The sequence below is a fragment of the Polypterus senegalus genome, chromosome 3 (genome assembly GCF_016835505.1).
Source record: "Polypterus senegalus isolate Bchr_013 chromosome 3, ASM1683550v1, whole genome shotgun sequence".
Lineage (NCBI taxonomy): Eukaryota > Metazoa > Chordata > Cladistia > Polypteriformes > Polypteridae > Polypterus > Polypterus senegalus.
The window spans coordinates 278,751,296-278,823,384 of record NC_053156.1 but is presented as its reverse complement, the minus strand read 5'-3'; the positions used below and the strand labels follow the sequence as shown (position 1 = coordinate 278,823,384).

General features: G+C 40.7%; 2 protein-coding genes across 4 annotated transcripts in view; one reads left to right on the top strand and one right to left on the bottom strand.

Moving 5' to 3' along the window:
- The window catches only part of sars1 (seryl-tRNA synthetase 1), a 21,355-nt gene extending 4,718 nt beyond the window's left edge, over positions 1-16,637 (bottom strand). The window contains exons 1-6 of the mRNA XM_039749855.1: positions 16,348-16,637; positions 9,504-9,574; positions 4,994-5,074; positions 4,587-4,745; positions 314-457; positions 68-223 (exon numbers count right to left, since the gene is read on the bottom strand). Coding sequence (XP_039605789.1) covers positions 68-223; positions 314-457; positions 4,587-4,745; positions 4,994-5,074; positions 9,504-9,574; positions 16,348-16,483 — 747 coding nt within the window. The 5' untranslated portion in view covers positions 16,484-16,637. The remainder of the gene's footprint in view (positions 1-67; positions 224-313; positions 458-4,586; positions 4,746-4,993; positions 5,075-9,503; positions 9,575-16,347) is intronic.
- Positions 16,638-47,037: 30,400 nt separating this feature from the next.
- On the top strand, positions 47,038-66,876 carry LOC120526222 (transmembrane domain-containing protein TMIGD3-like). Of its 3 annotated transcripts, none has more exons than XM_039749272.1 (6): positions 47,038-47,238; positions 48,329-48,649; positions 49,009-49,030; positions 57,579-57,685; positions 63,679-63,734; positions 66,565-66,876. In XM_039749272.1, exons 1-6 carry the CDS (start codon positions 47,226-47,228, stop codon positions 66,694-66,696), a joined length of 651 nt encoding a protein of 216 aa, XP_039605206.1. In that variant the 5' UTR covers positions 47,038-47,225; the 3' UTR covers positions 66,697-66,876. The 3 variants fall into 3 exon arrangements, with proteins under 3 accessions (XP_039605206.1, XP_039605204.1, XP_039605205.1); XM_039749270.1 differs by having other exon boundaries at positions 47,041-47,228; XM_039749271.1 differs by having other exon boundaries at positions 47,043-47,228; positions 66,568-66,876.
- Positions 66,877-72,089: the final 5,213 nt, after the last annotated feature.

Sequence of the window (72,089 nt, the reverse complement as noted above, 5' to 3'; positions counted from 1 at the left end):
GAGAAGATAAGCAATACTGTTCCATTGCTCAGGGTGAGCAAACATTTTCCCAAAATTACTAACTTACCTTGTACAGCTCTTCATCAAACTGGCTGAGCTGTGCCACCTCTTGCATGACCTCCTTTCTCATGAAAAAAGGTGTATAGATTGGTGTGTAGCCACGCGTGTGCAGAATCCTCAGGGCATAGTTGATCAGTGCTTGCTCCAGGAAAACCAGTGGTCCCTGCATACAGAAAATCAGGCAGTAGCAGGATAAGAGTCAGATTCCTCGAGCTAGAGGACTGTGAGTGACCTGACTTAAACAGTCATTTACCTTTAGGAAGTAGCCTCTGCTCCCTGCCACTACAGCAGCCTTTTCTCCTTCATACCCATCTACCATTACAACGATATCAACATGTGAGTACTTCTTCTGCACCGTACAGTCTCCCCAGGTCTTCTCTACTTTATTATCTGCATCCTGCAAAGAAAACCACAAGAACTGGTTAAAAGCTGGTGGTGATGAGGAGTTGGGGACGCCACAATACCATCACATCATGAAACATCATAGGTTCAGTATTGTACCCAAAGAAAATTAGATTTAGCACTTACATCAGTCAAGCACAATGGTAAAACAACTGACATATGAAGCGAATAATATTGACTTTCACCTTACAATGATACCTGTCAAGGGGTGGGATGTATTAGGCAGCAAGTGAACAGTCGGGTTTTGAAGATAATGTATTGGAAGCAGTAAAAATGGGCAAGCATAAGGATCGGAGCGACTTTGACAAGGGGTACAATTGTGATGACTAGATGACTGGATCACAGCGTCACCAAAATTGCAGGTTTTGTGGGATATTTCCAGTATGCAGAGGTCAGTGCCTACTAAGAGTGGTCCAAGGAAAGATAACTGGTAGGTACCCAATTGATGCATGTGGGGTGCAAAGTCAAGCCCATCTGGTTCTATAACCACAGAAGAGCTACTGTTGCACTAATTGCTGAAACACTTACTGCTGGCCATGAGAGAAAGGTGTCAGAACACAAAGTGCATCACAGCTTACTTCATACAGGGCTGTGTAGCTGCAGACTGCACAAAGTGCCCATACTGACCGTTGTCCACTGTCGAAAGCACCTACAATGAGCATGTGTGTGTCAGAACTAGACCAAGGAGCAATAGGAGGAGGATGCCTGGTCCAATGAATTATGTTTTCTTTTAGATTATGTGGACAGCTGAATGCGGGTGCCTTGTTAATCTAGGGAAGAGATTTCTGCAGGATACACTATGGTAAGAAGGTAAGCTTGGTGAGGCAGTGTGATGCTCTGGGCAATGTTCTGCTGGGAAACGTTGGCTCCTGCCATTTATGTGGATGTACCACCTACATAAAAATTGTTGCAGTTGCAGACCATGTACACTTGTTTATGGCAACGGTATTCCTTTATGGCAGTGGCCTCTTTCGGCAGGATAATGCATCCTGCGACACACACCAAAATTTTTTTAGGAATGGTTTGAGGAAAATGACATTTAGTTCAATGTGTTGACTTGGAATCCAAATTCACCAGATCTCAGTCTGATCGAGCATCTCTGTCAGATCTATGGAATCAACTTGTAAGACTTAAAAGGTCTACTGCTAACGTCTTGGTGTCAGATACCACAGGACACCTTTGGAGTTCTTGTGGAGTCTGCGCCTTGATCGATCAGAGTAGTGCTAGGAGGTATACCGATTCATACTGAAAACCATTTTTTATTTTTGTTATGATATGGATTTTTCTTATACCGCAACACCAGTTTAAATAGCCTAAACAACGTTCAGAACATGGCGAGGAGGGAAACTGTTTAAGGGGAGGACCTTTTTGACTGCTACACCGCTAAACATGCATGCAACGGAGTACATGTGTTAGTGGAGGTATTAAGCGGTGAAAATGGACAGAGAACATTCCAAAACTGAAGCTGTAGAGACGATAAAGTTGAACCCGATGACACAGAAGAACTTTTGCTGAAAAAAGGAGTCATGTCTGTTGTCTGGAGATACTTTGGTTTTGAAAGGTTGGATGTGGACCAAACAACTATTTACTGCAAATGCTGTCGAGCTGAAGTGGTCGCCGGAGGCAGCAACACAAGTAATTTGCTGCACCACCTTAGCCGCAAACATGCTTTGGAGTACCATGAAAAAGCTAGAGGACACTCGAGTCAGACGTCATTTGCAGACGTGTTTGCCGGAGGTACTGCCTACGACAAAAAAGCAAGCGGTGGATCGAGATAACCAACGCCATTAGAATCCATATAGCTAATGTGTCAGTGGACAGAGATTGTTAACATTAACAGAAAGTGTAGTTGGTTTACAAAAAATATTTACTATTTATTCCTTTTCTCAGAAGTGTTCAGCGCAATACAACTTTTGACAAGCACCTCTGGATATTTTACCAAGTCTAAAAAGCCTCTTTGGATGGTTGAAAATATGTTGTCAAAATTATAGTTTAAGTTGTTTGTAAAATTTGTTCAATAAAAAGGTTTTATATTTTGACTGCAGCTGTCATGCAGTGTGATTCCTTCTCTCCATTAGTGCCACCCTCTTGAAAACTATCACTTTATGGGGCAAACCTTTATTAATACTTGCGTGCACATTGAAATGTTTTTTTGTACAACGTACAGTTCTCATGACAGTGGAATGGGTTATTCTTAGCCAGTCTACTGCAGTAATTGCAATGGAAAATGTGGTTAACATCCACTCATGCATAGGAAAAAAATACTGTTGAATACCATGAATAGAATTTTGGTCCTACCGCCCAGCACTAGATCAGAGCAGTTTGGGTGGCACAAGGGGACTGATGTTATATTAGGCAGGTGGCTTTAATGTTGTGGATGATTTGTGTATGTATATACAGTACACAAATGCTATTCTTAACTTTTATTGATCATGGTGCTGGAGAAAGGGGAGTTTTACATGTTGAATGGACAAGCAAGCAACATTTTCACTTACTCTGTACATGTGACAGTGTGACTACAACAACTATTACCACTACTACTAAAGATTGAATAAGTAAACATTGTGATTTTTATGAATTATTTTAAGAACAGTAATTCAACTTTATAATACATTTCAAAGTATTACTCAATCTCTTATCTAAAAAAGTTAACACAAATGTTGCAATCTATTACACCTTTTAAACCATTTTATCTCTGGGACAGTACTTGTGAGGTGAGCTTATAAGTCAATAACAGGGCTGTCAACCAACAAAGGAAATTAGAAAGTCTCATGTTAAAAACATATTATTTAATGAATATACAGTATATGGATGTGCATTTCAAATTACTTATTAAATTTACATACAATAGGAAAGCATCTTGAATATTGCGTCTCAAATACTGATAAAAATTCAAATGAGGCAAGTCAAGAGCATCCTGTCATAGCCTGCTTTCTTTCTTATTTTTTATTTTGCAGTTCAGTCCAGATTTACAAATCATATAACTCTGGCCAGACAGGATGAAGCAAGCAAACCACTTGCAGGATGATGTAGGTGAAAACTCTTGCTGAGTTCAGAGGTTGGCCATCTAAGGGAATGTAGCAGTATTTTGCTTGGGAACTACCAATAAAACAGAATGCTTTAAAAAATTTTCCTGCGGGTATCAATGGTGTATTCCCTCACCTTTAATAAGGAGTTCTGCCACAAGAAAATGAATGTTCTAGGAAAAAGCAAAATCATCTGACTGACAATGCCATGTGCTTTGCAGTGGGTGACAGGTGGAACTGTGCTTAATGCTGCTCGATCCGTTGATTTTGAGAATTAATTCTTAGTGGAACATATAGTTTCTCTGTTTGTGTTAGCTTCATCCCACATACCAAAGTTAGAGTGAATGGTGACCCCAAATTAACCCCCAAGTATTGTGAGTGTATCTCCTATTTTGCCTTCAGTTTTGCTGGGACAGGTTGCTTTTTTCTGAACTCCCAAACATGCATTCAAAACATGGATATCACCCACTTTACTGATGCAGCAGTGTTAGTAGTAGTAGTGGTCTAGATCTAATTATGCAATTTTCATTACGCTTTAACTTATTAAGTTTATTACACAGAAAATCACCCGAAAAATCCTGGACCATCGAGAAGTGTACGACATGAAGAATCGCCTTTGCGCCGAACTGGAATCGTCCCCGCATAAATCAAAGTCATTCAGAAAATCTGGATCTGCATAATTAGATCTGAACCACCCTGTATGGTTCCTTTCACTGCAGTCTGTCATAACCATAAACCTGTTTACCACAGCTTCCTTTTCACTAACCCAGAGTATAGCTCCACCATTTCTATTCTTTCAGTATCAGCGTGGAATAAACCTTGGGTGCTATAATATACCCTGGTGTTGTTCTTGTATTATCTATCAATCAGTCCAGTTCCAAATCCATTCCTTGTCCCTTTACACTCTGCCTCTTTTCCAACTAGATGCTTTACCAGTGTGGCACAACCTCCCTTTGCATTTCAGCAAACACAGACAACCGGTTCTCTCTTACCCCATTCCTGTAATTCAATACCACCACTTGTTACTACGTCTTTCTCATTTACACAAAAGCTCTGTATTTAGAAGCAGAGTTTAGGTTGCCAGCTGTTCTGTCTCACCTCATCGTTGCTGATGGGAACAGATGGATGAAGAAGGTTGCCAATCTCTCTCAGGTGCTCAAATCGTTCTCCCTCCAGCTTTATCCTCTCAGCATCCACCTCTGATATTGCTGCATCTATCAAAATACGAATCTTCTTAATCTGTGTCACCGTTAAGCCCTGAGAGGAGGGGGGAAAAAAACCCACATGAAATTATACAGATGACTTATTACAAACATGCTTTCAATGCTTAGGAACATATTTTAGAACACTGTCTCTTTAATGAAAGATTGTTACCCAGTGCAACCTAAGGACACATAGCAAGGACAAAGGAATGTTGCACCTCAAGCAGCAATGCATAGTGATCACACATTCTTTCACACCCAGAGTAAACCATCAGTCAACAATCAGCTTAGGTAGAGACTTACAGACAGGATCTCTGCTGTCAGTTCATCCACATTTTGGGCATTCTCAGGAAGGGCATCATCCTCACCAGCAGGCTCCTTTTTCTGGAAGGGACACAAAAATATAAACTTTAGTATCTAGACCAGGGGTCTCCAACCTTTTATCCCCCGAGAACTACTTTTACAAAATGAAAATGGCTGAGAGCTACTCATGTTTTTCTAATGTTTATTCTCATATTTTATTTCAACCCAAACAAGCTGAATAAGCTTGTTTTGCCTGAACATTTAAAAAATGTTGAGTGTCCACAACTCACATTTTGCATTAAAACATCACAAAAAAATATTTAGTTCACCTCCATGTGCATTTTGTATGTCTGTATGCATTTTCTAGTGTATCTCACACTATGAATTAAAACATGAATGCTGTAAAAACACAACAATACAATTACAAATACACAGATCTGACTTATTCATTTGTCATTTTGTTCCATGTCACTGTTTCACTTCACAAGAGTATTCACAGGTCCAGTTGCATGTGTGATGGGTTTTTTAGTTAGTGAGATGACTGACAATGCATGGAGTCAACAAGAGAGGCAGGTGTATGGTGGAGTGGAGCCACTTAGGTTCACTCTTATGGAGTCATTTAAATGTTCGTCTGTCAGTCTTGTTCCGAACTTTGATTTCATGACATTCATGTCAGACTCACAGAGGTAAGGAGACCCAAACAAAGCAGACATTTTCAGAGCTGCTTGGTGAAGATTCTTCTAGTTATCTGGCTCTACTGAGCTCCAGAAATGCTGAGAATGCTGTTGAGACTTTAACTGTACATTATTTTGAAGCTTTACTAATATATAATTTATGAAATGCAATGTCTCTCTGTCTGTATGTCTGTCCGCTTTTCACGAGAGAACTACTTAACTGATTTAGATAGTTAATTTTCTATAATTTGCTTGAACATTCCGGTTGATTTTGCGACATCTCTCATTTCGCTATGTATCATAGTACCGATTTATTTGCGCAAATTCGAGAAACATGCAACGGTTCAGGGGGAGGGGCCTTTCTCACTCACTCACTCGCTCGCCAGCTTCAGGGCGTGTTCTTTAACTCCACTTAGCTAGCGAACGAGAGAACAACAGAATTCAACTTTGTTTGATATTTAAAATAAAGTGTTACTTAGGTCTTGATGAGTTTGAGTCCGGATATTCTCAAGTGTATGCCACACTGAAAAGACAGATTGCAATTCAGATTGTGGATTGTGATTTTGTGTTAAAAGGACCGTGATACTATTTTTTGGAAAGATCGCCCACCCCTAATTTGACTAATCAAGTTTTCAAATTTATGTAGGATTCATTAACCCTTTGGCGACGCTACTTGGAAAGTGGTTGCGAGCTACCGGTAGCTGGCGAGCGACGTGTTGGAGACCCCTGCTCTAGACGATTAAAGAAAAGAGCACATCCATCAGAACTGTCTATGTTTCTGTTCTGAGATAGGCACTTGGTCTGGGCAGCATAAATCAAACATCAAGCACCTGTTCTGCCAGTTGAATAGCAATTCCATCATTTATCAATACTGGCAGTGTTACCATTCTCCACCATATCACATGCAATTACTGAATGAATGGCGACAACTTATTATTATTATTTTATTTTTTTACCTTTTTCCAATTATGTTTCTAAATGCAAGTCAAATGGAATACTGTGAAGTATACTGGGAGAAATGGATACATGATCTATTTTCTTTCTGCATGTCATAATGATACCCACTTCTGATGTGATGGCAAAACAATGAGGATATATTTGTGATTTCAAGGCATTTACTACTCAACTACAGCAACTACACAAAAGACAAAGAAACTGTTTACTTTTTAGTACTCAGTGAATATTTTTTCATTTTGTAGATGAATTTTGAAGCAACTCATCTTCCAAGTTTTCTTTCCACAAAAAGCATATAGACGTATTTATTTATTTATCTGATGCCTTTATTACAACACAGTAGCACACTGCTTAATGTTACTGCTTCCTAGCTCCACAAAACTTGGTTCAAATTCAGGACTGACCCCTGTGCATTTTCCTCCCAGTAGTCTGGTCCCCATACACAAAAGATATGCACATAAGGTTAGCAAATGACACTGTAAATTAGTCTGCTATGACTGAATGTGTGTGGGAGTTTGCCCTATAATGGACTGCCACCCCATCTAGGGTTAATTCCTGCCTTGGGCTTAATGGTGTTGAAATGGTTCTTGTGATTCTGAACTAGATTAGTGGGCCAGAAAATGGAAGGATGACAACTACCAACCAAACTATATGATCACAAATGTTAACAAAATTCTACTATGAGAGTACTGCCAGACAAGGCACTCACAGATCCTCTGGCAAAAACTGTTCATGAAACTCCACTAGTGGCCATTATCAAATCCCATTTAAAGTCACCTTTTCTTTCTTGCATTTTAAATAGATAATACCAGAATATTGATTAATTAAATCTCTAATCTCAAGTTCACCTCTTCTGTATTGACTGATCATACACTTTGTTGTTGTGAACTACTGTCATTTGATTTATTTTATATATATAGCACAGGCCAAAAGTTTGGACACACCTCCTCATTCAATGTGTTTTCTTTATTTTAATGACCATTTACATTGGTAGATTCTCACTGAAGGCATCAAAACTATGAATGAACACATGTGGAGTTATGTACTTAACAAAAAAAGGTGAAATAACTGAAAACATGTTTTATATTCTAGTTTCTTCAAAATAGCCACCCTTTGCTCTGATTACTGCTTTGCACACTCTTGGCATTCTCTCGATGAGCTTCGACAGGTAGTCACCTGAAATGGTTATAAAAAATGGAGGTGTGTCCAAACTTTTGGCCTGTACTGTATATATTGTGAGAGATGGCCGGCAGTTCATCCCGCCAGCTAGATGGAGACTTCCCTGCAGCTTAGAGGTGCCCCGGATTCCTGAAGGGCACCATGGGAGATGGAGTTCGGCTTCACAGCCCTGCTGGGTGCCGTGGGTGCTGCCGTGTGACGCTGCAGGAAGACAGGGGGATTTTTATTTTCCCTATAGCCCGGAAGTACCCCCAAGTCATGGGGACAGAAGAACAGAAGTACTTCTGGGCTGAAGAACAAAATGTAAGTCTTGATCTGACCCGGAAATGCTATTGAATCACGTGGACTGAAGGACAGGAGCACTTCCGGGTCACAGACTATTTAAAGGACTATGAGAAACCCAGCAAGTGGAGCCAGAGTTAGGTGGTAGAGTGACGGAGCTGCTGGGAGAAGAGGAGGATTGATTTATTGTTTATTTGTATTGATTATTGTTGGAGAATTGTGGCATGTGCGGTGATTTGTGCACTTTATTGAAGAAAAATATTAAAAGATTCTTCTTGGTGCTTTTACAAGTGTGTCCTGGACGTCTGTCTGGTGGGTTTCATGGGGCAACAGCGACTCATAGTGTCACAATATATATTTTATGTTAACTTTATTTCAAGAAAGTAGCATAGTATACAATCAAGCAGATTATCTCAAAATCAATCTAGAAAAACCTAACAAAGATGGAGAAAGAGAGGAGACAGCCAAGAGCCTAAAATAGATAAATAAAAAAGTTTCCAATATCAAATAGGACAGAACATTAATTACCCACCGCGTTATAAAAGGTGGTTGGGATTCTTTCAGTTAAGCAAGATAATCCTATGTGCTAGTTGTGAGGTATCAGCTATTAATATCAATTCATCATTGCCCATATCCAGTTTAGGCTCATCTGGGAGTCCACCATACATAGCTGTTAATGGGTTAGGAGTAAGTGTTAACACTAAAGCCCTCTGATAAGTTATTAAATATTTTTGCCAAAATTATGTTCATTTAGTGGATTCCCAAAACATATGGTCATATGCTGGTGGGACTAGAATGGCGATGCTCACAAGTTGGATCTTGCCCTGGATAAATTCTAAAATGAAATAAGTGTGATCGATAAAAAATTACAAGTTAAATTATTAAGCACATGGAGCATAGTGTATTCAATGTACGGCTGAAGATTGAGTACAGAACCAAGCTCAAAATGTTTCATTTTATTTTATACAATTTAAAGGCCAAACAGGTTGAGTGACTTGCTCTGGGTCACAGAATGAGTCATTGGCGGGCACTGAACCAATCATTTTTAACCTAGACTGCATGCCAGACAACACCCCTTGCAAATACATAAAATAAATATTTATTGTTTGAATTAACTTGCTTATAATCACTCAGTGGCAGAGTGGTGAAAGCTGAACCAACAACTGCAAGCTCTTATAAACTAGGCCCATCCATACTGGGTACCCACAAAGTGGCATTATACAATGCCAGTGACCTTGAAATCTGAACAGCTTAACATGTCGGCATAGACTAGTGCTGTGTCTTCACAGAGTTTTACACCTGTTATTCATTCTGCTGGATCACACACACCCATCCCCGCCAGTGCTGGATGAATTCTGTCACATCTGGGTGGGCCAACTTTCATTCACAAAGCCTGTTGTGTCAGATCAAGTATCTCTTACCTTCATCTTCTCGCCTATTGTCTTGCTGCAGAGGTTTTTCATTTTGTTCAGGTTATCGGCTCGGAATCTGCCTGAAGAACGAAAAAAATAATAATAATAATTGGTGACTCATGACAAGAAGTACTGCCAACACCTCTGAAAAGTTGGGCTAGACTCTTATTTACTTGCTGAATTTCATGATCAATAGTGCTGCCAATAATTTATTTTTATTAATTAAATATTTCAATCAATCATCAAATGATTTTTTTTTCTTTGACCAAAATAGTGATTTTTCCATCTTCTAAACAGTAAAACACATCCAGTGACTTGTGTTCTCAAAACTGTTTTTACCTTAGACGTGCTTTTTGTTATTTTGGAAGTCTAGTCTTGGAGCTCATATTTGAAAACTATCCCTGATGTCACAATATGTAATGTCTAGAAGCATAAACATATAACATTTCAATCCAAAATTTGTCACTCTAACCTTCAGATATTAATTAGGGTAGTATGTAAATGTTTATCAATGACAGAAATATGTTCTGTTCCTCTCAGAGAAAAAAAATACTCCATCATCAAATGAATGATAAAGACTTTTCAAAAAGAGAAACCACATCGCATGCAGGTTTCAAATACCCGACCACATGTGGATTTCTTTAGTACAAAGCTGTGAGTCTGAACATACATTTGAAGTGCTAGAAAAATGCTTGCAATATCATTAGCAAATACAGAATGAGTTATTTATTTCCACCTGTTGTGTATGAAGAGGGTCCATTGAAAACTGCTCTGCACCCTACATGATTATTAAAATTCAGGTTCTTAGATTTCTTTACTAAGGGTGACAGAGGTGATTTCACACTGCTATTGGTCTAGTAAGGTGAAGCACTTTCAAAGCAGGCTGCTAAAATCCCCTTTGATTTCATTCCACAATGCCACTGAATGACATCACCAGTAAGTCAAATTAAAAAGAAATGCTGACAATAAAACTAGTGCACATGATATGAAAGGAATAATAAGAATCCTGAGTGATTTGGGTGCTTTAAGCCCAAATGTGGCTTTTCACTTTCATTTCATTGCAACTATTCAGAGCTTTACATGAAAAGAGAACAAATAAAAGTCAAAATCTGGTTTAAGCACTCAGATCACTCAGGCTTTTTCTTCTTTAACCGTATTCATGTTGATTAAATAAACTGACAATGGGACATTTTTCTATGGATATGAAGTTTGTATACAGCGTTATTATTCATTAAAAAAACTAATAATAAAGTAGTGAAAGAAGATATATGAAGTTCCACATTTCCTTCCACTGATTAGGTTCTTTGCCCTTTAAAAAGAGCTTTATACACTAATGATGGACACAAAGACACAATGAAGTGGATCTTATGGAGGGTAAACCCTGATGCCAAACCAACAACAACATTTATTTATATAGCACATTTTCATACAAACAGTAGCTCAAAGTGCTTTACATAATAAAAAATAGAAAAATAAAAGACACAATAAGAAAACAAAATAAATCAACGTTAATTAACATCGAATAAGAGTAATGTCCGATGGCCAGGGTGGACAGAAAAAAAAAAACTCCAGACGGCTGGAGAAAAAAATAAAATCTGTAGGGATTCCAGACCATGAGACCGTCAAGTCCCCTCTGGGCATTCTACCTAACATAAATGAAACAGTCCTCTTTGGATTTAGGGTTCTCACGGAAGGGCTTGATGATGATGGTCATGTAGACTTCTGCCTTTTAATCCATCCATCATTGTTGGAGCATCATGATGCTTTGAGTAGGTGGTGGTGGCGCAGGCCACCGGAAAAAGAAACAGAAGAGAGAGTAGAGGTCAGTACGGATTTTAGAGCCACCATGAATAGTTATTGTGATGAATTGAACATACAGAGTATCAGGATTAAGTTAAATTGAAGTTATAAAAAGGCCATGTTAAAGTAATGTGTTTTCAGCAGTGTTTTAAACTGCTCCACTGTATTTGCCTGGCGAATTCCTATTGGCAGGCTATTCCATATTTTAGGTGCATAACAGCAGAAGGCCGCCTCACCACTTCTTTTAAGTTTTGCTTTTGGAATTATAAGGAGACACTCATTTGAAGATCTGAGGTTACGATTTGGAATATAAGGTGTCAGACATTCCGATTATATAAGATGGGGCGAGATTATTTAAGGCTTTATAAACCATAAGCAGAATTTAAAAGTCAATCCTGAATGACACAGGTAACCAGTGTAGTGACATCAAAACTGGAGTAATGTGTTCAGATTTTCTTTTCCTAGTTAGGATTCTAGCAGCTGCATTCTGCACTCGTTGCAAACGATTTATGTTTTTCTTGGGTAGTCCTGAGAGGAGTGCATTACAGTAATCTAGTCTACTGAAAACAAACGCGTGAACTAATTTCTCAGCATCTTTCAGTGATATAAGCGGTCTAACTTTACTTATGTTTCTTAAGTGAAAAAATGCTGTCCTAGTAATCTGATTAATATGCGATTTAAAATTCAGATTACAGTCAACAATCACCCCTAAGCTTTTTACCTCCGCCTTGACTTTTAATCCTAATATATCCAGTTTATTTCTAATTGCCTCATTGTATCCGTTATTGCTAATCACTAAGATTTCAGTTTTCTCTTTATTTAACTTGAGAAAGTTACTATTCATCCATTCTGAGATAAAAGTCAGACATTGTGTTAGTGAATCAAGAGAATCAGGGTCACTAGGTGCTATTGATAAACCAGGCTAATGGAGGGTCATCTTTAGAGTTCATACATGCTAACAAAGGGTAAGTATTTAGAAAAAGGTTAAGATCCGCTCCACTGGTGTTACTAAGAATTGAAAAGGAATTAACCATCAACTAACTGAATGCAGTATGGCGATTGCAGGCAATATGGCGGTGTGGTTAAGGCTGGGAGTTCAAATCCCACTACCAACACTGTGTGACCACAAGCAAGTCACACCACCTGCCTGCAAAAGAAAAATCCAACTGTATCACAAATGCTGTAAGCAGCCTTGGAATAAAGTGTTTGCCAAATAATAATAATAAAGTAATAATTGTGATGCTGTGCTGAGACATTCCAAAAAAGAAGATAATGTATAAAATATTACAATAAATATCCTCAACATTCCCACTTCTGGAATTCATTTATAATATCCTTTAATTGACAATCTAAACTGAACATCTTCCTTTCCATAAAGATTCTTTTCTCAAAGGGCAAACGGTTGGCTTTTGAAAATGACTGGTATTGTTGATATTTTAGGACAAGACGTTCTTTAATGAAATCAACCAGGATACTTTTTAACAGACACCAAGACTCCAAATTTCTGCAATTTCTTTAGTATTCTCTGTATCTTAGAAACTACATGTTATAATCTGTGACATAGTTATCACTTCAGGCTCTCATCCAAAACATGACTAAAGCACTAAACAGACCAGCACGCTAACATTTTCAAAGTCTATACCGGCTACATGACAGCATACTTAAAGAGTGGTCCTTTGATGCTGGCAAAGAGGGGTTTCTTTTACATGTTCAGTGTTCACTTGCACCTCGCTATTTGTGCTGATAAAATTTGCACAGTTCCCACACTTGGTTTTTTAAGGTGTGCTGTTACTGTAAATATTCTAAGAATGGTTCTGCAAGTAAAATCAAAATAATACTTTATAATTAGTTATCCGTTTTACAATACATGGTCGTGGCGGCAATCCCCGAACCCGTTGGTGGACACCGGCGGTGAGGGATGCTGTCAAGCTGAAGAAGGAGTCCTATAGGACTTTTTTGTCCTGTGGGTCTCTGGAGGCAGCTGATAGGTACCGGCAGGCCAAGCGGAACGCGGCTTCGGTTGTTGCTGAGGCAAAACTTCGGGCATGGGAGGAGTTTGGAGAGGCCATGGAGAACGACTTTGGACGGCCGAGGAGATTCTGGTCCACCGTCCGGCGTCTCAGGAGGGGAAGCAGTGCAGTGTCAACACCGTATATAGTGGGGATGGTGCGCTGCTGACCTCGACTTCGACGTTAGGGTCGGTGGGAGGAGTACTTCGAAGACCTCCTCAATCCCACTAACATGCCTTCCAATGAGGAAGCAGAGCCTGGGGACTCTGAGGTGGGCTCTCCCATCTCTGGGACTGAAGTCACCGAGGTGGTCAAAAAACTCCTTGGTGGCAGGGCCCGGGGTGGATGAGATCGCCGAGTTCCTTAAGGCTCTGGATGTTGTAGGACTGTCTTGGTTGACACGTCTCTGCAACATCGCATGGACATCGGGGACAGTGCCTCAGGATTGGCAGACCGGGGTGGTGGTCCCCTCTTTAAAAAGGGGACGGAGGGTGTGTTCCAACTATAGAGGGATCACACTCCTCAGCCTCCCTGGAAAAGTCTATTCGGGGGTTCTGGAGAGGAGGGTCCGTCCGATAGTCGAACCTCGGATTCAGGAGGAACAGTGTGGTTTTCGTCCTGGTCGCGAACAGTGGACCAGCTCTTCACCCTTAGCAGAGTTCTGGAGGGTGCATGGGAGTTTGCCCGACCGGTCTACATGTGTTTTGTGGACTTGGAAAGGCATTCGACCGTGTCCCTCGGGAATCCTGTGGGGGTGCTCGGGAGTATGGGGTACGGACCCCTGATAAGAGCTGTTCGGTCTCTGTACAACCGGTGTCAGAGCTTGGTCCGCATTGCCGGCAGTAAGTCGAGCCCGTTTCCAGTGAGAGTTGGACTCCGCCAGGGCTGCCCTTTGTCACCGATTCTGTTCATAACTTTTATGGACAGAATTTCTAGGCGCAGCCAGGGTGTTGAAGGGGTCGGTTTGGTGGACTCAGGATTGGGTCACTGCTTTTTGCAGATGATGTTGTCCTGTTTGCTTCATCAGGCCGTGATCTTCAGCTCTCTATGGATCGGTTCGCAGCTGAGTGTGAAGCGGCTGGGATGAGAATCAGCACCTCCAAATCCGAGAGCATGGTCCTCAGCGGAAAAGGGTGGAGTGCCCTCTCAGGGTTGGGGGAGAGATCCTGCGCCAAGTGGAGGAGTTCAAGTATCTCGGGGTCTTGTTCACGAGTGAGGGAAGAATGGAGCGTGAGATCGACAGGCGGATCGGTGCGGCATCCGCAGTGATGCGGGCTCTGCATCGGTCTGACGTGGTGAAAAAGGAGCTGAGCCGTAAGGCAAAGCTCTCAATTTACCAGTCGATCTACCTTCCTACCCTCACCTATGGTCATGAGCTATGGGTAGTGACCGAAAGAACGAGATCGCGAATACAAGCGGCTGAAATGAGTTTCCTCCGCAGGGTGTCTGGGCTTTCCCTTAAAGATAGGGTGAGAAGCTCAGTCATCCGGGAGGGGCTCAGAGTAGAGCCGCTGCTCCTCCGCATCGAGAGGAGTCAGATGAGGTGGCTCGGGCATCTGATCAGGATGCCTCCTGGGCCTCCCTGGTGAGGTGTTCCGGGCACGTCCAACCGGGAGGAGGCCCCGGGGAAGACCCAGGACACGCTGGAGGGACTATGTCTCCCGGCTGGCCTGGGAACGCCTTTGGGATTCTCCGGAAGAGCTGGAAGAAGTGGCGGGGAGAGGGAAGTCTGGGCCTCTCTGCTTAAGCTGCTGCCCCCGCGACCCGACCTCGGATAAGCGGAAGAGAATGGATGGATGGATGGATGGTTCTGGTCATGGTACTACAAGAAAGACATAGCAGCACTTGAAGATTGTGAGGTGAGCAATCAGGCGAATCCCAGGACTTAAGGACATGACCTACAGTAACAAGACTCAGAGAAGTAAATCGATTTAGTTTTGAGCAGAGAACCTGGTGTTGGGACCTCATCCAGGTCTTCGAAAGTCTAACAGTAAATCCAGCAAAATTCTTCTAACTTAACAGTCAACTGTGTACTTGAAGACACCAGTGCAAATTAAGGGAAAGCATATTTAGGCCTGAAGCCAGGAAGCATTTCTTTAATGCAAAGCGTTGGGGGAATCTGAAACAAACTACCAAGACATGGAATTGAAGCAGAAACCTTGTCAAGCTTCAAGATGGATCTGGATGAGATATTGCAACAGCTTTGATATGCAAACAAGCTTGAAGGGGTGAATGATCTCTTCTCCTTTGTCAAACTTACGTGCTTACCCAAGCCTAAAGAGGGTTGAGAAAAGAGATGTGAAGTGGCAATTAGTTAGAATGTGCAAACCTGGATAATGGAAATTAAACTGTTTGCTGTTACAAATCTATGTCCAAAGCGGCCTTCTAGTCTAGTTTACTGTTTAGAATTCCTGTTGTACAGCATGGTTGGAATCGCGGAATAAATAAGTAAAAAGCTTGCAGTGACGATCGTAGGTAATTAAGTAATGACAGTTTTATGGAATAGATGAACACTGGTTCTACCCCCTAGACCTAAATCGGTGGCTCCCATTTTCAGACACACGTGGTACTTCCCTATTCTTCTGACCACAAGTTTTGGATGGGGACTTCTCTCCCTGTCTGATCTTTGACTGACGTGGTCCTTCTACCTACATACAACTCACGCTGCCTCTGGCGGACGCACTGCGGGCTTCGCTCTTACAGGCTGATTGCATCAGATTCACCGGCAGCACATGGACGCGACTTCCTGCTAAATAGTGAGCCACTGAACTGCACCCCTTCTCCACGGCCGATTGTTTCACTGTATTGCATAGAAACGAGGAGGCGACAAGTGACGTTAAAGCTGCGATCAGCACCACTGTCGGAAACAAATTTGTCGACATCAGTTCTAAATTAACAATCATGGCATTTTAGCCTCATGCACTCCGCGGAAACAACGTAAAGAAACGACACAGAGCGTTTGGCTCTAGCATATCGATCATGACAAAGGCAGAGAACATAGTGAGCCAGAAACCCTTATGAAGCCGTGTCCCGAGCCAACTTACACTTCCTCCACTCTCCGTCTGCCGCCACAAGCTTGTCTACCAGGCTGACATCCTTAAAGCGTTTGGCCTGCGTCTCTCTAATCTTGTCCGGATCTCCGCCTTTATCTGTACGGAACAAGTCCAAGTCGAGCACCATTGTAGATTCCGCGTTACTGTTCCGGCGCGAAGAAAACAGAAATTAAATTCGTCAAAGTAAAGAATACAACAGAGCAGAACCACAGCCCTGCTTCTCCCACAGCAACTGGAATGAGTAAGAGCAAGAGGAGGCGACTTCGCCGACAGGCGGAGGAAGCCTGTAACGAGCGAGCGCCTCAGGTGGTAGGATATGGTAATGCAGTCTTTAAATACTATGATACAGTACATCATAAAGTATTTGGCCACAGCCCCATGTCCAAATGTATTCCATTATTAATCTATGTTCTGATTCTGAACCAATTCAACTTTAATCAAACATGCTAAGGCCAGATCTATATTGCAGGGACCAATCAAAGATATGCAAGTGGATGATCCCTCACATAATGGTTTCCAAAATAGACGTGAACAACACTGAAGTACCTACCACAACATATTATAATGCCTCATTTTCCCATCACTCTGTGAACTGAGATTATAAATATAACACCAGGCCATGTCACTTGCAGAAATTCTCTGATGATACTGCATTTATGGGGTGTATTGATAAAGGGGATGAGACAGAGTATAGAAGTCAGGTGGAGAACTTGGTTTCTTGGTGCAGAAAGAATTGTTTACAACTTAACATCAACAAAACTAACAAACTGGTTATTGGCTTTCACTGCACCAAAGTGCCTCTATGTCTGGTCAATATTCATGGAATGGATATGGAGGAGGTGCACTGCTACAAGTACTTGAGGGTCCACATCAATGACAGGCTGGACTGCTTTTTGAACACAGAGGAACTATACAAGAACTGGCAGAGCAGGCTCTTTTTCTTTCAGAGACTGCGCTCCTTTAATGTGGGAAGTAACATCCTTGACAACTCTGTGATGGCCAGTGTGATTTTGTTCACTGTGGTGCGCTGAATTGGTATACATCACTTTAGGAAAGGCCCACCAAATCAACAATATAATTAAAGGTTGTGCTCAGTTATGGGATCCACTCTTGATCCCCTGGAGGCAGAAGAGGATAGAATGAAGACAAAACTGAGTGCCATTATGAACAATGCTGTACATCCTCTATCTGACACACTACCTCTGAGGACTTTCAGCCAATGAATTATTCAGCAGAAATTTGTCAAGAGATGCTACAGGGACTCCTTCATACCACAGCAATACACCTGCATGATGCTTCAGCGTAACTGTAATTGCCAAGTCAGTTTGTTTCTTTTTAGTTTTCTTTATTTTTAGATGTTTTGGTGTATTTGAGAGGGGTTTGTTGTTTGTTAAAATATTTCTGTAAAAAGCCAAATATTCCCTTGGGGACAAATAAAGTTCTATCTCATATTTATCAACAGGGTATTGTTCACTAGGTGGCAGCAAAACCTGCTGCAAGAATCTTATACTGTATATCAAATCAAATCAGATTTCATTTGTCCCATACAATTAAACACACAGTACAATGCGAAATGCTTAGTTGCTAAACTCTAAGGATGTGCATTAGAAGAACAAAACAAAATACATTACACATTAAAAACAATATTTGCAATGACAGAACAAATAATAAATAACTTAACGTAAGAGAGTTAGCAATAGGGGATCATGTAGTTCTAGACACTCTCCTCATTTAGGATGCAGATGGACTGTGGACAGAAGCTCCTCCTCAGTCTCTCTGAACTGGTCTTCAGGTAGTTGTAGCTTTTTCTTGACTACAGCACAAAGACGAGGAGGCCATTGTTGGGATGGCTCGTCTCTCTGATAATTTTCCTAGACCTGTTCTGATACCAATTGGTGTAGATGCTCTGGAAGTTAGAGAGTGCACACCCAGGAATGTGTTCAGTTGATCATACCACTTTCTGTAGAAACTTGTAGTCTTGCTGCATGCTGTCCCCAAATCTGGTGATAATACTTCCAGTCAGGATACTTTCATTGATGGATGTGTAGAAGTTCTTTACTATCTGGGAGGGCAGCCTAAAATCCCTAAGTTGTCTATAGTGTTTTCTTCACAAAGGTGTCAATATGCCTGGACCAGGTCTGATACTCTGAGATGTAGATAATGAGGTATCTGAAACTGTCCACCCTCTCCACCTGAGTGCTACTAATTCTGAGGTGGTGGTTGTGCCTCAGCTGTTTAATCCCAAAGTCCATAATTATCTCCTTCTTCTTGGCTAACATTTAGGAGAAGATTGTTTTTCTGACACCAGTGTGACAAACTTTCTACTTTATCCAGGTAAGCCTGCTCATTATAGTTAGAGATAAGGACTATCACAGCTGTGTCATCAAACTTGATAATGATGTGCAGTTATACATGTAGAGAGAATACAGCAGAGGACTCAGAGCACAGTCCTGTGGAGTCCCTGTATTGGAAGGCGAGAGATGATGAAGTGTGACCACCCTCTTCTACTACCTAGAGCAGCCCTATTCAATAGGCGGCCCACGGGCCAGAACCGGCCCATCAGTCATTTTGGACCGGCCCACTGACTACATACCTCTTAATAAATTATTTATTAAATAGCTGTGACTTAACTGTAAGCGCGACAGTTTATAACATTTTGCAACTTTTTACGGGACGTCGCGCAGCTGTTTACGCTCTTGATGGAACGTTTATGACAGTTTAAAACAGAGCGAACATGTCACATTCAAAAGAGAAGAGACGTAAGGTTGACAGCGAAAATAGAAAATTTAACAACGAGTGGACTGATAAGTATGCACACATACAAAATGCTGAGGGAAAACCCATGTGCCTTGTCTGTCTTGTCATTTGCTCGGTAAATAAAGAATACAATGTGCGGAGGCACTTCCAGACGACTCACACTAACTTTGATAATGAATATCCCCGGGCTCAGAGGCTCGAGAGACAAAAATAAAGACACTGACTCAAAACTACCAGCGAAGTTGTGTGGTTTTCACCCGAACCTGCACTTTGCAACAGAAAGCTACAATAGCATCTCTCCGAATTGCATGGATACTGACTAAAAATAAAAGACCATTTACAGATTCTGAAACAGTAAAAGAATGCATACACGCTGCTGTCGAGGAGGTGGTAACGGATGAAAAAGTGAAAGAGCAAGTTATATCTTCGATTAAATCAATCCCACTGTCCGATACAACAGCTGCGAGAAGGGTGGACGTTTTAGCTACGGATGTTTTTGACACTCTTCTTAATCAACTGAGGAAGGCTGATTTCATATCTCTGGCTGTGGATGAATCAACAGACAACTCGATGGAGCTCAACTTTGTATGTTTGTGCGATTTTTCGATGGTCACTGTTTCAAAGAGGACATATTGGGATTAATACCACTGGAAGGGAATACAACAGGAGAAATTCTCTTCCAGAAGATTGTTGATTTTTTTCAAGAGAACGGACTGGACTTGGAGCGTATCAACCTGCTTATTACAGATGGTGCGCCCTCGATGTCAGGGAAGATCAAAGGACTGTCTGCACGGCTGTCTGCACTTGCGCCAAAAATGAAGTCGCTGCACTGCCTCATCCATCAGAGTGTCGTTCGCCCACAATTAAGTGGCGAGTTGAAAAACACAATGGATTCTGTTATGGCTACAATTAACTTTATCAGATCAACATCTAGTTTCCAACACAGACTGTTTCGCAAACTTCTTGCTGATATGTCATCTGAGCATGTTGACCTACTTTTGCATAACAATGTGAGGTGGTTAAGCCAGGGAAACTCACTCACGAGAGTCTGTGAACTGAGGAAAGAAATCATCACTTTCCTTTGTGAATGCAAGCACAGAAAGGCTGAAACATTTCTGACCAACATGTTGGATGATAAATTTGTGTCTGAGATGTGTTTTTTATGTGATATCCTTCATCATTTGAATGTACTTAACCTGGGACTTCAGGGGAGAGATAAAACAGTTGCTGATGTGGTTGAAATGCTAACTGCTTTTCAAAATAGACTGAATATTTTTTCATCTGATCTCAGTAGCAGACTGCTGCACTTTCCAACCCTCAGTGGCTTCATCAAGTCATCACAAAGTGGTAAAGTCACAAAGGTCATGTCAGACTTTCTGGACCATTTGAAACACAACTTTGCACAGAGATTCAATGACTTTGACATTCCCAAAGAGTTGCTGCATGTTGTGAGGAACCCTTTCACCAGCACACCCAATACTTCCCCGAAAGCAGCAGAGTTCCTAAAGTTGCATGGTATTGATGAAGGTCCCCTGCAACTTGAAATGATTGAAATGCAAGCATCATGTGAATTAAAGGATGTCCTTCAGGAAAAAGGCTGCACAGAGCTTTGGACAAAGCACATTGTCCCAGAGATGTTCCCAAACATGAAAAAATTGGCCGTGTGTGTTAACAATGTTTGGATCAACATATACATGTGAATCATCCTTCTCTCACATGAATGCCATAAAAACAGACAATCGGATCTCCTTGACAAATGAGCATCTGCATCATTGTTTGCGAATTGCTGTCACCCCATATGAACCTAACTTTTCTCGTCTTGCCCAGTCAATGAAGCGTCACTTTTCTCATTAGAGATAGATCAAAATGTCCTGTAGTATGAAGACTAGACACACTTTTGTTTACTTTTATATGCTTTAAAAGCCAGCAGTTTAAGTTTGTGATTTCATTCAAAGTTATGTTTGTTCTTATTTGCACAATATGATATTGCTATTACTGTTTCTGTGAGTTTGTGACTTTGATATTTGCTCTTATTTTCACAAAAAGATATTGTAATTATTGTTTTCTAGGCTTTATTTTATTTAAGCAAAAAGCAAATACTGTCACTGTGAGTTTGTGACTCAGATTTCTGTTAAAACTAAAGCTGGCTATGTTTTGCAGTTTTTATTATTTGCACTAGAAGCCAGCGGTTAATTCTAATGCCATTTGACTCATTTAAATAAAAATGTTGAAAATGCAGTGGTGCTTTGTATTAATGGTACAATACAAGAAATACAGGGAAATGTGCGGCCCACTGGCAAAAGCCGTATGACAATTTGGCCCAATAAAAAATCTAATTGAATACCCCTGACCTAGAGTCTCTGTTTCAATAAATTAAAAGCCCAGTGGCACAGTGAAGTGTTCAGATGCAGGCCACTGAACTTGATGAAGAGCTTAGAGGGGTTTATAAATATTCTCACACAATTTCCTCTCCTATCATCCTGGTGGACCAGTACTTGTATGTAGGATCAAGGTGATGGAATTATCTGTGGATCTACTGGAATGATATGGATACAATTCTTTGGTTGACAATTTAAAGCATAGTGATATGATAGACTAGGTTAAGGAGAAATTAAACAATGTAAACACTAATTCTAGCTTTTCAGTACATATCTGAAAAGTGTGCCCTGGAAAGCCATCTGGACCTGCTCCATTCCTGGTGTTCACATTCCTGAAACCTAACTGAAATATACTGGAGGTGCAGAGCAACATGGAAACACCAACCAATATATTATTATCAAGGACCTAAAAGGATTAATGCCACTCTTTGCCTTCAGAATCACTTCAGTTCATTTTTGAAATGCAGTCATACAAGTCCTGAACAGTGTGTACTGGCACATTATTTAGGGTGAAAAGCCTTCAGTTCTTTGACAAAGAGGTGAAAATCTACTTAGTACTCTTCATTCAAGAACCTCCCATAAAGGTTCAGTAATATTTACATTTAGCAATTTACAGATCTTAGAAGGTACTTGAGCTCATCCTGTTGTTCACAAAACAAATAAATTATTTTAGCATTGTTTGTGGGAGCATTATTATCCCAGAATAGGAGGCCATCATGATGTAACAGTGTTTACACCATAGGGTTCTTCTACAAATAAATGTCCTCATATCCCTTAATTCATATGTAACCATACAGAACAAATATTGTGCTTAATGACTCCTACAAGACAGTCGCTCATACCCTTACAAATCCCTGACTATAGTTATCAGCTAGCAACAGATATTGACATTCAAAGGAATTCTTTGGCTTCCTCAAAATGTAAACCTATCCAGATTCTAGAAGGTTTGGTGTAATTATAGGCAGTAAGAGTGTTGCAGTGGCACTGGGGCCTGTGGGGTTGAGTGGTCCACTGTGATTGGATAGTAGTTGTTTTGCAAAGCTTTAATCAATCTATTGCTCTTCATTTCCTGATGAACTAAATATTTACTGTGATTGCTTTGAATGGGTCAATAAAGAAGTTCCCATTAAAGATGATCTACTCCCTGATGACCAGCCTCTCACATGTCCCATCACTGATGCACACTCCACACTGCATGCAAGGCAGTTGGCACCTCAGGCCAAGTCCTTGGAGTTTGTGCTGGACAGCTGTCTGAGGTTTTTGCAAATATATTCAACTCATCCCTGGGCCAGGTAGTGGTCCCTAAGTGTCCCAAGACAACAACCATTGTGCCAACACAGAAACAGTCATTGGCTACAGGTCTGAATGATTTCTGCCCAGTTGCACTCACTCCTATCATTATGAAGTGCTTTGAGAAACTGGTCCTGGCGCATGTGAAAAGTCACGTAACACCCAAACTAGACCACCACCAGTATGCATACCACCAGAAGAGGTCACCTGAGATGCTATCTCTACAGAACTTTACTCCTCTCTAGCCCATTTGGAGAAGAGCAACACATACAGCATGTACTGTATGCATTTAACACCATTATGCCCTCTAAGCTGGCCAGTAGGTTCAGTGACCTCAGCTTAAGCACCTTACTATGAAATTGGATTCTCAATTTTCTTTCTAACAGTCCCCATGCTGTCAAACTGTAGAACCACAGCTCTTTCACTCTTATCCAGAACACCAGTATCCCATATGGTTGTGTACTGAGTCCCTTAATTTACACCCTGTTTACTTATGACTGTTTTCTCCTCCATGATTCCAACACCATTACTACTAGGGTTTATCAGTAACAATGATGAATCTGCCAGCATATAAGAAGCCCAGAGCTTAGAGACATGGTGCCCCAACAACAACAACCTGACCCTCAACATCAAGTGGACCAAGGAGCTCATTGTGGACTTGAGGAAATCAAAAAAGCTGCAGTCACTCCCCCATCTATATCAATGGGACTGTTCTTGAGCTCATCACCAGTTTCAAGTTCCTAGGAGTTCACATCTCTGAGGACCTCTCTTGGACTCTCAACACCTCTGTCCTTGTCAAAAAGGCAGGGAAACATTTGTTCTTTTTGAGGAAACTGAGGAAAGCTCATCTGAGAACTTAGATCCTCAGCAACTTCTACTGCTGCAAAATCGAAAGGATTCTTTCCAACTGTCAGTTGTACTATTGCTGACTACAAGGCCCTAAATGAGTAATGAGAACTGCCCAATACATCATTGGCACCCTACTGCCTGCCGTTGAGGCCCTGTGTCACAAGTGATGCTTATGGAGAGCATACAATATTATCGAGGACACCTTCCGCCCCATCAGGTAAACAATAGAGGCATCTTCTTGCTGGCATTAACAGACTAAAGATCAGCTTGGTTTCTGTAGCTGCTACACTGCTAACCGCTTAATCCCAGTGTTAGGGTTGTGCATACTATAATTTACCTGCTGCCATTGTATGACTAAGCAGTTCGTTATTTGAACGTGTTTTTAGATGCAAAAATGCACATTGTTGTCATAGTACTTGTACTCTGCTCAGAGACAATAAAGTTCAATCTTTATTTTAAAATACTTGCCATCTTGATATAGGAATGAAAAAGGTAATGATAATGATAACAAGAGTTATCATCCCCACAATTCCATACAGCTTAAATACACATGTAATCGTTTTATATACTGTATGTAATCTGCCTGACATGTAGTCATGTGAAAAAATAATGTTTTTTACTTTTTTAACGTATGTGTCCAAATGACTATTTACTCTGTTTAACAGTATCTTTAGATAAAGGTAATATAATTGAAAAAACGTTAAAAGAAAAGTTGACTTTACAATAATTTATTCAATGAAAAATGAACAGATAAGTGACTTCCATCTCTGGAAAAAGTAAGCCCCACCTTGGCTTTAATAGCTGCTGTTGCCCCCATTAGTAGACATTTCCTATAGCAGTCTAGCAGCCTCTCACTTGGACTGTCAGAATTCTTTCAGATGTATGATGACTGTAGGGTGCTCTGTGTTAACAGCCTATTTCAAATCCCCACTCAGCATCTCAATCGGATTCAGATCTGCAGTTTGACTTGGCCATTCTCGGTTTCTTTTCAGCCATTCCTTGGTGGATTTATTGTTGTTTTTAGAGTCTTTGACATGTTGTAAGGTGAATCCAGCAGGGGGCGTACACTCACTGGGAATATGCTAGAAATTGCTTCTTTTACTAAACCAAAGGCATATTTTAGTTTGTTACCGTTTGGCATTTGCTGTTCTCAGTTTTAAAATTGTTTCCTTTGACATATGAAATAATTTTGCACTGGCACAAAGCATCTGCATGATGATCCATTAGGACATCGACTGTCTGGCCTTTTCGAAATGCCATTTTGTGCTTCAAAAACGTATATTACAGTTTTTCTCGATTGGTTTGGCTCATTTCTTGAAACAGAAATTACATTCTTAAAACTATAAGATCATTTGGCCAAACAGTCTTACAGTTCTGCGCAACATTACAGCTCACTAGCAAAAGGTCATATCTTTCCCAAAACTGTTCATACATGCTTCAAAATAGATTCCTTTCCCATATAAAGAGTCAGTACCATCAAAATGTCAAAGATCTTTCTCAATTGCGTGGGCTCATTTGCATTCACTTAGTGCGTTTTTCCAAAATAACCTGGATGGTTTAGCACAACACCATGGATCACCTGCAAAAGCTTGTATCTCTCCCAAAATAGTTTACCCATGTGTCAAAACTAAATTCCTTTCCCATTTAAATAGTTAGTGCCCCCAAAATGCATCGTCCCTTTGGCATCGTGTAAGCACTGCAAGTCAAAATGCCTAGATGTTTTGTCACTATGGCAGAGGTCTAGCCAACAGAATACAATTATGTATAAAACTGAAAAAAAAAGGATTTTACAGTAAGAGCAGCCTCCAAAGTTTGACATCAGACACACTGCACTCCTACTTCCAAGGAAATTGTAATCATTTTCATTGACACACATAAAGTAACTTCCATACATTAGAGTACATAAAAATGTATACAGTATTCTGTACATGTACGAAATATAAACACAAACAAAAAACAAGAAAAATTATATCTAGCCTACAGTAGGGCTTACAGTAAATAAAGTTTCACAACTAAGGTAACTTTCACTGGTTGTTGTCGTCACCGTCCCTCTCCTGGCCACCATCCTCATCCTCCTGGCCATCCACGCTGCTCTCTGTTTGGCCATAGATTCTCATCCACATCGCAGCGGATATTTTCCCTTGCGATGCAGCGAGGAGAAACGGCGCAATGTCTCAACCATCCCCTACACTGATCCCCTGTAATGTCCTCACATGCAGCATCCATTGCATGGAGCAGGGATCTCTGGTCTTGAGCCTGATGTTCATAGACTTTCCACCTCCAAGCGGAAAAAAATTCCTCAATGGGATTAAGGAAAGGAGAGTATGGTGGTAGTAGCTCCATGAGCATCCTTGGATGGGTGGTGAACCAGGCCCTGATGAGCGGCCCACGGTGGAAATTTACATTGTCCCACACGATCACATAGTGTGGTAGGTGAGGCCCTTCGAGACCTCTCTCATTTTCTGGGACCAGATGTGTATAAAGACGGTCCAAGAAAATGAGGAGCTTTGAGTGTTATATGGGCCTAAACTGGGGATGTGTGTGGCCACACCATTCTCAGATATGGCAGCACACATTGTTAAATTGCCCCTCGCTGGCCTGGGACATCCACCGTGGCCCGCTGACCAATGATGTTACGGCCACGCTCTGCGGCCCTTGGCCAGGTTGAAACCAGCCTCATCGACAAATACAAGGATGTGAGATGTTTCATTCCCTTCCAATGCCATTATTCTCTACAATAGAGTAAAAAATCAAATCAGTCATATAGAGGAGTCATACACAACAGAAATAGAAAATTACATGGGATTGTTCTATGTTCTCCTCCACAAGTTCAATATAGCCTGCTACTGGCCACTACTCCAGTGGTTCCAAACCTGGGGTACAGGCCTATGCAGAGGCACTGCAGGGAGTATTTGACACAAAGAGGGAGAAACACTGTTGCAGTTTTAGGCAAAATGCTGTAGTCAGATAAAGCTGGATTCTAAAGGTAAAGAGGATACTGAAAACCAAACAAATTGGGAACCACTGCTTACTGTAATGTTACTATAATAGACAACCAATAACTGACTTACATGCACATACTGGTACCGCAGCTCTTTCACTCTGTCAGAATTCCTCTCAAATGGTACCCTGTAAATCTGCTTCATGGTCATCTGATGCTTCTTCAATACCCGGTCTATTGTGGAGATGCTGATAGAGTTGACATTTTGGAATATGGCATTGTCTTGAAGGATTGCATCACGGATCTGTCTCAAAGTGAGAGCATTATTTGCAATCACCATGTTACAGATCTCTTGTTCTTGTTGTTCATTGAGAAGTTTTCTTCTGCCACCCATGTGAGGTTGTCGTCCAATCCTAGACGTAGAAGTCAAAGGACAACACTGTATGACAATTCGTAATGTATGCCGTATTTGTTACAGAATGAGTTACTGTACTGTAACATCATATTGCAACATCACATTGAGGTAATATATTACAGTACTGTAGGCCTACACACACACACGGAATGAAGAGTTTATACATGTCTTGCTTTACAGTATGCACAGTACTGTATACTGTAATGACTCCATCATTGACTGAGTACATACCTGTTTTCCCTGCGAAAGGTTTGGATGATGGAGGAGACAGTAGAGCGAGGCACATTAGGCTGCACTCGGCCCAGCCTCTGCCATTGTCAGGCGATGGTTAACCACATGGTCTACAATTGTGGCCCGAATCTCATCCGGGACAGCATGGTGTCTTCGTGCTCCTCGGCCTCTTCCCCCTATTCCACCACCACGCATCCTCACTCCTCCTCCTCCGCCTCTTCTTCTTCTTCCTCTTCCTCCTCCTCCTCCTCTTCCTCCTCCTCCTCCTCCTCCTCCTCCTCCTCCTCCTCCTCCTCTTCTCTCTTCTTCTTCTTCTTCTTCTTCCTCCTCGAGCAGGAGGTTGCCCTTCTTGATTTACTTGGTGAGGTACCTCCATGTTCAAATGGTACTGGCCCTAGCCAAGCTCTATATATACACGTTTGGCAGCATTCACAACAATAGACAGCACCTGTCAGGTAACTAAACAAACTGTTTGGTTGGTCATCTGAGATGTGGGAAACTCCTCCTTCGTTGGTCAAGTTCTAATTTCACCTGATTGTCAATTACTGTCATGAATTTATCAAATGTTCCAAGAAATTCATATATGGTGTTCATGGTATTATGTTCTTGACTAATTTTGACAATTGAACAGACTATTGTGCATATGATGACTTACACGATGAAATCATGCTGACATGTTTTGGAGAGAACAACCATTAGACTGAGAATCAACTAATCAGTTTAGATCAGCAAGATCTATTTATTTGGAAAATGTGCTAAATGTGGGCTTATTGTGCTAACTGCAGGCTACTTGTACTTAACCATTTGCAAAGATGCACTGAGACACTTGAGACATGTACTAAGGCATTTGCAATTTGATGAAATCAATGAGAAATGCCATTCTGTTGTGAACATTTGCAAGGTGGTTTGGAGATCTGTCCATGTTATTTTGAGAATGTCATCTCGGTTTCAAGAAATGAGCCAAACCAATCGAGAAAAACTGTAATTGTCAGACGTCTTTTAAAAATGATACAGACTGCTAACTGGCAGTCAGCCTAATACGATGCACCTTTGCTACCGCATTTGGAAATTGAATGTAGTTACTGCAAACAGTGTTGATCAAAAAAATTCAGCAAAGCGGTTTTTTTTTTTGCAATGAATTTGCTTTGTTTGCCGTTTTTTCCCTGAAAAATTGCCATGCGTCTGGCTTATGCAAACTTTTTTTCCCAGTGCCCTAGTGCTCTGTGATGCTTTGTGAGGCCTGCATGAAAGCACAGACCTTCAGCAGCCAAAGTTGAATGGAGATGAAACATGCCGATATGCGCTGCCTGCGCGATTTGCCTTGCGCATGCCCAGAACTTTCATGCAGGCATATGCGTACTCCACCTCAGTCTTCACGGAGCCGCGCGATATGCTTTGCACTTGCGTGTACACAGGCATACCTGATGTCACTACTCAATCGATACTCCTGCCAGAATAGAATATATGAATAAAAAACTGACAGTATTTTCAATTGAGGGGTATATTCGCTCACCAAAATGAGAATATTATGAAAATACTTTGTTGTTATTCATTGTATGCTTTGTCTTCATGTCTTACATGTTTTGCTCCTCGCTATATAGTGATCGGGTAGTGACAGTGACAGCACCTCAAATTTTTAACACTGACCCCTTTCAGCATCGCTCTGTAGGTGTTAGTTACAGTGCATTAAAAGTATTCACAGCGCATCACTTTTTCCACATTTTGTTATATTACAGCCTTATTCCAAAATGGATTAAATTCATTTTTTTTCCTCAGAATTCTACACACAACACCCCATAATGACAACATGAAAAAAGTTTACTTGAGGTTTTTGCAAATTTATAAAAAAAAAAATAAATTGAGAAAGCACATGTACATAAGTATTCACAGCCTTTGCTCAATACTTTGTCGATGCACCTTTGGCAGCAACTCCAGCCTCAAGTCTTTTTGAATATGATGCCACAAGCTTGGCACACCTATCCTTGGCCAGTTTCGCCCATTCCTCTTTGCAGCACCTCTCAAGCTCCATCAGGTCGGATGGGAAGCGTCTGTGCACAGTCATTTTAAGATTTCTCCAAAGATGTTCAATCGGATTCAAGTCTGGGCTCTGGCTGAGCCACTCAAGAACATTCACAGAGTTGTCCTGAAGCCACTCCTTTGATATCTTGGCTGTGTGCTTAGGGTCGTTGTCCTGCTGAAAGATGAACTGTCGCCCCAGTCGGAGGTCAAGAGCGCTCTGGAGCAGGTTTTCATCTAGGATTGCTGCAGTCATCTTTCCCTTTATCCTGACTAGTCTCCCAGTTCCTGCAGCTGAAAAACATCCCCACAGCATGATGCTGCCACCACCATGCTTCACTGTAGGGATGGTATTGGCCTGGTGATGAGCGGTGCCTGGTTTCCTCCAAACGTGACGCCTGGCATTCACACCAAAGAGTTCAATCTTTGTCTCATCAGACCAAAGAATTTTGTTTCTCATGGTCTGTGAGTCCTTCAGCTGCCTTTTGGCAAACTCCAGGCGGGCTGCCATGTGCCTTTTACTAAGGAGTGGCTTCTGTCTGGCCACTCTACCATACAGGCCTGATTGGTGGATTGCTGCAGAGATGGTTGTCCTTCTGGAAGGTTCTCCTCTCTCCACAGAGGACCTCTGGAGCTCTGACAGAGTGACCATCGGGTTCTTGGTCACCTCCCTGACTAAGGCCCTTCTCCCCTGATCGCTCAGTTTAGATGGCTGGCCAGCTCTAGGAAGAGTCCTGGTGGTTTCAAACTTCTTCTACTTACGGATGATGGAAGCCACTGTGCTCATCGGGACCTTCAAAGCAGTTTACATTTTTCTGTAACCTTCCCCAGATTTGTGCCTCGAGACAATCCTGTCTCGGAGGTCTACGGACAATTCCTTTGACTTCATGCTTGGTTTGTGCTCTGACATGAACTGTCAACTGTGGGACCTTCTATAGACAGGTGTGTGCCTTTCCAAATCGTGTCCAATCAACTGCATTTACCACAGGTGGACTCCAATTAAGCTGCAGAAACATCTCAAGGGTGATCAGGGGAAACAGAATGCACCTGAGCTCAGTTTTAAGCTTCATGGCAAAGGCTGTGAATACTTATGTACATGTGCTTTCTCAGTTTTTTTATTTTTAATAAATTTGCAAAAATCTCAAGTAAACTTTTTTCACGTTGTCATTATGGGGTGTTGTGTGTAGAATTCTGAGGAAAAAATGAATTTAATCCATTTTGAAATAAGGCTGTAACATAACAAAATGTGGAAAAAGTGATGCGCTGTGAATACTTTCTGGATGCACTGTAGTTGTGGGATCTCGGGAGAAGCAGATAGAGATACTGAACTCAACAGTGTAATTTTACTTTAAGGAGGCACAGTGGTGTGGTGATTAGCATTGCAGTTTCACAGCTCAGGTCACATTTTTTGGCCAAAATAATCGGCTCAGCATATTTGTCAGGCATTTTCCAAAACCTCAGGGACACGTAAAAGACCATTGCACTATTCGTTTTTTATGAAAAGGACAGGGGGATAATGACCAAATAATAAGCTGGATACTTAATACCAAAAAGTCAAGCCAATCTTTCATCAATCCTAATTATTAACTAAAAATCAAAGTTTAAAAATATGGAGCAGAGGATCAATAAGCCAGTAAGAACAGAAACAAAAGTAATAGGGCAAAAAAAAAAGAAAAAGGTTTTGATTAGCAGATCTTGGATAAAGTGAGCCCTTACTGGGCGATTCAAATACTGTTACACATTATAAGGTCAGTCGTCCTGCTCTCTTAGAGGCTCATGAGGGAATCACCATAGCAACTGGAAGTGGAGTACTCAGTATGTGGTAGTGCAAAAATAAAATGGTTTCATGAAATAACGAAAATAAAAAAGTTTAATCGAACAGGTAGAAAAATAAAAATACATCAAAAATAAATTCTACAGGGTAAAAGAAACAAATAATGCCCCTAAATATGCCAGAAAAGGAATAATAAATCATGACACACAGACACTAAATACTGTAATAAATAATGTGACTTGTAGGGGGTGTTACAGCACACCAATACACAACCACAGCGACACAAGCATTGGGTTCAAATAAAGGTTTTATTAAACACAAGTACCTCAACAAGGCTTCTTTTATTTTTGTTGGACAAAAAGCACCAACAACTCCTCTTCCTCCTCTCTGTTTTTCTTTTCTTCTCTATTCTTCCAGGCGAGCTTTGTCCATCTTTCATGCCCTAACTGCATCTCGCCTGGGTGAGGTGGAGTGGTTCCTTTTATCTTGGACCTGGGAGTACTTCAGGTGCTAGGAAATGGTCTGGTGGAAGCATTTCTGGGCCAGGCAGAGGTCTCCTAAAATAGGGATTATAAATCTCTGCAGCATCCCACAAACCCAACAGGACTGCACTCCAGGACTCCAATTCCTAGCATGCTCTGTGGGTATCTGACTGGGTATCCAAGCCCAGGGATGCTGCATTGTAAGATGATGGAGGAGAAAGTACTCCAAAGTTGTTGTCTTACCCAGTGTTTCCATTAAAGTGGAAAGAGTGAGAGTCTCTGTTCCTGTCCAGGGCGCCAGTCGATGTGTGCCATCTGTTTATAATATGCGTAAAATCTCAATATTTATAAATCAGCATCAGTCTGTAATTTGGGTGTCATCTTTGATCAGCTTCTTACTTTTTAACCACACATTAGCTCAAAAGTACATACGGCTTTTTTCTCACTTGCATTCTTTCCTCAGTGTGAAAGATACTGAATCACTCATTCACGCTTTCACCACTACCCGTCTGGACTATTGCAATGCATTGTTTTATGGCCTCCCGACTAAACATATCAATAGATTACAATATGTTCAGAATTCTGCTGCTCATTTACTTACACACACTAAAAAAATCTGCTCATATCACTCCTGTCCTCTATGATTTACATTGGTTACATTGTTCTCACCTTTAAAGCCCTTCATGGTTTAGCACCTCATTATCTGTCTGAGCTGCTGCTTCCTTACACTCCTGCCCGTGCATTACGATCATCAGACGCTAACTTACTCACTGTACCTAAACACAGGTTAGTAACTACGGGTGGCAGAGCTTTCAGTGTGATAGTCCCTAAAATTTGGAATGCTCTTCCTCTCAGCCTTTGCGAGGAAAACTCTATTATTAATTTCAAACTCCTGTTAAAAACACATCTTTACAATGAGTATTATTCATTTTCTTGTATGTAATTTTTACTGTGTTGTTAATGTGTTTATTGAATTGTAAAGTGTCCTTGAGTGTATGAAAGGTGCTACATAAATAAAACTCTTAACTTTTATTGTTATCCATCCATCCATTATCCAACCCGTTATATCTTAAATACAGGGTCACGGGGGTCTGCTGGAACCAATCCCAGCCAACACAGGGGGCAAGTCAGGAAACATATTATTATTATTATTATTATTATTACCAACAGAAATAACAGTTCAGAAAAAAAAATGAAATGGAAAAAACCATAAGCCAGGGAACACACCCTGGTTGCAACATAACATGATCTACTAAAATGAATCTTAGCCTGACACAGGAAAATGATTTTGCTCTAAGGTGTGGCATACATAAAAAGAGTCTGTTATTATATTTTGTGAATAAAAGATGTACAGTATGTCTAACAAAAAATTGGTTTCAGGATCACACCAGTTTTTCCACATAGTCAAAAAGGTGAGGCAGTTGAGATGGCCTGAAATTAGTCTTCCTTTTATTATTAAGTAGTACAAAGTATACATGTCACATTTTTTGTGGTCTCAGCTGTTAAGAAACAATGTTTTTGCAGCCTCTCCGCCTGAGTAATGTTTTATTATTCTTATTATTCTCATTATTCTTCCTATTCTTATTCTTATTCTTATCATTATTATTATTGCAGTGCTTGTAATTTGTAAAGCAAGTCATTTCCTTCCTTTTTCCAATGCTACATTTGCATGTTTACCACCACATGACTTCTCACATTCCTATTACACACAAATCACTTTTTCGTTAGTTTATATCGACTACCTGTTATCACTTCTCAGTGAAATGAATGACAGTTCAGGTACATCTCAGCCAAGTTTCACTCTGTTGTGCCCGCTGTGTTGGAAGCCATTAACCAACTTGTGGGGCACTGCATCCAGTTTTTCTATGGGTGAATGCACATACAGTTGTGCTTAAAAGTTAGTGAACCCTTCGGAACTTTCCATATTCCTGTATAAATATGACTTAGAACATCATCAGATTTTCACACAAGTCCTAAAAGTAGATACGGAGAACACAGTTAAACAAATGAGACAAAAATATCATATTTGGTCGTTTATTTACCCAGTATTACATATCTGCGAGTGGCACAAATATGTGAACCTAGCAGGTAATCAGAAGGTGAGGTTAGAGTTGGGTGTCGCCAATCAGTGTCATGGGTGCCAATCAATGTGATGACAATCAGGTGTGAATGGGCACTCTGTTTATATTAAAGGCACAGAGTTCTATCAAGGGTTTCATCTTCAAACACATTTGTACAGAATCAGCTTATCAGTTTCAGTATCAGTATTCATTATTTTTAGTCAATTCACATTTTTCACCACTTACTCATTTCGGGGTCTCAGGGTGCTGATGCAATCCAAGGAGCACTGGATGCTGGATGAGAAGCAACCTTGATGATCAGTGGTTATTGTTGCTACCCTTCCCTAATCTTAGCATTATGGGTGCCCTGATGGTGTCTCTGTGGAATGGGCATTTTTTCCCATGTCACTTTGAGTTTCTCTTCTGATACTCCTACTTTTCTTCCACTCCTCAAAGACATGCAGATTACGAGGGACGTTCAGTTATAAAGAGGAATTTTCATGCTCTATTCTTATATAGAGAGCAAGGTATGTGAGTGGAAAAAAAAAACACACCAAAATGTTTTTCATCACATCTTCAACAATAGTCGGCTGATTTACTTAATGTTTGATACAAAGTGTATGCAATATGTTTTCCAACAACAGTTGTATTAATTACTCACATCAAACAAACAACATCGCTGCACTAGCTTATTGAATTTAAGTCTTTGTGTTTTGACATAAATAAAATTAGATTACCTTTTAATTCAAAGTTATTCGATAGTCGACGGGATTGAGGTCTGGTGAGTTTGCTGGCCAAAGGTCTGGTCCAATTAAACCTGGAGTTTCACGACGTAGCAGCTCAACAGTGTCCCGTGCAGCTATCTGTCAAGTTGTTCTGTGAGTCTGTGGGTATGAGGGGCCAAACAGGCCATAAATCATATATTTCTGTGTGTAATCTATTGGTTTACGTGTGAACACTATTGGTTTATGAATATTTACTATCGGTTTGCATGCATACTTAATTGGTTTGCGTGCGTGCAATACTGGTTTCATTCATATGAACTATATTGGTTCGTGTCCGTATATTATCAGTTTGTGTGTAAACTATATCCGTTTGTATATGCATAGCACTGGTTTGCATATGAACTATATTGATTTGCATGTGTTTATCACTGGTTCCAGTACGATTTGTTATTGGTTTGTGAGTGAACTGCATTGGTTTACGCTTGCATGTTATCGGTTTGCGGATGAATTATATTGGCTTGTGTTCTGTGACGGTCTAACAATGGATTTGCGTATGCACTATATTGGTTTCATGTGGGTAACCTGTCGATTTTGCGCTTGAACTCTATTGGTTGTATGCGTGCACTATGTCGGTTTCGCGTATGAAACATATTGGTTATGCGTGCGCACCCTATCGCAACTCTGTGTATGAACTATATCGGTTCTGCGTGTGAACTATATTGGTTGTTCACGTGATCTTCAGAGGAAATGGGCGGGCAAGAAACAGGACCTCAGGGGCCGGTAGAGTCATGGAGTGTAAAGAGAAGTGTCTAGGAGACGCATCTGCGTTTAAACGGCACTGTATATTTTTTTCCGAACAATACGTCTGCAAAAGGACTTGGTGGTAATTATTACTATTTAACAGAATCTACCCTTGAGTTTGTAATGAACACAAGGCTGAAGTTAGGTACGTATTGGGCCGTCTTCTTATTTGCTTCCTGGATCATGTTTGCTCGCACCCAGCCACAGTACGTTTTCACACAACTTTTGAAACCAGTTATTCATTCTGAAGGCAAAATATTCTACATTTACTAACGCCTTTATCCAACATACAACATTTAGATACTACTGGTTAGATTCGCCCAGTGCTGCACAGACAGGTGAAGTGACTTGTTTATGGTCACATAGTGTCATTATCAGGACTTGAACCCACAAACTCAGTTTAAAAGTGCAGTCTTAAACCACAATGCTTGCACATCTACAACATGTATATTAATTAGGATAATATAAACTTGTCCAGGACAGATTCCATTGTTAAAGTTGAGTTTAACATTTTCAACCTGTTCAAGTTTTGGTTGAAAATCTCAAATATTTATTTTTTCAAATAATGGATCAGTTTGCGGATTAATGTACACACTGTAGAATATTTTGCCTTGCTGTTAATATAGAAGAAGGTTTGTGAATAAGTAGCTGACTGTAAACTTATACTGGATGTAGCTAGAAGTGAATAAAAGGCAGCTGAATGTGCACCTAACTTAAAAATAATTACCACCAAACCCTTTCACAAACATACTGTGACGTGCAAAAGTATTCAATCCCCATGAAAGTTGTCATAATTTTATGCAAGACAAAATATTTGTACACATATTTATTCATTCCATATTTTTTCTTATGCTGTAACAAAACATTTCCAAAGTCAAAATAAACTATTTTATGTAGACATTTAATTGAAGAAGAAAATCTCCAAAGTTAGTGTTTACATAAGTGTTTAAACCTCTGCAGTTGTGCTTTGGAAGCTCCAGGTTTACACCAATGACAAATTAATTACAAAGGTGGCAGACATTTGACAGTCATATTAAACATAATGAGGTGCTCCTTTCTCTCTGGATATTAAAAGCCCCCTTCGTAGGGGCCGTAGTCTTTGCTGGACAGTCACTGAAAAAATCAAGAGAGAGGAGCATTCTGCTGATGTGAGAAATAAAGTTATTGAAATGCACAAGGTAGCAGGAAATAATTATAAAAATATCAAGAGTCTGATGTCCCATTGTGCACTGCTGGATCCATCATCAGAAAGTGGAAGGTTCATCACAGCACCCTGACTCTTACTAGAACAGGCCGTCCCTGAAGACTGAACATCAGAGTTAGACATCAACTGGTGAGAGAGGAAACTAGAAATCCAAACGTCACTCTCAGATGTTTGCAATGCTTTTTGGCTGAAACTGGAGTGAAGGTGCAGGGGTCCACAATTTCAAGAGCTCTCCATTAAACAGGCCTCTACAGGAAGGTGGCAAGAAGGAACCCATTCCTTATGATGGTCCAGATAAAAACACATATGGTGTGTTTCCAGTTAAATGTGGGGAGAAGGGTTTATGGTCAAATGAAACTAAAATAGAACTTTTTTTCTCAGACTTCAAAGAGGTACAGAATGTGTGGTGTAAAACAAACACTGCCCATGCCACAAGAAACACCAGACCTACAGTGGAATATGGTGGTGGCAGCATCTTGCTTCGGGGATGTTTTTCATGTGCTGGGACTGAGAATCTTGTCAGAGTTGAAGGGACAATAGATGGGCACAAATACCACACAATATTGCAAGTGAACTCTTCCAGTCTACTATGAATTTAAAGCTTTCAAGATGACAATGACCCTAAGCATTAGACCAAAGTGACACTGGGATGGCTCAAAAACAGACAGGTGAATGTTTCGAATGGCCAAGTCAAAGCCCTGATCTTAACCCTGTTGAGAATCTGGGGCACTGTTTGAAAACTGCTGTTCAGAGATACCATCCCACCAACATAGAGGGTACCTAGAAATCATGCCAAGAAGAATAGGGAAGAATCACGCCTGAGCAATGTGCAGAACTGGGGCATATTTACGTACCCCAAAAGAATAAAGGCTGTTACTGCAGAAAAAAGGTTCTTGACAAAGTATGAATATGTTGAGCTTGAATGCTTAGGCAAACAATCACTTTGGAGTTTTTCTTTAGTTAAGTTATTTGGAGTTTGATAATGTTTTGTTACAACACAAGAGTTCACATTAAAAAAAACAAATGGATAAATATGTGGACAAATCTTTTGTCATGCAGAAAATTAGGATGACTTTTAAAGGGATTGAATACTTTTGCACGTCACTGTATGTTTGTGAAAGGGCTTGGTGGTAATTCTTTTACCAGTATTTTCCCTTAATTCTGAAATGATCACAGGGCTGAAGTTAGGTGCATTCGGCTGGCATTTTATTCACTCCCAGCTACTCCCAGTATAAGCTTGCAGTCAGCTACTTATTCACACAGCTTTTGCAAAGCAGCTTCTTATTCTATTATAACAGTGATGCAAAATATTCTACAGCGTGTACATTAATCGGCATCATTACAGACTGATCCATTATTTGAAAAATAAATATTCCACATTTTGGTCCTGCACGGGTCAAAATTGTTAAACTCTAATTTAACAAAGGAATCTATCCTGGACAAGTTTATATATGCCAATGTCACAAAACTATGAAAATTAAGGTGGCCCAACGCCATTTAACACTTTACAGTGCCCATTAAATATCACAGTAAATCCCATTTATCTGATCTTGAAGTGGGAATACATTGTCAGTTTCACCCTGATACTCCCACTGGGCAGAGCAAAACTCCGCTGCATCTTAAAAAACGCATCTGTCTTTTCACAAAACTGTGAAAGGTAAGGTGGCCCAATATGATGTAACTGACCCATGCAGGTCTTAAATGTTAAATGTTTAGCTTTTCATAGAATGGACACGTTTAGTCAATTAATATACACGTTATAGATGTGCAAGCATTGCGGTTATGGCTTTGCACTTTCAACCCTTTGTTCGTGGGCTCAAGTCCTGAGACTGACACTGTGTGACCCTGAGCAAGTCACTTCACCTGTCTGTGCGGTGCGGGGTCACCGGGCATAATAAATGTAACTAGTAGTAACTAAATGTTATGTTGCATAAAGACGTCAATCGTAAATGTTGAATATTTTGCCTTTAGAATAAGTAACAATTTTGCAAATACTGTGTGAACAAGTACAGCTGCGGGTTGCAAGCAAGCATGTAGATGGGACCGAATAAGAAGACGGCCGAATACGTACCTAACTTCAGCCTTGTGTTCATTACAGACTCAAGGGTAGATTCTGTTAAATAGTAATAATTACCACCAAGTCCTTTCGCAAACGTATGGTGCGGAAAAATATACAGTGCCGCTTAAACGCAGATGCGTCTCCTAGACATTTCTCTTTACACTCCATGACTCTACCGGCCCTTGAGTTCCTGTTTCTTGCCCCGCCCATTTCCTCTGAAGATCACGTGAACAACCAATATAGTTCACACGCAGAACCGATATAGTTCATACACAGAGTTGCGATAGTGTGCGCACGCATAACCAATATGTTTCATACGCGAAACCGACATAGTGCACACATACAACCAATAGAGTTCAAGCGCAAAATCGACAGGTTACCCACATGAAACCAGTATAAGACGTGCATGAAACCAATATAGTGCATACGCAAATCCATTGTTAGACCGACACAGAACGCAAGCCAATATAATTCATACGCAAACCGATAACATGCAAGCGTAAACCAATGCAGTTCACTCACAAACCAATAACAAACGTACTGGAACCAGTGATATACACACGCAAATCAATATAGTTCATATGCAAACCAGTGACATACACGTACAAACGGATAATATACGGACACAAACCAATATAGTTCATATGAATGAAACCAGTATTGTACGCAGGCAAACCAATTAAGTATGCACGCAAACCGATAGTAAATATTCATAAACCAATAGTGTTCACACGTAAACCAATAGATTACACACAGAAATATATGATTTATGGCCTGTTTGGCCCCTCATACTGTGGTGCGTCTTCTTGGCTTAGTACAAGATCGTTAACAGCTTCAATGTTTTCAAGTGTACGCACCGAGCGTGATCGACCACTGCCTGGTTACCGGTCCACAGTGCCGGTCGACCGAATCTTTCGTAGCAGCACATCGAGGCCGTTTTTGTTCCAACCTTTCTGTGGGAACTCTTTCGTCAGTCGACGACTGCTGTAACCCTTTAGCAGAACCAAATTCTTAATAAAAATTCGGTCTTCTGTACTGAAACCCATTTTTATCTGCAAATTTAGCAAGGGTCAAACTTGTTTACAAACTTTATCGTCAGCGTTCGCACGTATCCATGGCAACCAAATTTATAAATAAGTAAGATCTTATACTGCTTTGACCAGGCTTTGACACAAGTTTATACAATGTTCCCAATTTTATCAAAATCGGCCGACTATTGTTGAAGATGTGATGAAAAACATTTTGGTGTGTTTTTTTTCCACTCACAGTGTACATGACTCATTGGAAAAAACACATGCATGTCTGAAGTTGTCGTTAGTAGTGCTAGCTGCCCTTTCCCCGCTTCCTGTCAGTTGTAATCACAGAAGTGCACAGTAGTGTTGCGCAGAAAATTGTTATTACATTTTTGACAAATGAAGAAGTAATTCCATCTCCGATTTATTCAAAATTAAAAATCAGTTTGGGGATGAGTGTCTCTCTCTCTCAGTCTAAAGTGTATGATTGGTGCAAGTCATTCAGAGAGGGTCTATCATCTCTTCAGTCCACTTCAGGAATTTTTAGGAGGGAAGAAATTCAGGTCGAATGAGGCGGTTATTGAAATATGTGCAAGAATGGGTCAACATGCAATCAAAAGACTTCTACTCTTCTGGGATTAAGAAGCTTCTTGAGCACTGGGACAAGTGTATTGCAGTGGCAGGAGACTACACAGAAAAATAGTGTGTAGGTTATTTAATTGTATTCAATAAATAAAGTGTAGCTCATAAATTCCTGTTTATATTTGAACGCCCCCTGGTGATTCCAGACAGACTCCTCTGTGAGTGTGCACATGTATGAGGACACCCTCAACCTGGAAGGACAGGGGGAGACAGCTTATGCAGGACTTTGTCTCCCCCAGGACACTAGATGGCAGCCAGCCCAGGCTGGGATCCCCACATGAATGCCCACAAGGCATGCCGGGAATTATAATTTTAGGGGACAGCCCTGTTGGGGTCCACCAGGGGGAACTGTGGGATTTGGAAGTACCTACTCGGGAGGGTCCTGATCTCACCTGGAAATGCTTTGGTGCCACAGCTTCATATCACTGGAAATACTCCTGGGGATTGGAGAAAAGGGTCTTTCTGCCACAACTCAATGAGCAAGAGTTGGGAGGAAGGAGGACAATACTTGCATGGAAGAGTGGAGGCAGTGCAAAGAGAGAGAGAAGAAAGAGAAAAGGAAAGCATTGCTGTGTGCTTACTGTGTTTGCCGTACTTGTGGCTGTGGTTGGAAACACCTGAACTCTTTAGTTCCTTTTACATTTTGTTTGAGCCTTTGTGTTGTGTGTTTGGGGAGCTGCATATATATATATATATATATATATATATATATATATATATATATATATATATATATATATATATATATATATATGCAGCCTGCATTTACTGTTCTATAATTGGTGCTGTGTTCAGAGTTTGATTGCATATGTTTCTGTCTATTTTCTGATGCATAGTTGCATGCTTATATGATTTTGCTTTTCACAGTTACAGCAATTATATTGTGTACATCTATACTAATAAAAGGCAAAGCCCTCACTCACTCACTCACTCACTCATTTACTCACTCACTCACTCACTCACTGACTCATCGCTAATTCTCCAACTTCCTGTGTAGGTAGAAAGCTGAAATTTGGCAGGCTTATTCCTTACAGCTTACTGACAAAAGTTAAGCAGGTTTTATTTCGAAATTCTACACGTAACGGTCATAACGGTCGATAACGGTCAACAACATCCGCCATGTTGAACTTTCTTATTTATGGCCCCATCTTCACGAAATTTGGTAGGCGGCTTCCCGCGCTAACCAAAACCGATGTACGTACTTATTTCGGTGGTATGACGCCACTGTCGGCCACCATATTGAATTTTCCAAACGTCACTAATTCTCCAACTTCCCGTGTAGGTAGAAGGCTGAAATTTGGCAGGCCCATTCCTTACAGCTTACTTACAAAAGTTAAGCAGGTTTCAATTCGAAATTTTATGCGTAACGGTCATAACGGTCAACAACGTCCACCATAGTGAACTTTCTTATTCATGGCCCCATCTTCACGAAATTTGGTAGGTGGCTTCCCTGCACTAACCGAAACCAATGTACATACTTATTTCGGTGGTATGATGCCACTGTCAGCCGCCATATTGAACTTTCCAACGTCACTAATTCTCCAAATTCCCGTGTAGGTAGAAGGCTGAAATTTGGTACTTATTTCGGTGGTATGATGCCACTGTCGACCACCATATTGAACTTTTCAACAGTCTTTGTTACTTATGGGCCCATCTTCAAGAAATTTGGTATGCGGGTTCCCAACGCTAACTGAATCCTACTTACTTAGTCATATTACAACCGGAGGGCCGAACTAACAATGTGGTATACAAAGAGATCCTTAACAAATAATTATTGCCATATTTTCCCTCAGTTTAAAAAAGGTTTAATTTTCTTCATAATAAAAATTTTAAGGCAGTACTTCGCCGTTGCGAAGCGTCGGTATTTTGGGGTACTAGGGTGTTGAATCGTGTTAGCCATTCTGAATAAAATGACACCTTTTATTGACTAACTAAACATGATTACAATATGCAAGCTTTCGAGGCAACTCAGGCCCCTTCTTCAAGCAAGATGTAATCCTAATGTAATTACATCAATCAAGATGTAATGTAAAATGTAATTTTTTTGATTAAATCTTGTCTGAAGAAGGAGCCTGAGTTGCCCCGAAAGCTTGCATATTGTAATCTTTTTTAGTTAGCAAGTAAATTTTGGATTAAAATATTCATATTTGTGGGTGGTGAAGGCTGATGCAGAGTTTATCCAGATAGATAGATAGATAGATAGATAGATAGATAGATAGATAGATAGATAGATAGATAGATAGATAGATAGATACTTTATTAATCCCAAGGGGAAATTCACATAATCCAGCAGCAGCATACTGATAAAAAAAACAATATTAAATTAAAGAGTGATAACAATGCTGGTAAAAACAGACAATAACTTTGTATAATGTTAACGTTTACCCCCCGGGTGGAATTGAAGAGTTGCATAGTGTGGGGGAGGAACGATCTCCTCAGTCTGTCACTGAAGCTACTCCTCTGTCTGGAGATGATCCTGTTCAGTGGATGTAGTGGATTCTCCATGATTGACATGAGTCTGCTCAGCGCCCGTTGCTCTGCCACGGATGTCAAACTGTCCAGCTCTGTGCCTACAATAGAGCCTGCCTTCCTCACCAGTTTTTCCAGGTGTGAGGCGTCCTTCTTCTTTATGCTGCCTCCCCAGCACACCACCGCATAGAAGAGGGCGCTCGCCACAACTGTTTGGTAGAACATCTGCAGCATCTTATTGCAGATGTTGAAGGACGCCAGCCTTCTAAGGAAGTATAGTCGGCTCTGTCCTCTCTTGCACAGAGCATCAGTATTGGCAGTCCAGTCCAATTTATCATCCAGCTGCACTCCCAGGTATTTATAGGTCTGTACCCTCTACACACAGTCACCTCTGATGATCACGGGGTCCATGAGGGGCCTGGGCCTCCTAAAATCCTAAGATCTTGCTGGTGTTCAGGTGTAAGTGGTTTGAGTCGCACCATTTAACAAAGTCCTTGATTAGCTTCCTAGGCAGAAACCACCACTGGATTAGTCTCTGGTGCACTTCATGGCACATCTGCCCACATAACCATTGCGTAATCACTTGAAGACATATTTGAGATATGAGAGGAAACAACATACAATACAATACAATACAATTTATTTTTGTATAGCGCAAAATCACACAAGGAGTGCCACAATGGGCTTTAACAGGCCCTACCTCTTGACAGCCCCCCAGCCTTGACTCTCTGAGAAGACAAGGAAACACTCCCAAAAAAAACCCAGTAGGGAAAAAAAACATCACTTGGAGAAACAGGCATTCAGACAATGTGCCAACTTCGTATGGATATTGACTGGGCCTGGGGTTCAAACTTGAAACTGTGAGGCACTGCCATTTCACCCAAGACAGGACAGTCAGAATGATGAAACAGTGTTCACTCTTAACTAGAAAGACACAAACAGCAATGTTTATTAAAAATTCATGAATCAGCTTTATCAGGCAATGAGGCCTGCGCTCCATAATAAACAGACTCAATTACCTGATATGCAGTTTCAGTTTGCCACATTGTGGTTTTGTCTTCACTGTGTGACTCTGAACAAGTGATCTGAGTTTGCTCGACAGCCACATGATTCAATGTCTAAAAGAAAACAAACACAGATAACATTACGCAAAGCTTTTCAACCTCATGAGCCATTTAGGCACTGGACTCGGTTGATTTCAGTTTAAAGGCTGCATCAACTATTATTACTTCTCCTTTCTTTGAGTTTTGAAGCACATGAATGCGTTTTTGAATGACTCTCTATAAACCTCAAGCCCCCTTTTACGGTACGATTTCAGACATCACGTGAACTGATCCTTCCTTCTTAGATGATAAAGTCCTTTGTCATGTTTTTATCAGTTCCACTAAAATGACAACATCCATCTGCCTTCTCAGTCTGCCCATTCAGGGAAGCTGAAGCCTCTTCCAGTAAGCATCGGGTGCAAAGCAGGGGCTTTCCCAGGAAAGGGTGTTAAGCCATCACACACAACACAGCAAACACACACACACACACTAGGACTACATCAAGTTCTTAATGCAGATGCTAGAGTCAAATGCAATGATCATAATTCTTCTCAGCTGTCTTGACAGTAATGACTCACTATAACATGAAAAATTATGTAGAAAATATTTTTTGTCCACTTATAAAACGGTCAACACCAACCTCCTTTTATGGCTGTACACACTACTTAAAGAGCATGAATTCTCATCCAAGATCTCAAGATGCCTCCCTTCTTGATGACACAAATATTCACTATACCAGCGCTCATAAAAATTAATTTAGCTTTGTGGCTTCTCTTTTTGAGAACTCTTTCACTTATTTTTTTTATGAGGTTTTGCCAGGAGACTGAAGACAGTTTCTGTTCTTTATGTCTACTATGACTGTATCACTTTATTCAGCAAACAAACTGACATTGGGACAGTGTAGGTTCAGTGTGGGCACATATTTTGGCCCTATGAGGGCAGCTAACAATGGCTGCGATTTGCACATTGGGGTAAAATTGACTCGGTGACACTTGGCTCAGTGTGGGCAAATGAACAGGGAGCCGAAACTAAGTCCTGAACCTGAAAGAGTTCAAACCTTACTGGTCCATCCATCCATTTCGTATACCCACTTATCCAGAGTAGCATTACAGGGCAGCTGGAGCCTATCCTAACAAGCAGCAGGCACAAGCAGGCAAATCCCCTGGACAGTGTGCCAGTCTATCACAGGGTCAACACACTCTAATTTAGCATCACCAATCACCTAAACTGTGTATGTTTGGACTGTGGAAGGAAACCACACCTGGAGGAAGTCTGCATGGACATGGAATGAGCAAGACAAACTTCATGCAGTGGGGGACCGAGGAGATGAACCTCAGGCAACTGTGCCTCCCTATTACTGGTTCAAATTGTTATTCCTACTTCTACAATCAAAATCTAAAACCCAATAACCACACTAATTCATAAGAATACTTACTCTGTGACAACATTAAAAAGTGAGAAGCTACAAGGGTAATGATTACATCAGTCCGATGTTACCAAAACATCTAGATAGATAGATAGATAGATAGATAGATAGATAGATAGATAGATAGATAGATAGATAGATAGATAGATAGATAGATCTTTATTGTCATTGTCACTTTTACAAAGGAACAATGAAATTGAAGGTGCAGTCGACTCAATGTGAGGCATTAAGAGTTAAAAAGACAAGAAGAGAAAAAATAATAACAAACCAAATAGTAATAAACGTACTTTACAAAATATACAAATTGCATTTGTTGACTTAAGGTCTATATTAAACATTGGGAGAATGATATGGAACAGTTTTATTCTGAGTTCAGGGCCATGATCTCTGGACCAATGAGGGATTTGTTGAACTTGTGCTGCCAGAGATCAACCCATTTTGGGACACTTGGAAAACTTTGTTCAGGGGTCCACTTTCAGCTGCCTCCACACTGGGCTAGTATGGTATTTAATTGGGTTTTCCCAGGACCACACTGCCCATAGTTTGCCCACATGGGGCCACTGTGTGCCTGTTTGCTGGGTTTGTCTTTGATAGGTGGTCTTCACTTTAATTTTACTTTACTTTTAAGATAAATTGGATTAGGCAAACCTTATGCAACTCAACCATCCTTCTGTTCATCTATCCACTTATCCAATTTGGATTTCAGGCAGCAGGGGCTATCCAGGTATTAAATGTAAGTGTAGACCATGCAGCAAGTTGGGCACTAGCACATATTGGACACGGTCACTCCCCCACATACTCATACCAGGTCAGTTCAGAGTAAATAGTTATCCTAACGCACATGTCTTTGAGATATGGAAAGAAAACCAGAGGATCTGGTGACACACATACACCTAAACAAGGAGAGCATGCAAACTCCACACAGAGAGAAACAAGGCTATGAGGCAGTAATGCTAACCACAGCACTGACATGCCATCCCAAAATTCTCAGTCATGTCTTTTCTATGGTGAAGACTTTAAAGTTTCCCCAAATTGCCCCTAAAATGGGCTTTGTATGCAATTTTGTAATTGTGAAACTGCCTTAAATAATAATAATCTTCTTCTTCTTTCTGCTGCTCCCGTTAGGGGTTGCCACAACGGATCATCTTCTTCCATATCTTTCTGTCTTCTGCATCTTGTTCTGTTACACCCATCACCTGCATATTCTTTCTCACCACATCAATTAACCTTCTCTTAGGCCTTCCTCCTCTCCACTTAACTGGCAGTTTTATCCTTAGCATCCTTCTCCCAATATACCCAGCATCTCTCCTCTGCACATATCCAAACCAATGCAATCTCGCATTGAGACCCTCTAATGTCCTCATTTCTAATCATATCCATCCTCATCACACTCAATGCAAATCTTAGCATCTTTAACTCTGCCACCTCCAGCTCTGTCTCCTGCTTTCTGGTCAGTGTCACCGTCTCCAACCCATATAACCTAGCTGGTCGCACTGCCGTCCTGTAGACCTTCCCTTTCACTCTTGCTGTTATCCGTCTAATAATAATAATAACAATAATAATAATATTATAATAGCAACAACAACAATATTATTATTATTATTATTATTATTATTACTGCGGTGGGTTGGCACCCTGCCCGGGGTTTGTTTCCTGCCTTATGCCCTGTGTTGGCTGGGATTGGCTCCAGCAGACCCCCATGATCCTGTAGTTAGGATATAGCGGGTTGGATAATGGATGGATGGATGGATAGATTATTATTATTATTATTTAAGTCATCGGGTTGCTGAAGAACGAATTTTGTCCCCCCAGATGTCTTTCTGCAGTAAAAACCAGTGCCTTTTCCCTCAACCACCTTCCACTGCAGCTCCTTCCATGCGGTTCTCATCTGCCTCGTGCATTGCCTACCTGCACATTCATGCCATTAGCTCTGCCTCGTTCCATTGATATGGGATCTGCGTTTACTGTCCCCCATCTCCATAAACTGATCCAGTTCAGGATCATTCCAACCACATACTGAGCCAGTGTATTTTAGCAGTGCCTCCTAAGTGCTTGCAGGTTAAGTGCTCTCTAGTCACGCCTTTCCACACTTCCCTTCTATCTATCTAGCTGTCTATCTAGCTGTCTATCTAGCTGTCTCGTCTGTGTATTTATACATTTTAGTTCCGAGTTTTAATGCAGCCTTCCTGTACGGGACGGAGTTAAAGGGAACAGAGAAAACGAAATGTGTCATTCGGCAAACGACGCCATGCAGATTTCAGTTCTGACACTGGCTTTGCTTTTGAGCCCCGAGTATGGTAAGTCTTGGTAAGAAAATCTTTAATCCCTGCTACTTTCTTACAGGGCCGTATATCTGAGGCCGGTTTCCGGATAGTTAGTTTCACAGTCTCGGTGTTTTCACGTTCTTAAACATTAATGTATTGAACCCAAGTCCTACGGAGTCGCGTGTTTAAGCCCACTTGTTATGACTGCGCTTGCGCGTGCGGCGCCCCATCCAGGTCGGTGTAAAAAACAAAGTTTCGCCGTTTACCCAATCATTTCTTTTAATCGTTCAAAAGAAACAGTCAGACACCATCCGAGAATGTAAACGAGCTCAAGGCCAGTATATTCCCTGTGGTACCCATTAAAAGAGTGATGTGGACTTTGTGTTCAGTTTTTCTCTATTGAGTTGGAACAGAAAACGCATTCGTTCTCTTTTGTACGACTGACACTGTCGGTCCGGGAAGTGTTTTACATAAAAATGATTTTGTTTTTTTGTCTGAATTAGTGCGAGTGCTGCACCTGTAACCGTCCGTCGACTTTATACTTGCCTATGTAACACTCTTAAAAAACCGTTCATTGTAGAACCGTTGCTTCACAAGTAACTATTTTATACTATAAAGGTTCTTTGCATACGACGTTGGTAATTTGAGCTTTACAAAGATTCCTAAATGTGGATCAATCAGACATCTTTATCATGGATACGAACAGAACCATGCAATGTTATTGTAAACTTCATTAAGAATCCTTGTGAAATCAGGGACTCAGTGGTATTTTAGCAGTCTGTTATCATCTATTCATGGTCATTATATCGATTTAAATAAAAAAAGGGTTCTTTCTGGAACCTTCATGTGGATATTTTTTGGGGGGATCCAAAGATGGTTCTCCTATGGCATCACTCTGAAGTACCACTACAGCATTTTACTTTTAATAGTGAACGGTAAGGATATTCCACGACTAAATTTTTCCTGTCTATGTAATCCGAGGACTTCGTACTGGAAAATTTTAGGTCTGGAAAACCGTTGAATGGATGAATAAGATGTGCAGTGGATATGATCTAGAATCTTAGTACATTAGAATAAAAATATTGCTTCTTCTGAATTTGACGACAAACCTGTCATGCATCTCATTTCCGCAGGTGTTCTCACCCTAAAAGGACCTGATCTTCAGAAAATTAGGACGACCGAAAAGAAGCCCATCATCACCTATACATACGATGTGAAATATTACATCAACTCCAGAAAATACTGGTGCAAAGGCTATTACCGAAACCACTGCACAATAATTGCCTCGACAACGACAGAAACTAAAAACATTAAAGTTGATGATGACAAAAATGGCAAGATAACGGTGATTTTGACAGACCTGTCCACCAGTGACTCTGGGGATTACTGGTGCGGGATCGAAATATATTACGTGAGTGATGATATGCATTACACGAGACTGGAAGTTTACGAAGGTGAGTGAATCAAAATTAATTTATACGAAAGTAATCAGTCAGCGTTTAGTGTAAAACTGCAGTTTTGTAAAGGTGCCAGAATGAGTTTCTGATTTTTTTATTTGCTTGTGCGAAATTCAATGCAAAAGTTGAGTGACTGTCAGTGCTATCCGCACGGAATGACAGGCACCGGATAATTAATCCGAGAAACTTCTCAGACACGAGCACAGACAGACAATCAGTTATTTAAGCCAGAATGAGCCTTATTAGTCATAATATCTAGTCTGAAGCTATAAAAAGCAGAACCTGACAGTTAAATATGCTACAATGGTGTCTTCTCTCGCTCATTATTAAATATCTACTGTATTTATTTATTTCAGCTCCAGAAGACCCGGCTGCTAGGTACTGTATGTTTAAACCTTGTCCTACAGTATACTGTTCATCCTCAAGGGGGCGATATTTAATTACTAATCACTCAGTAACATGTCTCATGTCAAATGCATTACGACGCCTGCAGAATACTAAGCAGAGGAAATTATTTCCAATATTGTTAGCTTCGAATGGCTGGGTTACTTAACGATTTGTCACTTTTCAATTTAAAACTGAAATAACCTTAGATTGACTCATCTTTAATCTAGGTCTTACAATTTTACTTCTCAAGAGAAACTCACCTTTTTCTAATTTCACGTTTTCATTTCTTTAATAACTGATTTAGGTTTCCACAAGCATGTGGAATATGTTGTTCCTTGCTTGGGGAAAAAAATATTTTCAATACAGTAAAACTATTCAGACTCCTTCATTTTCTGCACACTTTGTAGTGTTGCAGATTTACTTTGAAATGGATACATTTGTAATTTTTGACCATGAATCTACACTCAGTATCCCATAATGACAAAGTGAAAGGATGTTTTCAAAAAGGTTTGCAAATATATAAAAAATGGAAGACTGACATCTCCCATCAGTGGTAGCGCTGCTGCCTCGCAGTTAGGAGACCCAAGTTCGCTTTCCGGGTCCTCCCTGCATGGAGTTTGCATGTTCTCCTCGTGTCAGCATGGGTTTCCTCCCACAGTCCAAAGACATGCAGGTTAGGTGGTGCACTGGAGATTCTAAATTGTCCCTAGTGTGTGCTTGGTGTGTGTGTGTGCCCTGCAGTGGGCTGGCGTCCTGATCCAGGGTTTGTTTCCTGCCTTGCGCCCCGTGTTGGCTGTGATTGGCTCCAGCAGACCCCCGTGACCCTGTAGTTAGGAAATCGGATTGGATAATGGATGGATGGATGGATGGATGGATATCTCCCATTCATATAAGTATTCAGTACATTGAGTCTCCTTGGACACATCTCAACAAGCTTTGCACACCTAGATTTGGACAGTCTGTGCCATTCTTATTGGCAGGTCTTCTCAAGCTCTGTTAGATTGAATGAAAAGTGTCTGTAAACTGCCATCTTTAGGACTCTCCACAGATGTTCTATGGGGTTTAAGTCTGGGCTTTGGCTGGGCCACTCAAAGACAGTCAGCGACATGTCCTGAAGCCACTCCAGTGCTTCATGGCTGTATGCTTTGTGTCATTGTCATGCTTTAAAGTAAACCTTTATTCCAGTTTGAGGTAGAGTGTACTCTGGAGCAGGTCTTCTACAAGGACCACTCTGTATTTGGCTGCATTCGTCCACCCCTCAATTCTAACCAGTCCCCCGTCCCTTCTGCTGATAAGCCGCTCTATAACATGATACTGCAACAACTGTGCTTCACCATAGGGATGGTTTTAGGTGGCTGATGAACGCATGGAATTCTGCCCAAGAGTTCAATTTTTATCTGATCAGCCCAGAGAATGTTTTTCCTCATGCCCTTTAAATCTTTAAATAACATTAGAAAAACATCAAGTGGGCGGTCATATTTATTTTACTGAGTGGTTTCTGTCTAGCCACTCTTGTATTAACACCTGTTTGATGGAGTACTGCTGAGCTGACATGGTCGTCCATCTAATAGGTTCTCCCATCTCAGCAGAGGACCTTTGAAGTTCTGCTATAGTGATCTTGGTTAGAGATCTGTTTGGTCACAACCCTGACCAAAGCCTTTCTTGCCTCCTGACCCAGTTTGGTCAGATGGCCAACTCTAAGAAATGCTGGTTTCAAACTTCTTCGATTTCACAATAATTGAGACTAGCTGACGCCCGCCATAGCATACGGCGGTGTAAGAACAGGAACGGAAAATGGTGAAAAAGGAATTCAGAAATCAAGAAGAAAGAAATACTTCTTGAAAGACGCAGTTGTGAATAGGAGTTTTGCTGGGGATGACAGATAATGAGTTGTAAGATCTAACCCTAGAAAAAGCCATGTTCAACTGACCATGGCTGAAGACTGGTTGTTGCAGATTAATGCAAATCTTTGCAAACGTAATGCAAGGTGGGATGTTGGGGTTGTGTTTGAAGTAAATGACAATGGTAGCATGGAGAATCTCGGAAAGAGCTTGAAATTCAGCTTCACCACCATAAACCCCAGATGTTGCCATGTATTGATAGTACTCATGACTTTCTGTGCTAACTCGACTTGCGTTGGAAAGAACAACAGGAAGAAACGTCTCCAAATCTGTCCCAATGTGATGCAATGAAATCTACTGCCCTATGTCGTAGTGAGAGTGCATTGCCTTCGTCAACCGTTTGTGCCAAGAAATAACCCACTGATAGGAACAGGCAGTTGCCAGATCCTGGAATAGAGATGACGTTGTGCAAAAATCTGTCGACAGAGAAGATACTGTCGTTCATTTTATAACAAAGGCTTAGGAAACAACAGTCACAGTATAATGAAAATAGCAAGGAGCGAAACCAAAGCCAATGGTCGAGAGAGTACCTTCCTGTTGCAGACTATGGAAAAGACACCCAGGTGCACACATGGGCAAAGTGAAAGGTCACGCGGTCAGGCTAGATATAGGGCGGTGACGTGACACCAATGGGGGGGTCATGAGAGAGGAGCGGGGAACGCGGTAGTCCGAAGGAGGAATAGGAATCGAGAAATGCCGTGCGGGCTGTGTGTGGGGGGGACCGGTTTTGAAGAGGAAGCAGAACGAGCCAGAAGAGAAATATATATAAGTGATTATTGTGCGCATGGGAACACTCAAAGCTTTCGATGTGGTTTGACACTCTTGACCTAATCTATGCCTTACCACAATTTAATAGTGGAGGTCTACAGAGAGTTCCTTGGACTTCATAGCTTGGCATTTCTCCTGGCATGCAGTGTGAATTGTGGGACCCTATATACACAAGTGTGTGCCTTTCTGAATAATGTCCAGTCATTTCATTTTGTCACAGTTAGACTCTCTTCAAGTTCTAGAAGCATCTCAAGGAGAAATAAAGCAAACAGGATGCACCAGACCACAATTTGGAGAGCCACAGGAAAGGGTCAAAATACTTACATGAAACCTTTCCAAAAATTTGCTTTCACTTTGTAATTATGGGTTACTGAGAGTAGATTGAATTGGCAAAAATGGAAAATGTATCCATTTCAAATGAAATCTGCAGCATAATAAGGTGTGCAGAAAATGAAGGGCTCCGAATACTTTCTGAATCCACTGTATATACTATATATAATTTGCCTATAAAACATTTTCGCACCCTTGAAAGTTTTTTATTTTACAATATTGAATTACAATGGATTTAGTTTGGCATTTTTGACATTGAACAACTTTGCAAAGAAGAATGAGAAAATATTACAGTGTCCAGATGTGCATAGCTGATAAAATGAGACCTGTGCATACAGACTCAAGACTTTCATGGCAAATCTATATCTGCTTAATACTGATTGTATACGTTAAGCCACCATACTGATCCTTCCAGATATGTCAGGTCAGGTTGGGGAGCATCTACTGATACAGCGCGTTGCTGCATCAACCACGCAACAAAACAGTTCAGGATCCCCAGGCAGACATGCAGTCCAGTCCCTTCCTCCAGAAATGACCATCTATCTGCTGCAGCCAGGTGTTACTTGGGCATCCCCTAGGCCTGGTTCAGCTGCTTGGGTCCTCTACAATGAAGATCCTGTGAGCCGGATCACTCTCGGGGAATCGTGCCATGTGGCCATAGTGCCGTAACTAACGCTTCCTCACAATGCAGGTAATGTGCCTCATTTGGGACTCTGTGAGCAAATCGGTCATTTGACACAAAGTCAAACCAGTGGCACTCAAGGATTCTCCGAAGAGACACAGTGCTGAAGGAGTTCAGACTTCACCTTAGGTCACTGAATAGCATCCATGTTTCGCAAACATATAGCTAAACATGGAGCACCAGGACTCTATTGACTTGGACCTTCGGTCTTTTGCAGCGATATCAGGAGTGCCACACACCCCTTTTCAGTAACCTCACGACCCCCCATGCTCTCTTAATCTCTCTACTGACTTCATAGGTAGAGTCACCAGAGACATGAATGTCACTGCCAAGGTGAGTAAACCTCTTGACGAGGTCGACACCCTCTCTGCCGACAGACACACTGCTAATGGCCGTGCCCAAGAGGTCATTAAAGGCCTGGATCTTGTTTTTTTTTTTTTTTATTAATTTTATTACAATCAATACATAGCAATCAAGTTTTTACAAAAAAAAAGAATTATGCTAAGAACAGATCGATCCCCACCCTTGAGAGAGAGAGCAAGCCAAACGGTGTAAAATTTAAGGCTTTTAAAAATACCTAAATCAACAAATTCTCTGTGCTTTATAAAATCATTTCAAAATATTACTGATTAGATCCTGCCATGTTTTGAAAAAAGTCTGCACAGATCCTCTAACTGAGTATTTGATTTTTTCCAATTTTAAATAATATAACACATCAGTTTCCCACTGACTTAAAAGAGGAGAGTTTGGGTTCTTCCAGTTTATCAGAATAAGTCTGCGTGCCAACAGTGTAGTGAATGCAATCACAGTTTGTCTTTCTCCACTTTAAGACCCTCTGGAAGAACCCCAAACACAGCTGTTAATGGGTTAGGAGGGATTGTGAGTCCAAGACTGTCTGAGAGGTAATTAAAAATTTTTGTCCAGAATAATGTTAATTTGGAGCAGGCCCAGAACATGTGACCTAGTGAGGCTGGGGCTTGGTTGCAACGTTCGCAGGTTGGATCATGCCCTGGAAACATTTTGAGAGTTTTAGTCGAGACAGATGTGCTCGATATATAATTTTGAGTTGTATAATTGTATGCTTTGCATATGGAGCTTGAGTGAATTCTCTGCATTGCTACTTTCCACTCCTTTTCTGATATATTAATTGAGAGGTCATTTTCCCAGTGTCCTCTTGGATCTTTGAAAGGAAGGGATTGTAAAAGGATTTTATATATTGTAGAGATGGAGTCTAACTCCTTGAAATTGAGCAATAATTTTTCCAGCGTGGATGAGGGTGCAAGATGAGGAAAATCTGGAAGGTTCTGTTTAACAAAGTTCCTGATTTGAAGATAGTGAAAGAAATTTGTAGCTGGAATGTTAAATTTGGAACGTAATTGTTCATAGGATGCAAAGACGTTGTCTATATAAAGATCTCTAAGCAAGTTAATTCCAAATTTTTCCAGATATTAAAACTGCATATGTTTGTGAGGGTTGAAAGAGGTGGTTCTTTTGCAGGGTGCCACAGAAAGAAGCTTCTCCGTCTTAAAATGCTTTCTACATTGGTTCCAGATTCTAAGTGAGTGGAGCACAATTGGGTTATTAGTGTATTGCCGATAGCGTGTGTTTATTGGAGCACAAAGCAAGGAATACAAAGAAGTACTGCAGGATTTTACTTCTATTGCGGTCCATGCCTGTGTATGTTCTTCTATTTGTGTCCAGGTTCTTATCGACTGTATATTTGCCCCCAGTAATAAAACTGGAAGTTAGGTAGAGCCATGCCGCCTTCTGCCTTTTGTCTTTGTAGGGTCGCTCTTTTGATGCGTGGATGTTTAGAATTCCAAATAAATGAGGTTATTGTTGAATCTAATTGCTTAAAGAACGATTTATTAATGTATATTGGTATGTTTTGAAATAAAAAAAGGAGCTTAGGAAGAATATTCATCTTAACAGTGTTAATTCTTCCAGCTAGTGTGAGATGAAGGGTTGACCATCTATGCAAGTCTTGTTTAATTTTTTCCATACAGACGACAAATTTTTTGATAAAGAGCTTTATGTTTACTTGTGATGTTTACCCCGAGGTATTTAAACTGTTCTGCAATGATAAAAGGAAGGGTGTCTAATCTAATATTATATGCTTGCGAATTCACGGAAAGAGTACACTTTTATTCAGATTAATTCTGAGACCAGAGAGCTTTTGAAATTCTGTGAGTGCTGCTAAGACTGCAGGCACAGAATTTTCTGGGTCCGATATATACAGTACCATGTCATCTGCATATAATGAGATTTTCTGTTCCAGTCCTTCTCTGCTAATCCCCTTTATCTGATCAGTATTTCGACAATGTATTGCCAGTGGTTCAATGGCAATTGCAAACAGCAGTGGTGACAAAGGGCATCCTTGTCTTGTGCCACGTTCTAGTTTAAAGTAGTCTGAGCAAATGTTATTGATGCAAACTGAAGCTTCTGGGTTAGTATACAGTAATTTAATCCATGCACAAATGTTCGGGCCAAACCCAAACTTCTCCAAAATAGTAAAAGGTATTTCCATTCAATCATGTCGAATGCTTTTTCTGCATCCAATGATAATAATATTTCTGGGGTGTTTGATTTAGTTGGTGAGTATATTACATTAAACAGGCGTCGAAGATTTGAAGATAAGTGTCGGCCCCTAATAAATCCAGTTTGGTCTTGTGATATTATTGAGGGAGCACTTTCTCCATCCTTCTAGCTATGATTTTAGAGAGTATTTTAACGTCGTTATTCAGAAGTGAAATTGGTCTGTATGATGCACATTGTAATAAGTCCTTATTTTGTTTTGGAAAGACAGTGATTAGTGCTTGGCGAAAGGTTTGTGGAAGAGATTGGTTATCTCTGGCTTCTGTAAATGTTGCTAATAGGAGGGGAGCTAGCTGAGCGGAGAATTTCTTGTAAAACTCTGCAGGGTAGCCATCAGGGCCTGCTGCTTTTCCACCTTGGAGTGACTTTATAGCATCCAGTAATTCTGATAATGACAGAGGTTTATCGAGCTCCTCCACACTAATAGCGTCAATTTGTGGTATCTGTAATTTATCCAGAAATGCATTAGATTGTGTATTGTCTTCCTTAAACTCAGTAGTATATGGGGATTTATAGTAGTAGGATCTTGTTTTTTTATCAGGGCACTCACAAGCCCAGACAAACAGATACAAATACAGTCCCAAATGTGTGTGTGTGTGTGGGGGGGGGGGTATTTATACTACAATCAACTGAAACCCCTGGACTACAGACAGCTGCACTCTATTTCACTAATTCTGTGTCTTCTAAAACCAATTGGCTGCATCAATGATGATTTTGGGGCGTAACATTAAAGTGGGTGAATACTTATGTGATTAGTTCAGACAGGCTTGATGGACTGAATGATCATCTTTCATTTGTCAAATTTCATGTGTTCTTTTGTAGTTATTTTGTGCTTTATATCTGTAATTAAATTAGGTCACTTTGTAGAGATCTGTTTTCACTTCAGCATTAAAGTTTTTTGTTCTGTTGGTCTGTGAAAAAAAAGCCAAATCAAATCCATTGTGATTCAACAAAATGTGAAAACGCGGATACACCTCTTCATTGGGAGGCAACACAACTTTTCCCTGATGGCAACACGAATTAGACAATCTACAAGTCTCTGACTTAAACTTTAAAACCTTACAATATCTACATATGGTACTTCTGACATAATACCTATGTCCATACATTCAATCTCTTTTTGCAGTTCCCTTATTTCTCCGAGTAATAATTTCCTTTTGTTTGTGGTAATGCAATCTTTACTTTCTTTTTTTGATACTTTTTTTTATAATTTTACTAATATCATATTCTTTAAATCTCTCTGCTCTTGTGTATCGCGCTAACATTTTGAACATCTTCATGAAGTCTTTTATTTCTAACCCCGATTGGACCTACGAGGTTTTCAATTCTACTTGGTCCAGGCTGATTAGTACTTTCCTTATTTTCAGAGTTTGCACATAGATTATTATTGTTCTTTTTTGCATTCTTTTTTGCCTTCTTTTCTCTCCAACGGTTCCGTGTCTCTTTTCAACATGCTGCTCTTTCTTCTTCGCTTATTCGTTCACGTGCCATCTAGAATATATAAAATTTTTATGAGCTGAGAGCACACGAAATGTGTCTGCCAAAAGCATTCCAACAACTGAGAGGTTAAATGTCCGTGATCTTGTTTTAAATTGGTTGTTCTTGCGGGACGTCAAAGTGTCTTTCTGAGAAGGTCACGCCTTGACCCAAGAATTTTTTTCATATTATATATATGGGTGGCACGGTGACGCAGTGGTAATGCTGTTGCCTTGCAATAAGGAGACCTGGGTTCGCTTCCCGGGTCCTCCCTGCGTGGAATTTGCATGTTCTCCCTGTGTCTGTGTGGGTTTCCTCTCACAGTCCAAAGACATGCAGGTTGGGTGCATTGACGATCCTAAATTGTCCCTAGTGTGTGCCCTGTGGTGGGCTGGCACCTTGCCCAGGGTTTGTTCCTGTCTTGCGCCCTGTGTTGGCTGTGATTGGCTCCAGCAGACCCCCCATGACCCTGTGTTAGTATATAGCGGGTTGTATAATAAGAAATAATATATATATATATATATATGTATACTGTATAATGTGTGTGTATAAATTAACATAAAGTCATAAGTCTATCATATATGATTAAATAAATCTGTACTGTTTAGCTAATGTGCTTATATTTTAACATAAAATATATAACAGATTTTATAATGTGATTTATAGCATAATATAGTAAACAATGTCATAAAACACAATTAATGTAAGTTAATTCAGAAGAAAAAAAATTATGAAAAATAATAAAAGAATTAGTGTGATAACTCTAATTTCTTTCTTTCTTTCACAGAACCCAGGATCAATTCCTCACAGTTATGTCCGTGCTGGGTACATTAATCATAATTGCTGCTGTCATTCTGCTTTTTAAAATATTCTGTAGCAGAAAGAGAACAGAACGTAAGTTTGTTTCCTCAGTCTGAGTTGTTCTGAATGTACAATGCTGTTGAATTATTTTAACGGTCCTTTCCATTTCATAGGTTGTATAATAAGACGCCTCATTTCTGTTTCTCTAATGTGCGGTTGTGTTGTTTTGTCTTTGTTTTTTGTAAATGTGTTTTTGTGTAATTAACACATACAGGTACACATTCCCACGTCCACATATTTGTCTGACAGATTATACAGCATCTCCAGTTTACAGCCAGATCTGCAACAATCAGTACACAAAAAAATAATACTTTTTACTCAGTTGAAATAAGACAGGAGGTTAATTAAGGTATAAAAAGTGTGTCCCAGTGGCCTTACACCTACACAGGTGTGAGACACTTTGTGCAAAAGCCCTGAGTGGATCCCTTTCTTAACCAACACCATTTTCTTTATACATTTCTCAGACTTGCCTCACTTAGCCTCCTTTCCATCTCATACTTGTAAGTTCACCAATCTCCAACACGAAGTGGCCTCTTAAGCCCACCCTTTTCCCCCTTGGTTTACCTTTGAAGGGACAGGCTCTGGGCTGTCAACAACACTTCTTGTTGTGCACCTGTGCTGCCCTCTTTTAGCATGGATGACATAGCCTTAATGTGTTCATGTTGGCTTTCCTTCTGGAGGTCTGTAGGAAGAGAAGAACAGACATTAGTGCTCATCTCCAACCCCAGGTCCTGTGTGTCATTACCCTGAGTTAAGCCCTTTGCCTGCCTCCCAAGCACACGTGTGACAATATCTTCATATATAATATGCTACTGTGGTTGTCCGTTTGTCTGTCCAGGATTTTAAATCACCTGTAGCTCGTAAGCTACTTGAGCTATTGACCTGATATTTGTTACACATATACTACGTGACGTCCACTATCAGATTTCGATGTGATGATTGGCCTCCAAGGTTATTACTCTTTTTATTTGTATTTTATTTTATTGTAGAATCAACTCTCGGCAGCAGAGTCCCTGCCAGCTTTCTGTCACCTCCCCTACCTCTTCATATCTTAAATCATTCTTGAAGATTGAAGACTTAAGTGCCAGCTTGAGTGAACAATTAAGGAAAACATACTAAGTAATTGCAACACAAACACTGACTTAATCAGTTTTAACGCATTTAGATGCCAATAAAAGAAGAGAAGAAGCGGGCTGCTAGGGTGGAGAAAAGAAGAGCTGCTCAGGAAGCAGCAAGCGCATCAACCTCTGAGTTAATGAATGCTAAACGTACAGAGAAAGAGGATTAAAACTAGGATACTCAAGTCAAGTGTATTCACTGCACGTTGCCATACAGTGCACCGTTACTGTTTTATATATATATATATATACTAGCAAAATACCCGTGCTTCACAGCGGAGAAGTAGTGTGTTAAAGAAGCAATGAAAAAGAAAAGGAAACATTTTGAAAATAACGTAACATGATTGTCAATGTAATTGTTTTGTCACTGTTGTGAGTGATGAGTGTTGTTGTCATATATATATATATATATTTACACACACACACACACACATAAACATATATATATATATACATATCTATACATATACACATAAATATACACACACACATATATACATACATATATATATCTACATATATACACACAAATACATATATATATATATACATACACACACACACAGTATATAAACATATATATACATATACATACATATCTACATATATACACACACAGCTATTTCGTATCAGTGCAATACACTGCTTGTTAAAACAGATAACTCCCGCTCTTACGTGCAAGTCTGCGGATATTATGAACTATCGATTTGTTCAAGTTCTATTTAAATTTTAAATAGAAGGAATTTTTATTTAGTCGACAGAAATATCTTTGGTAGGAATGGTAAAACAGACAGGAATATTATTCGTGAATAAATCAACTCAAACCTTAAACAACTTATAATATTTTGCTCTCCATAAAAATATATCCTGTCTAAATTATACAAGTTAGAAATAAAGTAAACGTTAAAAGAACAAACATTCAAATTTCTTTACTCTTATGTAATTTTATATAAAAAATAAACTTAGATTTTAAATATCCCAAAAGATTTTGCTCTCCATAAAAATATATCCTGTCAAAATTATACAAATTCAAATATGAACATGCTGCATAACAAAACCTAGAAATATAAATAAAATGTGTTCCTTTCAGCAATAACAAATCAAATCATTCAGTTGTCTTTGCTCATATGTCATTTTAGAGCTGGACGCCTGGCATCTTTTTTGGCCACAGGTTCGTTTCTGTTTGCTGTGAGGTTCTGTGTTGTGGAGATTCTCAGGATGGATTGCAGGTGCTCATCAGTGAGGCGACTCCTGTGTGCTGTTTTGTTAGTCTTTATCACTGAGAAGAGCTTCTCACACAGATATGTGCTACCAAACATGCACAAGGTTCGAGCCGCATGTAGACGGACTTTTTTTGTTCTTCAAAGTCACCAAAGCGCCGTGCAAACTCAGTGCGCTCAGTTTATCAGCAAAGTGCGTATTTGGGAACACCGTAGTGACGACTTGGTTTAACATTACTTGGCAACACAAGGTGCACTGGTGCATTTGTGTCTCCCATAAAAGCAGCTTCACTTGAAATCACTTTGTGATTGTGCACGGGTAAAACGTCCGCTGAAGTGTCAGATTCTTATTTAATTCTTCTGCTTTCTGTATCTTCTGCATTGCATTCAGGTTACCCTGATGTTTTGTCTCATAGTGCCGTCTTAGATTAAATTCTGTAATTACAGCCACATTAGCTCCACAAATGAGACACACGGGTTCAGTAAACATATACTCAGCCTCCCATCGGTTTTAAAGGCTCTATTTTCAGAATCAACTTTTCTCTTCAGCATCGTGTGAGCTAGCTTCGCAATAACTTGCAGCATCATAAGGTAGACTTGATTAACGCGGTAAGTGTTCGGCAAGGCAGCTGAAGCGCTGCATTATGGGATCTGTAGTTTATTGTGTTACCAGCGCTTCATATACCGGGCCATTAATAACAATAATACAGTATATAAAATGATCTCGGGCGGATATAATTACGCCGGGCGGATGTGGCCCGCCCTTGAGTTTGACACATATGGACTAAATAGAACTTGAAAAGATATATTTTTCAAATGTGATCGCGCAATTCAGATAGAGTTGACGCACTACAGCCTGCATGCCTCAATAAGTCATCCTCCCCTCGCTCTTACTTTTTTACCGTTCATCTAATGAATACACTGAGTATGGCTTTACCAAAACAATCATTGATGGCGAATAAAGTATCCATTATTCGAGTATGTAGATCGGAATATATATATATACATATATATATACCCGTGTATCGAAGCGGAGAAGTAGTGTGTTAAAAAGCTAGAAAAGAAAAGGGAACGTTTTAAAAATAACGTAACATGACTGTCAATATACAGTATTTGTTTTGTGAGTGTTACTGAGTGTTGCTGTCATCAAGGATTTGATTATCATTATTTCTTTCAATCAGGTTCGTATTTGTAGGATGTGTTGTGTTCAAGTTACATTCCGTGTTTGTCAATCGTTGTAAAGATGACAGGTTTCATTCATCGATTCGTTTCTTACTGCATCAATAAACAGCTCGTCTTCTTCTTTATCTGAGACCTGACACACTGCATGCACGGGTTTTTACACTGTCTTCCTTTAGCGGACATTTACTTTTTCCAATGTGTGCTTTGTTTCCGCAGTAGTTGGATTTATGAATATGCTTGTATGTATCAGGCGCTTCATATTTTTGCTGCCTTTTCAATTGTGTAATTCGGTTTTGTTCAGCTCTTTGGAACTGTTGCTTTTATCTGTGCACTCGCCAGTTCACGTGAGCCACTCGGTGTACATGCATCGAAGGTTCCCAGCTGTGCTGGTGCCATCTCGTGCTATGTCCATGGCTGTATTTAATGTTACCTTAGTCCTGGCACTTAAAACTTTCTCTCGCAGTTTCGCTGAGTTTGTGTCAAACACCACCCTGACCATCTCATCTTCCTCTCCATAAGCACAGTCCTTCACCCGTGAATATTTACCCGTGGCAGTTTGCTATTGGATTGCCGCTGACGGACGGCCTTATATGGGCAGGCACTAAATTACAAACGCCAGCGCAGCCTGTCTATGAACTTAATTTAAAGTGTAGGTTTACATCGTGCTTTGTTTCAGTAGCAGAACTCATGAATATGGTTGTATATGTCACTTTCGCTCGCTTCTTATTGTTTCGCTGCCTTCTCAATTATATAATGCATGTTTTCTTCAGCGCTTTTTTGAGGTCTTCCTGGTTTTCTATGTACTGCGTGATTACGTGAGAGGCGTGATGATGTCACACGAAACTCCGCCCCGGCGTTGCAGCTCATCTCCATTACAGTAAATGGAGAAAACTGCTTCCAGTTATGACCATTACGCGTAGAATTTCGATATAAAACCTGCCCAACTTTTGTAAGGAAGCTGTAAGGAATGAACCTGCCAAATTTCAGCCTTCCACCCACACGGGAAGTTGGAGAATTAGTGATGAGTCAGTGAGTGAGTGAGTGAGTGAGTGAGTGAGTGAGTGAGTGAGGGCTTTGCCTTTTATTAGTATAGATATATATATATATATATATATATATAGTGGTGGGCTGTGCCTTGTTCCTGCCTTGCGGCCTGTGCTGGCTGGGATTGGCTCCAGCAGACCCCTGTGACCCTGTGTTAGGATATAGTGGATTGGATATTGACTGACTATATATATATATTATATATACTATATTGCGCCCAACCCGACACAGATTGGAAACAGGAGGCACGTGAAAAACAAACAATCTTTTATTTTTCTTCAGCTGGAGGGCACGTCTTCCCTGTAATCCCTCCAGCCACAACACAGTCCCAAGCATAAATAAACACACAAGCACTATTCTCTATCTCTTCCACCACCACTCCTCCTCAGTAATCTTCATCCTCCTCCTCCTGACTCTGGCTGCTGAATGGTGGTTGCTGGCTCCCTTTTATCAGGCACCCAGAAGTGCTCCAGGTGGTTAATTGCTGTCACGCGGCTGCACTTCCAGGTAGGGCGAAACCAGTGCCCAAAAGAGGCCAGCCGCTCCTGTTGCAGCACCCCCTGGCGGCACCTGCGGAACCCCAAAGAGCTGCACAGAACTCCAACCCCCATGAAGCCCTGGGGGAGTTCGAGGCCCCGCTGCAACCCAAAGATGCTGCCATCTTGCGTCCAGGGGGAGATACTGGGCTTCCCACCCTTGTCCCCCTGGGAGATGTGGTGAAGGGGCATCCTGGGCAGGCATGGGCCCCGGCCATCTGTCACAATATATATATATATATATATATATATAGAGAGAGAGAGAGAGAGAGAGAAAGACTAGGTTCTTGCAGTTGGCTTTGGCCACTTTGAAAATATGGCAGACATGATTCCTAGGTGTAGGTTGGAGTGATGACTTCCATCCATCCATAGCTGAGCTCTAATGTTCAGTGCAGTTGCCATAGTTTTATACTTTTTTGGTTTCAAACTATTAACATATACTTGTCAATCATGGAGTACATCTTTTTCTGGCATAGGTTAAATAGAAATAACACACAATAACTGTTGACCGTACACTGACTGTCAGACCATGGGGTCCACCTACTCTCTTTTAATAGCCTGCCTGAGTTGTCTCCACTTGTCACTTCCTACCTTCCTGTCAAGTTGCTTACATGGCAGTAATGTCTTCTCCCTGTCAGCTAGTTTGCATTGTTTAGATGTTGTCAGCTGTGTCAATTCATGGCCTTAGGTACCAATTTTGATTAAAGTAATATACTGGAATAAACCTCTCAGATTACAGTAGCCACACTTTAAACCTTTGGCTCCAAAGTTCAAGTCACAGTCTTGTGATGGGCCCTCCTGTGACCAGACATCCTAGCCCATATGTTTCTTTTCAATTATGGTATTTGTAAAAACATTTGAGATTAACTTTGTAAAGCTTTTTTACATGTAAGTCTGAAGAACCTGTCATTACAACTGTTCTTTAGGCACTGAAGTCCTTGGTCTGCGCAGCTCCCCATCCACAGCAGATAAAGCATCAGAAGTGAGTTGATTTCCTTTTCTTCTCTTAATAGTACTAAACAATGAAAGTAAACTGACTGAGGTCTGCTTTTGTCTGTTCCTTGAGTATTTCCTTTATTTATCATTTTTTACTTTCAAATTTATATTCAATTTTTAGCTTTCATATGCTGTTTTTTTCTTGCTTTTTGACAATGACAGATGCTAAAATAAAGACTGTGATTAAAGCCTGTTGACACTGCAGAGTAGAGCACACCAGCTGCTGTGAAATATTAAAAATCATAGGGTCAGTATTGTCATGTGTGCAGAACCCAGTGAAATTCTTACTTGCATGTGTTAATCAGCATGAAACATGTTGCTACACTATGGCGCCATGTTGGTGAGTAGAACAACATTACCTTGAAACGTCTGACTTTCTTGTGACGCTCACCTTGCGATTCACAGGCTGTTTTAGGGTAACTGTATCATTTAGAAATCAATCTACTAACCAATTCCTTAACATATCCATTCAATAATTTGTTTTGTTTTACTGTAATAGCCAACCATAAAGTCAGTTAAGAAAGAAACAGAAAAATGGTTAAAATCCCAAAAAAGAAGCATTACTGTTCATTTCAATAGAAATTTCCACAAAATGAAGAATTCCAGATGTGAACTGTCAAATCTACTGGATTCAGCATATATCACCTGTCATTCGCTATTAAACAAAATAACATTTTTGTTGTAAGAGGGCATTATGGAGAGACATAAATGAATCTTGCACTCTCAACAAACAAGTTTTTACTGATTTTGGAGAATTCTAAATAGTGACGTCAACCACATGTCACAATGCTTCGGTTATGGAGGCACCAGCAGTAGCAATGAGCTAAATGTGCAAATTTAAGTTTGCACCCAGTTCAGTGAAACTGATACCAAATTTAATTATGAAGGTGATTTCACAACTGTCACCGATTCTGTTCATAACTTTTATGGACAGAATTTCTAGGCGCAGCCAGGGTGTTGAAGGGGTCCGGTTTGGTGGACTCAGGATTGGGTCACTGCTTTTTGCAGATGATGTTGTCCTGTTTGCTCCATCAGGCCGTGATCTTCAGCTCTCTCTGGATCGGTTCGCAGCTGAGTGTGAAGTGGCTGGGATGAGAATCAGCACCTCCAAATCCGAGAGCATGGTCCTCAGCCGGAAAAGGGTGGAGTGCCCTCTCAGGGTTGGGGGAGAGATCCTACCCCAAGTGGAGGAGTTCAAGTATCTCGGGGTCTTGTTCACGAGTGAGGGAAGAATGGAGCGTGAGATCGACAGGCGGATCGGTGCGGCATCCGCAGTGATGCGGGCTCTGCATCGGTCTGTCGTGGTGAAAAAGGAGCTGAGCCGTAAGGCAAAGCTCTCAATTTACCAGTCGATCTACCTTCCTACCCTCACCTATGGTCATGAGCTATGGGTAGTGACCGAAAGAACGAGATCGCGAATACAAGCGGCTGAAATGAGTTTCCTCCGCAGGGTGTCTGGGCTTTCCCTTAAAGATAGGGTGAGAAGCTCAGTCATCTGTGAGGGGCTCAGAGTAGAGCCGCTGCTCCTCCGCATCGAGAGGAGTCAGATGAGGTGGCTCGGGCATCTGATCAGGATGCCTCCTGGACGCCTCCCTGGTGAGGTGTTCGGGCACGCCCAACTGGGAGGAGGCCCCGGGGAAGACCCAGGACACGCTGGAGGGACTATGTCTCCCGGCTGGCCTGGGAACGCCTTGGGATTCTCCTGGAAGAGCTGGAAGAAGTGGCCGGGGAGAGGGAAGTCTGGGCTTCTCTACTTAAGCTGCTACCCCCGCGACCCGACCTTGGATAAGCGGAAGAGAATGGATGGATGGATGGATTTCACAACTGTGAAATGCAAAACTCAATTAAAGGAGTTCTTTAGAGCTTTTAAAGGCTTTTTGGGGTGGGAAATAAGGAGTATTGCCCCCTAAAGCCTCATTTTGCATTCCTGTGTGCTTTTCTGCAACTGTGAAACGAATGAAATTCGTCGGCCACCATTCAGATCAATTCTATTAATGCCTTTCATTCACACAACAGCGTAGTGCCTTTCGTAAAATTTGAAATGGTGCCCATTTTCTTCATGATGATACATTTAAACACACCATCTTGCACATTACTGTGTTTTCTCTTCAGGAAAACTCACTACATGGGATGCCCACCTAGCAACTGTTCTTTCCTGTTTCTTGGCTCCTACAGAAGAAGTTGAGGGTGGGCACTGTGCAAGTCCCACAGAGGTTCAGGTTTCTTTTCTGACTCTGATGCATCTCCGCGATTGTGATTGGCAAGACTGACATCATAATTGTGGATCGTATTACCAGAACATTTCTGGCAGGACAACTAAATGTTTACAAGTCACAAGAAATTAGTGTGATGATGCTTTCCCCTGTGATGTTATTTAAATACTAAATGACAGGCAGACTCTTCTATCAGCAAACTGGCAGGTAAACATTTTGATGAAGAAGTGTGTAGGAAAACAAAAAAAGTGCCAAAACGAGAGACAAAATTCAAGGTTGAGAGAACAAACAAGAGGTCAAAACAGAAAGTAACACATGAGAAGAGTTTGCACAAGGATTTTTGAGTGTCCCAGTGTCTGCACATTAGATAATGAAATGAATCCCTAGCCATTCTTTTATCCTGTCACATCAATTATGACCTTAAAGGCCTTGTCCCTAGAAACATGGGAAAGCCAAACTAACAAGGAGATCTCAAGATGGCTGCGATTGAGGATCTACAATGACATTCATTGCAGGACTAAACACAACATCTAAACCATTAGGAATTTCAATTAATTAACAACATTCTCAGGAAGTTTGCTTAACAACTTCTTTTTTTTTAAGCAGGATCCAGAGGTTGATGAGTATGACTGTAAATATGCCGATCTGCACATAAAACCCCAGTCGTCTGTGAAGGACAGTCAAGATGTCGCCGCTAAAGAGGAGGTTGCCTATTCAGATGTGATGTTCAAATAGCAGAAACTGGAAAGAGGAAATTAAAAAGAAGGACTGTGAAGTTTTAACACCACAATCTGCTGATGTAAGGACCCTCAGTACTTATGTGTGTGTGTTTAAGGAACTGGGGGTCCAGGTGTCAGAATGAAGAGCTTGTGTTTTTTTTTTAATTCTAAATACAAGCGTGTTCTTGTTTCAGGATTGAGGATGAGTTTTTAAAGTAACACATAGTTTCTCACTTTAGGATTTCAATATATTTTTCAGATATACCACCTTTAATCATTGATATGTGAGAACTACACCCATAGTAATTTTTAAAGGATAAAAAGAGAGGAATATTTGGACTAAACGTATTTTTTACATTCTTTTTCACTTAAAGTTGGGTCATTTGGTTTGTTGAGGTGCTGTTGAGCTGTGCATTGCAGCTCAAGATAAAGCCATCTTTCAGGCTACTAGGACCCAAGTCATGTTTAAGAAATTCGTACCTAAATGCATACCCTCGACACTTCCCTCTAGTCAAGTATTCATCTATCCTTCCATTAATATTTTCAACTAATAATATTAAGTGGAGGGTCACAAAAAAGCAGGTCCTGTCTCAGCAGCAACTGGCAGGATCCATTCCTAGGCTCATCTCCGGACCCTCACAAGACGCAATGACACCTGGCTAATTTATGGGTTGTTCGAGACTGGTGACTAGTGAAATAAGCAAATTCAAAGGCTTAAAGCAAGTATATTATAATAATTTAGTGGTGGATCGAGTGACTGGTCCACTACTGTTATGCCAAAGCCCTTTAAAGTGCTGGCACGTAAGCCACATCCTGGTGTGTATGCTCTTTCATATATTTGTTTTTGTAAAAAGATCATTTTTTATAAGGTTATTCTCATTTAACACAGCTGTCCCTGCCCCCCATCACACACACCCATCATCCACTACTGTAGGTTTTGATTTCAAGGAAGTCACCCTCTGTTGTGAAACAGAAGTGTCTAAAGCTTAAAAACAGTTTAGAAGGGCTTTACTGTCATAACTAAATACCATAGCAGATGTGGAAACCAAAACCTTAAACCACAGTTGCGAACAACAAGACACTATATTAGTATTTTCATAAATTTTCAAAGTAATCATCCATCTGTCCATTAACACAAACTGCTTATTCTACTTTTCACAGCACAGAGAGCTAAAACAATCAGCCTTTTTATATAACAGTGTTTCTCAACCTTTACGTATTTGCGACCCGAGTTTTCATAACAGTTTTAATCGTTTTTTTGAAAGGAGCCCACTAATACCAATTTGTTCTTTTTTAATTAATGATATATCATAGATGCATATTTTATTATACCTACTTAACTTTTATCAACATTTATCTAACTCTATATTTATTTTTGGCGGCACGGTGGCGCAGTGGTAGCGCTGCTGCCTCGCAGTTAGGAGACCAGGGTTTGCTTCCTGGGTCCTCCCTGCATGGAGTTTGCATGTTCTCCCCGTGTCTGTGTGGGTTTCCTCTGGGTGCTCCGGTTTCCTCCCACAATACAAAGACATGCTGGTTAGGTGGATTGGCGATTCTAAATTGGCCCTGGTGTGTGTTTGTGTGTGTCCTGCGGCGGGTTGGCACCCTGCCCAGGATTGGTTCCTGCCTTGTGCCCTGTGTTGGCTGGGATTGGCTCCAGCAGACCCCCGTGACCCTGTATTCGGATTCAGCGGGTTAGAAAATGGATGGATGGATGGGTGGATGGATATTTATTTTTCTAGTATCAGAATGTACAGTAGTTTAAGTTAGTTTTTTTTTGGTTTCAGTAGATGTATTTTTCATATTTTCGATTCTTGTTTTCTTTTTTTCACATCTTCGCACCCCTCTTTTTGTTACTTTGTGTCCCCCACAGTTTGAGAACCACTGTTATATAACACCCTTAACAAGATGCCACACTGCCACATAACTTCCATCAAACTCTGCCTTGGACCTAGTGTTAGGAATCATAGTTTCTGGTGCCTTGAATTCATTTTTGTTTGGTTTTGTTGTATATTTTTCATGGTTGTTATATTTTAGAATATCTTATTGTTGATTTTCTATGTCTCCATAGCCATACCATTTATAATAGTGATGTCCATTGCCAGTAACATGTTTGGGCAGTTGTTGCATGTGTTATGGTCTTGTGGTGGATATTTAAGAATGTTGTGCAGTAATTCAGATGTCCAAGTTTTGCATAAAAACAATGCAAAACAAACTTTCATGTGGATTAGTTATATAAGGAAAGGATATCAGGCATCAGCCACTTTGCTTTGAGCTTTGATTTAATTTTGATGCCTTATGTCTTCAGCTTGTCAGTCAGTTTTGTTGTCCTTCTGCGTCTGACCTTCTGCAGTCCTTTCTGACTATTCTTGTGTCTTGGCCGTTTTGTTTTGCTTTCACTTCCTAATCAACTTGTATTCTTCCTGACTTATTGGATAAACCTTTAAACACCTTGACACTCTGAAACTATGGTTACAAATGATTTGTGTAGCTGATGCCTAGGATATGCTATGAAAATCTAAAATCTGTAGAAGAGTGTTGCAAGGTGAAATAACTCACTCACTACAGGCATCACAAGTGGGCACTATGCTTGCCGTATGTTCCCAGACTACACCGTGTACTAAAATACATCAGGGTAGATAGTATTTGGAATATCCATCCATTATCCAACCTGCTATATCCTAACTATAGTGTCACGGGGGTCTGCTGGAGCCAATCCAGCCCACCGCAGGGCTACTTGGAATAGGATCTTGAAATATATGAGTTGTCATCAATAAAGAACACTGAGTTCACACCTTTATCATATTCCTACAGAATTGTAGATATTTGCTTTACTGCCCGTAGTGGAACTGGCCATAAGCCTAGCACAGAGCTTTTTTGAAAGTAGAACTCACACATGGGAAATAGAAACCTTTTGTAGATCACATACATATATATCTACTGTACATATATAAAATCCTAAGCCTAAAAGTGCAACGATTTTATGTCACGTTTTCTGTCACACTTTAAATTGGGCTTATTTTAAAACCTACATATATATGTTTGGTATCATTCTTTTCAGAATTTAGCGAAACTTTCATGTGATGTTGTTAGATTTTCAGATTCTTATTCCATTTTTAAATTATAAACTAAAAAATATCAAGAACTCACGTCTCGCAAGACGACTTTGTACCAAGAGATTTAACCATGCCCGGGGCTGGAAATAAAAGACAAGCAGTAGGAAAGCTGCTGTACAGGGTTTCAAATATTCGATCACACGGCACGGCAGCAGCAAGCCAGCAGCTGATTGAGCAAAGAGGAGGTAAAAAAAAAAACTGTATTTGCTTTCCAATGTATCACCACTTAAGAGGGGGTTTCGGAGGAGCGACCACGTCTCCTTGGTGTGCGTTCAGCCCCCATCTTCACAACGCGAGCGGAAGAGACACGAAGTGGCTGGTGGGTAGCGCAGGCCAGGGGGGGTGGGCGAGCGAAGTGAGCAGTGGGCAACCCCTTAGTAAATAAATATATGATCCTTATAAGAAATGTTTGCAAGATTACGTCAAGTTATGGTCCGTCAAGCATTGGGTGGTTTAGGATGCGTAATTAAATAACATTTATTTATGTGTCATGCTTCAGGTCCAATTGTATTGTTTGTAGCAATAAAGTAGATAAGGTTCTTGAAAACAGGACCTGTGCAGGAGTTTATGGGGTATTTGACACTTTCTGTCAACACCGACACTCAGCATTTTTTTGCTTCATCTTGTCCAGGCATAGTTTTTCTTTTTTAGCTGTGATTATTTTTCCTGATTCTTTCCTACATTTTGTATGTGTCTTGATTTAGGCTGATGCTTCGTAGCCTGTTTCTCTAAGAGTAGCCATTTGCGTACCGTTGTCAGGGTGACATTCCTTGTCTCTAGGGGTGGGGTCTCTGAGGTCGTGACCTTGACTTGATCAACAACTGGCATAAAAAGGTCAGCCTTTTTCTAGGCACCTTATGAATTTTGCAGATAGAATTCCATACGTTCATTTTTTGCATTTTTTTTGTATTGCCAGTTATTTTTTTGTTTTGCCATTCTCTCGCCAAAAATTTTTTGACTCCGGATGGCATTTCTTTTATAAATTATACACATTTCACAGTAAATATTTTCACCAAGAATTGTGAGTTATTTTTAAAATAACTTATTTTGGAATAAACATCTACCTTTTTTTTGTACATCCACCTCTCTTGTGCCTCTCTTATTACACCCACAGTCCCAGTCTGTCCTAAACTGCTAGCGGGCCATCTGCTCCGGTAGGCGGCTTGAGACAACTTTGACTGCTACCTCAAGCAAAAAAACTTACACAGAAGCAGACCAAACTTCAGACCTTGGCAACACCTGTACCAATCACCAAAGCAGGTGCCCGCTCACCATGCTAGTTTCTACTGAAGACGTCTTATTTCAGTGGTTAACCCCTGGTGGAATATGGCAAACACCCACACCAGGTGCTCTTAGCAATACAACTTGATTCAATCAAATAATATAAAAATTAATGTTACAAAGCAAAATTAATAAAAAAAACATGGTAGCAAAAGTAGGAAATGTGCAGCATTTGAAAAGAGTCTTATTAAAATACTCACACAGAAAATAAGGGTGATGGAAGGAAAGTGGGCGGCACGGTGGCGCAGTGGTAGCGCTGCTGCCTTGCAGTTAGGTGACCCGGGTTCGCTTCCCGGGTCCTCCCTGCATGGAGTTGGCATATTCTCCCCGTGTCTGTGTGGGTTTCCTCCCACAATCCAAAGACATGCGGGTTAGGTGGATTGGCGATTCTGAATTGGCCCTAGTGTGTGCTTGGTGGGTTTGTGTGTGTCCTGTGGTGGGTTGGCACCCTGCCCAGGATTGGTTCCTGCCTTGTGCCCTGTGTTGGCTGGGATTGGCTCCAGCAGACCCCTGTGACCCTGTATTCGGATTCAGCGGGTTAGAAAATGGATGGATGGAAGGAAAGTGAGTCTTTTCAAGTCTAGGTGCACAGTTGCTTCAGATTATTGCTCGTTCTTTGGGTTCTTCTTTCTTTTTGTTGTTCTCTTCTTCTCTTCTGTCTCCTGTTCTGCTCTTCTTTTCTTTCTGCTCAGCATGCATCCTAACCTTGAAGGCCTCAATTCACATCAAACTAACAAGGATCATAAGAATGATCAATAAGCATTTGTCTTTCTAAGGCTGATTGGCCTTTTAGATCCTAATTACCCCAAGTCTAATAAATGGCGTAACGTGTTTTAAGTTTTCTTTTTCAAGATAAAAAAATGATCTAAAAGATACAAGGTACAGAATTTAAAATCATTCTATAGTAGTCATTTAAAAATGTACACATGTGTATTTAAAAGGCGCACTTTAAAGGTTTAAATAGGCTCAGTTTAAATAAAATGATAGGGTCCAGGCTTTATAAGTGCCATCT

Coding starts and splice junctions, on each gene's coding strand:
- LOC120526222 (XM_039749270.1), top strand. CDS start 47,156: ATGTGTCATTCGGCAAACGACGCCATGCAGATTTCAGTTCTGACACTG. Junction 47,229..48,328: donor GCTTTTGAGCCCCGAGTATG/GTAAGTCTTGGT, acceptor TCATTTCCGCAG/GTGTTCTCACCCTAAAAGGA. Junction 57,686..63,678: donor TAGCAGAAAGAGAACAGAAC/GTAAGTTTGTTT, acceptor ACTGTTCTTTAG/GCACTGAAGTCCTTGGTCTG.